Here is a 72,089-nt window from a genome sequence, read left to right as displayed (position 1 = left end):
CCTCTAAACCTCCACTGCCTTCTCATATACCGCTCAGTAACTGTATCTCGTGTTTAATCTTATTCACATAGTTCATTTACAGTTGAGCCATGTTTACCTTCTGCCTTTTAGAGAGGCTTAATTCTGTTGTTCGCGTTCTCATTATCGACTCTTACAGTACGTTTGCGTACAGGATGACCCGCTGTACGTGGTAACAGCGCTAGCCAGTGTATCTGCCCACAGCCTGGGACAATCAGTGGTATAATTGCACACAATGTTATGTTTCTGGTGAATGTGACAAACACGTTCATGTGAAGCCGAGCATGACCTCCCTCCCTCCTGCAGGCTTTGTGGACATGTGCGTGCAGCACATCCCCTCACCACAGGGGGGCGCCAAGAACAAGATAGAGCACAGCTACACTGGAGGACTGGACTCAGACCTGGGGGAGGCCATGGCAGAATGCGACCCTGATGTGAGTGTGACGGAGTGGGGAGAAACACAGGGGCTGTGGGTGAGAAGAGGCTCGAGCGAGACGGATGGTAGTTGTTTTCTAATAGGTGGAATCTGTTTTCAGTGTTAATCAATAGCCTCATTGCAACTGGAATCGCAATTAAGCAAGCAAGCGGGCGATTGGAATGGACTGGGAGTGAAGAAATAGATCGATCACAAACATTCCAAATGCCCTTCAGAGATCCTCTAGCCAATAATGAAGGGAGAGGCTTGAGATGTAACAAAAAGTTGCCCTCTTAGACAAGGTTAACTAAGCTTATCTATTTCCTTTTACCCTCTTTCCCTTTATCCCTTCTTTGTTGCTCGTTCTCTTTCCCCTCTTCTCTCCTCCCATCCAGGGTCCTCTGATGTGCCACACCACTAAGATGTACAGTACTGAGGACGGGGTGCAGTTCCATGCGTTCGGCCGGGTGCTGAGCGGTACCATCCAGGCGGGCCAGCCAGTCAAGGTGCTGGGCGAGAACTACACTCTGGAGGACGAGGAGGACTCGCAGGTCTGCACGGTGGGACGTCTCTGGATCAACGTCGCCAGGTAGTGAGAGTCATTGTTAATGTGCCACCTCGCGGACACATCACTTGGCCTGCGTTCCAAATGGCACTCTATTCCGTACATGGTGTACTCATTTGGACCAGAGCTTTATGGGCCCTGGTCAAAAGTAACAAGCTGACCAGACCGGACACGTCGCGAGCGTTGCAAAATAAATGTATAAATTAATGTTATTCAATTATTGCACCCACACTGCCTGCGCGCGCCGACGAGTGTCTGCGTTGCCACGGGCTAAAATAGAAGTCATTCCTATTTCTGACGCAGATCGCGATGCAAGTTGTGCCTCTCCCATCTCCTCATTGGTTTATAGAAGCAGGTACCCATGTGCCATCTCCTCATTGGTTATACTCACTTAGGTGATTGAAAGACGAACAGTTTTGCCGGTCGTTGTGGTAGTACTATGAAAGTTTAGATGCGATCACCATATAAGTTCTAAGATGAAAAAGCCTGGAAGGAGGAGAGATGACAAGAAAAGATTCGGTTGACCGTTTTATGTGTGGATTAATTGTCGGAGTAGAGGACCTTGTGCATTTCAGGTAAAATAACTCAATGTTTATATCCCAGGACAAATTAGCTAGCAACAGCAAGCTAGCTAAATAGGACAAATTAGCTAACGTGCTATTTCGGGAATAGGGGGCCAAGCATGAGTGTTCATTATAGCAAGTTGTCAGGTATGTGTTCATTAGTCTAACCCCTCTGTGTTTCTTCCCGAGTCTCTGGTCCTCAATGTTATTATAGTAATTTGGTGGGTGCTGATAATTGCCCTATTTCACATGTACAAGTGTGTATTATACACATGTGAATTGGAGATGTTTTTTTTTTGCCTATCCCAACTCCTCCTGAGATGTCATTTATATGCGATCTCTGTGTTCAGTATGAGATGTTGTCTGTCATTTACCCCAGCAGTTGTGGCTCAAACCCCTTCACGTTCTCAACCACAGGTACCAGATAGAGGTGAACCGTGTGCCTGCTGGCAACTGGGTTCTCATTGAGGGCTGTGACCAGCCCATCGTCAAGACAGCCACCATCACCGAGCCCAGAGGGAACGAGGAGGCCCAGATCTTCCGGCCGCTCAAGTTCAACACGGCGTCTGTCATCAAGATCGCTGTGGAACCAGTCAACCCGTCAGAGCTGCCCAAGATGTTGGACGGACTGCGGAAGGTCAATAAGAGCTACCCCTCCCTCACCACCAAGGTGGAGGAGTCAGGGGAACATGTTATCCTGGGTACCGGGGAACTCTACCTGGACTGTGTCATGCACGACCTGCGGAAGATGTACTCTGAGATCGACATCAAGGTCAGTTCTCTCACATGTCTCTTCACCCACCTGGAACAACAAACTACTCTTCCTGTATCGGAATTGTAACGTCTTAAACAAAATACCCTTCATGTCTAGTGTTATTCCTTGATTGGTTTTCCAATACTGAATGTCTCCCTCTCTCCTCTTTCTCCCAGGTGGCTGACCCCGTGGTGACCTTCTGTGAGACGGTAGTGGAGACGTCGTCTCTCAAGTGCTTTGCCGAGACGCCGAACAAGAAGTAAGCATCCACCATCATCTCCCATTGGGTCACCAGTGACCTAGCCTACAGTACACTAATCGACTAGTGTAGACTGTGTGCATCCCAAATGGCACCCTGTTTCCTTCTGTGGTGCACTACTTTTGACTGGTTGGAAGTAGTGCACTATATAGGGAATAGGGTGTTCTATGCGAACGCATTCTGTTTCATGTTGAGGTTAGTGTGACGTGTCTAGACCAGCTGGATGGGTGACTTGAGTGCTGTGGCTGTTTGCCCGTGTGATTGACGGCTGTGCGTTTCGGTTGACAGGAATAAGATCACCATGATTGCCGAGCCTCTGGAAAAGGGCCTGGCTGAGGACATAGAGAACGAGGTGGTGCAGATCACATGGAACAGGTACTGGACGGACACACACAACTGCACACCGCCTATTCATAAAAATAATTCACCTGCTGTAACCTCCTACCTGTCCACGTGTCAGTGTCTCAACCCAAACAGACACCTGTCTTGACAATACCTTGAGGCCTATCCTCCTATCCGCAGCTGTAGCCCAGTGTGTGTGTGTGTTTTGGAAGTGGGCAGTGTCCGGCCAGCTGTATGCTGCTCATCTGTGAACCCATCTGGGCCTGGCATTGCCCACGTGAGCCACGGTGCCAAGGCAGTGACACACTAACTTGACATCCGATTAAGCAAACTCTGTCCCCTCTGTTCTTCTTCCTGTCACCCCCCCCCCACCACACACTAATCCATCCTGTTGTTTAATCCCTGGTTCCAGGAAGAAGCTGGGAGAGTTTTTCCAGACCAAGTATGACTGGGATCTGCTAGCTGCCAGGTCTATCTGGGCCTTTGGGCCCGACACCACCGGGCCTAACATCCTGGTAGATGACACCCTGCCTTCTGAGGTGAGACCAGGGCTCTGGGGTTGGGCGTGGGTAAGGCTGGACTAGTGGTGGTGTTGCGTGGAGGGCTGGTGGTCTTGGGGTCATCCTGGGCTGAGGTGGGTTGGGCAGGCTTGGGCTCTGGGGTCAGCCTGCCTTTCTCTAGGCCAAACTGTAAACAGATGGAGTGTGTGTTGGAGTGATTCAGAATGACTGCTCTCTAGCAGACGTGTGAAAATGTATCGATGGATGTGTCAGTGTGTTTGGCCCTCTGACACCGGTGTGATCGTGGTGACATTGACCCATTGAGTGGCACGGACAGCGGTGCCCGGTCATCGGGCGCAACCACCTGTCTTTTTATTTTTGTGTGTTATGCCACCTGGAAGTCAAGGAAATATTATGATCAATGAGAACACTCAATCTCTCCATAGTGATCTTTGATTATGACACTGAATCGCACTGTAGGGTGTAATGAAGGCAATAATGTGTCCACTTGTATTCAGCCATGTGCAGCTTTGCATGAGGGATATGTCTCCAGATAGTTGACGGTGTGTTGTTGTGTGCAGGTGGACAAGGCTCTGCTGGGCTCGGTTAAGGACAGCATCGTCCAGGGCTTCCAATGGGGCACCAGGGAGGGGCCTCTGTGTGACGAACGTAAGTGTCTTACCACTCTTTATCACTCACTCACCATCACCTAACAGCTAAACTCAGCAAAAAAAAGAAACGCCCCTTTTTTCAGGACCCTGTTTTTCAAAGATAATTTGTAAAAATCCAAATAATATCACTGATCTTCATTTGTAAAGGGTTTAAACACTGTTTCCCATGCTTGTTCAATGAACCACAAACAATTAATGAACATGCACCTGTGGAACAGTCGTTAAGACACTAACAGCTTACAGACGGTAGGCAATTAAGGTCACAATTATGAAAACTTAGGACACTAGAGGCCTTTCTACTGACTCTGAAAAACACCAAAAGAAAGATGCCCAGGGTCCCTGCTCATCTGTGTGAACGTGCCTTAGGCATGCTGCAAGGAGGCATGAGGACTGCAGATGTGGCCAGGACAATAAATTGCGATGTCTGTACTGTGAGACACCTAAGAGAGAGCTACAGGGAGACAGAACGGACAGCTGATCGTCCTCGCAGTGGCACACCACGTGTAACAACACCTGCACAGGATCGGTACATCCGAACATCACACCTGCGGGACAGGTACAGGATGGAAACAACAACTGCCCGAGTTACACCAGGAACGCATAATCTCTCCATCAGTGCTCAGACTGTCCGTAATAGGCTGAGAGAGGCTGGACTGAGTGCTTGTAGGCCTGTTGTAAGGCAGGTCCTCACCATCACCGGCAACAACGTCGCCTATGGGCGCAAACCCACCGTCGCTGGACCAGTCAGTACTGGCAAAAAGTGCTCTTCACTGACGAGTCGCGGTTTTGTCTCACCAGGGGTGATGGTCAGAATTGTGTTTATCGTCGAAGGAATGAGCGTTACACAGAGGGCTGTGCTCTGGAGCGGGAACGATTTGGAGGTGGGGGGGGGGGGGGGTCCATCATGGTCTGGGGCGGTGTGTCACAACATCATCGGACTGAGCTTGTTGTCATTGCAGGCAATCTCAAAGCTGTGCGTTACAGGGAAGACATCCTCCTCCCTCGTGGTACCCTTCCTGCAGGCTCATCCTGACATGTCCAGCATGACAATGCCACCACGCACAGAACGAGCAGTATGGCTGATTTCCTGCAAGACAGGAATGTCAGTTTTCTGCCATGGCCAGCAAAGAGCCCGGATCTCAATCACGTTGAGCACCTCTGGGACCTGTTTGATCGGAGAGTGAGGGCTAGGGCCATTCCCCCTAGAAATGTCCGGGAACTTGCAGGTGCTTTGGTGGAAGAGTAGGGTAACATCTTACAGAAAGAACTGGCAAATCTGGCGCAGTCCATGAAGAGGAGATGCACTGCAGTACTTAATGCAGCTAGTGGCCACACCAGATACTGACTGTTACTTTTGATTTTGAGGCCCCCCCCGCCCCCCTTTGTTCAGGGACACATTATTCCATTTCTGTTAGTCACATGTCTGTAGAACTTGTTCAGTTTGTCTTATGTTCATACTAGAGGTCGACGGATTAATCGGAATGGCCGATTAATTAGGACCGATTTCAAGTTTTCATAATCGGTAATCGGCATTTTTGGACACCGATTATGGCCGGTTACATTGCACTCCACGAGGAGACTGCGTGGCAGGCTGACTACCTGTTATGCGAGTGCAGCAAGGAGCCAAGGTAAGGTGCTAGCTAGCATTAAACTTATCTCGTAAAAAACAATCAATTTTAACATAATCACTAGTTAACTACACATGGTTGATGATATTACTAGTTTATCTAGCTTGTCCTGTTAATTTATCATTGAATTACAGCCTACTTCGCCAAACGGGTGATTTAAAAAGCGTATTTGCGAAAAAAGCACTGTCGTTGCACCAATGTGTACCTAACCATAAACATCAATGCCTTTCTTAAAATCAATACACAAGTATATATTTTTAAACCTGCATATTTAGTTAATATTGCCTGCTAACATGAATTTCTTTTAACTAGGGAAATTGTGTCACTTCTATTGCGTTCTGTGCAAGTAGAGTCAGGGTATATGCAGCAGTTTGGGCCGCCTGGCTCGTTGTGAACTGCGTGAAGACCATTTCTTCCTAACAAAGACTGTAATTAATTTGCCAGAATTGTACATAATTATGACATAACATTGAAGGTTGTGCAATGTAACAGCAATATTTAGACTTATGGATGCCACCCATTAGATAAAATACGGAACGGTTCCGTATTTCACTGAAAGAATAAACGTTTTGTTTTCGAAATTATAGTTTCCTGATTTGACCATATTAATGACCTAAGGCTCGTATTTCTGTGTGTTATTGTGTTATAATTAAGTCTATGATTTGATAGAGCAGTCTGACTGAGCAGTGGTAGGCAGCAGCAGGCTCATAAGGATTCATTCAATTAGCACTTTCCGACATTTGCCAGCAGCCCTTCACTGTGCTTAAAGCATTGCGCTGTTTATGACTTCAAACCTATCAACTCCCGAAATTAGGCTGGCAATACTAAAGTACCTATTAGAACATCCAATAGTTAAAGGTATATGAAATACAAATGGTATAGAAAGAAATAGTCCTATAATAACTACAACCTAAAACTTCTTACCTGGGAATATTGAAGACTCATGTTAAAAGGAACCACCAGCTTTCATATGTTCTCATGTTCTGAGCAAGGAACTTAAACGTTAGCTTTTTTACATGGCACATATTGCACTTTTACTTTCTTCTCCAACGCTGTGTTTTTGCATTATTTAAACCAAATTGAACATGTTTCATTATTTATTTTAGACTAAATTGATTTTATTGATGTATTATATTAAGTTAAAATAAGTGTTCATTCAGTATTGTTGTAATTGTCATTATTACAAATATATTTATATATATATATATATAAAAATCCGCTGATTAATCTGTATCGGCTTTTTTTGGTCCTCCAATAATCGGTATCGGCGTTGAAAAATCATAATCTGTCGACCTCTAGTTCATACAAATATTTTCACATAGAAAATAAACGCAGTTGACAGTGAGAGGACGTTTCTTTTTTTGCTGAGTTTATATATCCCCTCCCTAGCTATCAGAAACGTGAAGTTTAAGATCCTGGATGCGGTCATAGCGCAGGAGCCTCTACACAGAGGAGGAGGACAGGTCATCCCCACAGCCAGGAGAGTGGTGTACTCTGCCTTCCTCATGGTGAGATCATCCCCCTCTCTCTCCCTCCCTCACCTTCTCCTTTCTTCCAAATGTCATTAACTCTCACTCCCTTTTGTTTCCTATCCTTTTTCTCCTGAGTCTTTCTGCGGAGTTTCATTACCTTGATTGAAGTGCTGATTTCTTCACTTTCTTTTTTTGGTGATCGCTTCCCTCTTTCAAGGGTTTTCTCCTTTTTTTGTTGGTTCCTTGCATCCCTCCATCATTGCCCGCCTCTCAACTTCTCTTCTCTCTGACTTTCTCCTCTGTTCTTTCCTCCCCTGTCCTCTATCTTCTCTGGCTCTCCCTCCTGCCATCCTCTGGTTCTCCTACTGGCTGTGCCAATTACTGTCCCTCTCCTGTCCCTTCCAGGCCACCCCCAGGTTGATGGAGCCCTATTACTTTGTCGAGGTCCAGGCCCCAGCTGACTGTGTGTCTGCTGTGTACACAGTACTGGCCAGACGGAGGTGAGCCCCGCAAACCACTAAATAACGATGTCTCCTCTGTACCATCCCAATTACCCCACCCATAACTTCTTGACTGGCGTTTTTAAACCTTCACCTGGAAAGTTGAACGTGGAAATATTGTGCTGATTGCTCAGATGTGGTGTTTTTTGTTGTTGTTTTCTTTGTTACAATTCTATCTGCTGTGTTTTTGTGTTGTGGCACAGAGGTCATGTGACCCAGGACGCCCCCATCCCCGGGTCTCCCCTCTACACAATCAAGGCCTTCATCCCGGCCATCGACTCGTTTGGCTTCGAGACTGACCTGAGAACACACACACAGGGCCAGGCCTTCTCCCTGTCCGTCTTCCACCACTGGCAGGTAGGATCACACGGACGGACACACACACAGACATGTGCCCTCTTTCTTTATGCCCACGCTCGGACACAATGATGCCAGAGTCACGAACCTCGCACTCATGCCAGCCACTCTGAGTAAATTGGTTTGGATGCTGACTAGAAGGGTGTTGAGTCAGCAGCTATTGTGTACACTACAGTTGTCTCTCCCTCTCCCCCCGTGTCGCGTGTCTCTCCCTCTCCTCCTCTTTGGCTGTGTCAGGCAAAATGAATTTGCTCCCCTCGCCCTCATTTTCCCCAGCCTGCTTCTCTCCTCTAGTCTTCCCTCTTCTGTAAACTGAAAGGCAGGCTGTTCCTCCTCAGTAGCGTGATCATCACCCCCTCCCAGGGTGTGGTGTGGTGTGACGCCGTTTAACGGCCCTGCTCCATCTGTTCATTGGGCTGCAGACGCTCCATTGATTTTCCTCCCGTTCAATCTTTTCCCCCGCAGGCCTGGGGTTTTGTTACAGCACAGTCCTCGTATTTGTCCCAGATGGCACCCTACTCCCTATTTAGGCTAGTGCACCAATTGACCATTGACCAGGGCCCATAGGGCTAAATAGGGAATATTCTGCCATTTGGGATTGAAAGCCCCACACGGAGGAGGGAGTAAGGGATTGCAGAGTTGGCGAAACAGCCCCTTGCCTGATTTGGGGCTGAGATTCAGCCCCCCCCCCCTGCTCTCCCTCCAACAGACATGTAACATTTACACATGAGAACAGGATTGAGGTGTCGGTGAAGATGATAGGTTTAAATAATCATTTTAAAACGCCATTCTACTCAGGACTAATGTGCTAACGTCGCAGCGATGAAGAGCGCGAGACGGAGTGACGTGACAAGGCGCTGCCGTGTTAGTTTTGGCTGGCTGACGGTGACAGTAAATCCCCCCGACTCAGTGACATAGAGAACGCTGGCTAACTAGTAGAGAATGAATTGCGTATTTGAGTGGCGAAATGTTTTAAGAACCGTGTTGGTGACTATTATAGGAGACCTCTGCTCAGGTTTCAGCTTCTGTGTGTCTAGTTGTCAGTGTGTATCATAATGTGTGGAATTTCTCAAACTGAAATTGTCCTTTTCTTTTGAACCCTCGCCTGACCCCTGTTTCTTCTCTCTCCTCTCCCCCCAGATTGTCCCTGGTGACCCCCTGGACAAGAGCATCGTGATCAGGCCGCTGGAGCCCCAGCCTGCCCCTCACCTGGCCAGAGAGTTCATGATCAAGACCCGCCGGCGCAAGGTACGTATACTGCCCACCCCCCTTCACCATGTCTGGGGGAAGGTGTGCCTTTAAGTATGTACTGTTGCCTATTGACCCGGCACATCACGACCATGTGACTGACTTGACTCCCTGGTTTCCATGCCAGGGTCTGAGTGAGGATGTGAGCATCAGCAAGTTCTTCGACGACCCTATGTTGTTGGAGCTGGCCAAGCAGGACGTGGTGCTCAACTACCCCATGTGAGGTGTCGGGAGACGGGGAGACAACGGCCGGGGTGCTCCCCTCCTCCACCAGCACCACAAGCAACATCGTATGGGACTCAAAACCCCACTGAGGTGGGTTGGACAGTGTCACAGAGGGATGCAGGGTCTGCCGGTTTTGTTTCCTGCCTCCATATTGGCGATTTATGTGGACTTTGTTAACCAGGTGAGGTCACTTACCCTCATCATTAAGTTAATCAATGAAGCACTGATATGGAACCCGACAGACCCTGGAATCTCCTGTTAAGACTTCGCCCACCCGTGCTCTCCTTCTAAGAGGGACTTTTTATTATGATATAACGGCATCTACGGTTGTAGGGGTTGGCGTGATGTGGGATAGCATCGTCTCTGACACCTCTCGTCATCAGCGCAATGAGTAATACTGCTGAGGTGTTTCCTCTCATCAATGTCTTGTGCTTATTTTTTTTACATGTATAAATTCCCAAATATTTTGTAGATGTAAGATGACTTGAAAGCAGGCTTGTGTGTTTGATGGGTTTTTAAAAACTTTGAAATTGGATGTCTTGCGTCTGGTCTTGGCCTGTTTTGAGTCAAATAAAAAATATGCCCGTGAAATTAGTTTTATTTGGATCCATAACCAACTGAGGTAACTTTATTTTCTTCACTTCCTTCCAGGTGTTTAGTTTGGTTCACATTCAGGGTCCTTTTCTGAAGTTACTGTATGTACCTCGGCGTGTTGCACTGTATGTATATGGGCGGTGGTGTTCAGCAGAAGTGGGCGTGTTCAGTGCGTAGCACCATATTGAAGCACAGGCGTCCGTGTGAATGATTGGCATGTCTGTTTGGGGTGCTGTGTGGGCCGTGACTGATGGACAGGCCTCTGGATTGGGATAGGCAGGCACGGAAGATGGATGTCGGGACCAGGGTCACATGCACCGCAAGTGTGCTGCCTTGTGCTGGAGCACAAAGCCTCTATCTTAGAATGTGAGGAATCACAGAAAGTCTCCTCAACTGTGTTGGAGGTGAAGGTCCAAGGCCCCTCCCCGTAAGGACCTTCTCCAGTGGGTTTTGAGAAGGAATCGAGCACAGGTTGAGAAAGATAGCATGACGGGAGAAAGAAGGTAAAACAAATGGTTGAAAGGTAGCATGACGGGAGAAAGAAGGTAAAACAAATGGTTGAGAAAGGTAGCATGACGGGAGAAAGAAGGTAAAACAAATGGTTGAGAAAGGTAGCATGACGGGAGAAAGAAGGTAAAACAAAAGGACAGACTGATGGTTTTATTGCTGACTGCGCCTCTTGGTGCCCTGATGATAAATGTTAAAGTACAGTTGTATGAAAAGTTTGGGCACCCCTGACAATTTCCATGATTTCCATTTAGAAATAATTGGGTGTTTGGATCAGCAATTTCATTTTGATCTATCAAATAACTGATGGACACAGTAATATTTCAGTGAAATTAGGTTTATTGGATTAACAGAAAATGTGCAATATGCATCAAAACAAAATTAGACCGGTGCATAAATTTGGGCACCCAATAGACATATCACATCAATATTTAGTAGAGCCTCCTTTTGCTAAAATAACAGCCTCTAGACGCTTCCCATAGCCTCTGAGTGTCTGGATTCTGGATTAAGGTATTTTGGACCATTCCTCCTTACAAAACATCTCCAGTTCAGTTAGGTTTGATGGTTGCCGAGCATGGACAGCCCTCTTCAAATCATCCCACAGATTCTCAATGATATTCAGGTCTGGGGACTGGGATGGCCATTCCAGAACATTGTGCTTGTTCCTCTGCATAAATGCCCGGGTAGATTTTGAGCAGTGTTTTGGGTCGTTGTCTTGTTGACATATCCAGCCCCGGCATAACTTCAACTTTGTGACTGATTCTTCAACGTTATTCCCAAGAATCTGCTGATATTGAATGGAATCCATGCTTTACCGGCACTGGCCACACAGCCCCACAGCATGATGGAACCCCCACCAAATTGTACTGTGGGTAGCAAGTGTTTTTCTTGGAACGCTGTGTTCTTTTGCCGCCATGCATAACGTCCCTTGTTATGACCAAATAACTCAGTCTTTGTTTCATCAGTCCACAGCACCTTATTCCAAAATGAAGCTGGCTTGTCCAAATGTGCGTTTGCATACCTCAAGCGACTCCGTTTGTGGCGTGTGTGCAGAAAAGGCTTCTTCCGTCCGCATCACTCTCCCATACAGCTTCTCCTTGTGCAAAGTGCGCTGAATTGTTGAACAATGCACAGTGACACCATCTGCAGCAAGATGATGTAGGTCTTTGGAGGTGGTCTGTGGGCTGTTTTTGACCGTTCTCACCATCCTTTGCCTCTCCGATATTTTACTTGGCCTGCCACTTCTGGCCTTAACGAACTGTGCCTGTGGTCTTCCATTTTCTCACTATTTTCCTCACAGTGGACACTGACAGCTTAAATCTCCGCGATAGCTTTTTGTAGCCTTCCTCTAAACCATAATGTTGAACAATCTTTGTTTTCAGGTCATTTGAGAGTTGTTTTGAGGCCCCCATGTTGCCACTCTTCAGAGGAGAGTCAAAGAGAACAACAACTTGCAATTGGCCACCTTAAATACCTTTTCTCATGATTGGATGCACTTGTCTATGAAGTTCAAGGCTTAATGAGCTCACCAAACCAATTGTGTGTTCCAATGAATCAGTGCTAAGTAGTTACAGGTATTCAAATCAACAGAATGACAAGGGTGCCCACATTTTTGCATAGCCTATTTTTCACATCTGATTTAATTTCATACAACTTAATATTGCTACACTAGAAATCTTTGTCTGGACAATACCCCAGTACTCAGCTTTTATTAGAAAATGAATGGCATGCCACTGTGACCATTTTCTGTGACGACAGAATAAATGATTATGCAGCCTCAGAGGGATTCCCAATGCTTTTCCCACTGTGACCCAACTAAAGTCTGAGTGCACAAGGAATTGGCTCTGAGGTACACAATTTGGCAAAGACTTGTGACATATTTGCATAATGGCTTAAATATTAACCACTCTATGAGTAAGGAAGCAGGGCTTGTTTCAGTACACTTGACTAATAATGGATTATTCCCTTGTTTTGATGACTTGGTGTGTGGTTAACTCTGTCACACCGAGAGAGCTCTGACATCTCAGCTGTATGCCCATCACGATGGACACAGGGACGCAGGGTGGGGACTGGACCTGGAGGGTTATAAAAAGGTATTGGGTAGCTTTGACATTTTGACTGAATGTCAATCGTGAGAACTCTGGGTTTGGTTTTCATTCGCCGAGACATCGGTACATTTGAGATATGGATATTAAGATCTCTTCAGTGTGTATAGTCATGTAAAACACTAAATGTATCCCGGTCCCACACACGGTTGAATGTTCCAGCAGGTTATTAAAAGGCCAATGCAGCCATTTTTAAAAATGTAAGATATCAAATCATTTCTGGGTAACGATTAAGTGATGGTGTTACATTTAAAATGGTAAAAAAACAAATAAGCAAATAGCTTCTTAACAAAGAGAAATTTCTCAAGCAAGAATTTTGTTTGGACTGTCTTGGAGGGGAACATTTTTAACTAGCTGTTATTGGCAGAAAGGTTTGGTTTAACTAAATTGCTAATGTCACCTGGTGACCTGGCAGGTCAGATTTCCATCCCACCAAAACAGGCTGAAATTTCAGCAGTTCTTTTGTGCACTAAAAGGGCATTATCATAATTTTCACAATTTCACAGTATTATTCCAAACTCATAGTGTGGAAATAGTTAAACACAGGTAAATCAGGTTTTTGACTGCACTGGGCCTTTAAATGCAACGTTTAGAAATGTTTTAAGACTTTACTTTTTGTATCTTGCACATGTAGACCGTCCAATGTCATCAGTGTTGTCAGTGTCAAACATATTTACAAGAGTCTGTTTGTTGCTATATAACCAAGTCCCCTCCCCTCCTTCGATGGCATCTGTTGTGACAGTGTATATGATCAAATCCCTCTTCCACACTGCTGGTATGTACTGTGCAGTGTGTGAATGTGTCTTTTAACCCTCTGCAGTGGTCCTCTCTCTCTCCCTACCCCATGGCAGGAACCCATGCTGGCGTGAGTTGTGATCGTACGTGGCCCTGGGCAGCGGGACGGATGGCAGTGGTTCCGGCCAGTCTGAATGCACGTCCCCTGACCGCTCGCTGCAATCTGTGGACTCTGCTAAGTATAGACGAGAGACACTAGAGACCGCTCTCTGCTACGACCTAGCTGAGAGCACCCTCCCCAGCAAGGCCTTCCCTTCCCTCTCTTCTCTCATCCACCCTTATCTCTCTTTTCATCCTCCTTTTCATCTGCTCGATCCCTCCGCTTTTCCTCTCCTCTCGTCTTTCATCTCCTCAGTCTGTCTTCTCCACCTCTGGTTCTGTCATCTGCCTCTCTCTTTCAGTCTCACCTCTCCCTCTCCTCTACATCACAAGCAGTCACATACATTCCTCTCACATCCGCCCCTCAGTAGAAAACATATGTCTACTGTGGTAAGAAATGTAATAATATATATTGTTTACATTAGTTTGTTAGTGCGACCAACCACAGTACCCGTAGACTGAGCAGTGACTGGTGGCTAAATGCTCAATCTATTTCTCCCTTTATCAGCAGATGACTAGAGAGTGGTAGACAGTAGGTGGCTTGATGGCAGAGCTGTATGTATACATAGAGGTTATTTCCTCATCCTTTAATGGGGTGAAAGGTTTGTGGCTGCCCTGACCTCCCCTCCATCCTTCCCTTCCTGAATAGTCGCACATGTTCCAGAGACACACGGGGGCGCCATTGCTGTCTGGCCGGCCGGTCCGTGGCAAGTGGCGGTCCGGCAAGGTCGGAATACTGAACAAACAAAGGGAAAGAAAAAAACGCATGACTGTGTGACTCCCCCACCCCTAGGGCACCTGAAGGACCCAAAACACTGAATCATCATCCTCCGATGATGAGAGATCACAGGATCTGTAGAGGTCATGCCAGACTGCAGAACACAGACAGCTAGGCAGGGAGAGTTGGGCTGGGCATGGCTGCACAGACACATGCCTGCCCGACAAAGCGAGACAGAGGTACATTGGAACCACATTGAAGAATTAGGCCTCAAACTTAACTAGCCTGGTTTCAATTAGCCATGTGTTCCCTGGCTTGAGGCTTCACACAAAGGCAGGTCAACACCAGACCCCACCTCTCTCAGTACTGAGCAGTTAGTTAGGGAATGGGATGGATGGATGGAGTTGCTTTGTTCCTTTCCAGTATGGAGCAGGAGTGAAAATGTTAACGTGTTTTCCAGTGAATCAAGAATGGAAGATTTGACTCCATGGGATCATGATATGGAAGGGACTCTTTGGAACTTAATCTTCCCCTTGGTGCACTGTTGTCTTGGGCCTGGCAGTGGATACTGTCAATTACACACTGCATTATGGGTCATCCAACAGAGTGAAGTCATCAAAGTCGTATTGGGATCCCAACTTTCCTCTCTCCTCGGGCTCTTGGTGTTGAGCAACTGAACAGAACTAACGAGTGTAAACCTGGCATCAGCCTCTTCTCTGGGCGCCCTCACAGCCAGAGCCCAGACCCAACCAATCCTGTCAAGCCTGTCCTGATTTGACAGGCGCTATCACTATGGAGAGAGGATGAGGGACTGGTCACAGCGGGAACCCGGTTCCGTTGTCACTCTCCGTTTCATTGCCCCAAGGTTATGTCAAAAAGGACCTGCATTGTTCTACTGTTGGAACTTTCCGTGTCTCTTCGCGCGCTTCTCAGTGATGGAAGTAGAAAACGTGTCAGCGCAACAGCTCCTTTCATAAGAAACGTAAATCTTACATCAGGCATTTTTAGGGTAAGTACAGTCAATTCGATTTTTAATTGGCCATTGAGGCAATGTTAACATTCTATGGGTTTATGAGTTAATAGGGAATTTTATAGGGAACAGTTTATTTGGAGAAGAAATAGCCTACAGGTTATGCCAATATTGTTCCTTGTTTTTTTGCACTTCTAATTCTGCAGACAGTTCAAGGTAAGGTAACTAAGTTTTACACAATTTAATTTGTTCAATTGAAATGTTCCCTCCCCCAGATATAGCTCATATGTTTAAATAGTTATCTGTTAATGCGAAGGAAATGGCTCCGCAATGTGCGGCGATGTTGTGTATGATGAGTTCCAAAATGTGTAAAATCCAAGATGTGTAAACTGACGGGCACGCGCACTGTGAAAGATGCGCAACATCCCACCGTTCTTTCGCATCATATCGACATCACTGCACTTCTGACAGAAAATCGAGCTGTCACTCTCCGGTGTCGTCGTGTCTTCAACCAAAACGTGTCACCTCGAAGTCTAGTCAGCGACTATGCCATGCCAAATGGTAAACAAACGCTCGTAATAAATACGTGAGGAGAAGTCACTGTCGGATTGAGGTGGATTAGACCAGTTGAAATCACTTGCACAAAACATCAACTCTGGTTTTCCGACGATGAACCGATCCATGAAGGAACAATAAGATGAGCGATTCATGGCTTTGTTCGAAATTTAGAATTGCCGCAAGCCAATTCAGCGACAGACATGAACAAAATAACGATTGCTCTCAATAATTTGTCTGGGAAGATGATGCTACTGTTCCACATGCAAAGAAGCCCTTAGACCCGACAATAATAGGCTACCAAAATGACAAGACTGTTCTGGAATGCGCTCGTTGGGATTTTGGCATGCTTTTTACGCAGCAGAGAACTTCGCTTTAATCGACGTACGTGTATCACGAGATAATACTAGTTATCCTAGAAACATGGACAAAGAATGCACAAGCTTTCCCTGATGTGATGACATACTCTTCAAGTTCTCTTGAGAATTGGAGCCAACAATATCAACACCGACGTATTCAATTTTGGACTGTGTGTAAAGCCAGAACCGACAACTAATTTCACGGGAACACCGTATCTACTATATATTAAAGCATCTTCACAGACTCGCAAAGCGGTAAGAATTTCTACCCTATTCAATAATGATACTGCACTTTATTTGCCTATTCATTGTCTGCACGAGGTTGTGTTCCGTATTGCGTGTTGGTTAACCGTGGGTAACTAATGCGCCTTTGCAACAATGGCAAATCGAACGCACATTTTTGCACGGTCTGTTTTTTTTCATAATTTGTGATCTACATTTTGCGTTACCTGTTTCACTGTTATGTTGCCTACAGGCATACTGTACCTTAATATCACCAGGAGGGCAACTCTCAGCCGACCAGACCGGCATGCACATGTGATTGGAGAGGCGGATTGCGCGACGTCAATCTATTGTGTGCGTGCAATCCGTTTGCCCATTTCAAATGAATAGTCTATCGCCGGTTAATTGTATATATGGTTATTTAAAATAAGTGTATTGGTTTACAATAAGCGCTTCATTAGCCAATCCTTTGTTACAGAATATTGACAGTTGTCATGTTGTGTGATCTTTTTTTAGTATGCATTAATTTGAATTTATATATCCTTTAGGAACTAGTGCTTGGCAACTCCATAGATCCATTAACGATAATGTGCAGTGCGCTCAATGAATGGGATTAGCAAGCGTTCCTTAGCCACTGTAGATGAGTTGGGGACAATAGGCTCTGGAGCGTTAGCTACTATTCATAGTGTTAAGTATTTACTACTGTGCACCTTTGCACAATAAGACAATTACACAAAGGAAATGTAGTTGTCAAGATATGCATATCCCTTTTTTTATTCGTTTTTTTTGGGGAAATGTTGTTGGGCTATTCAGAATATCTTAATGATGTATTTTCGTCTCATGCGAATATGGTCATATTAAACATGATTTATCCTTTACTTTGTTATGACGTTAGTATTATATAACAATTCAATTATTATACGTTTTTATCAAAGGAGCAAGAGTGAGTCGTAGACAGTGGAAGAAAGCTATACCCTGAGTTTCAGAAATGGCCCTCCTCCCCATAGCCAGCTGTTCTGTTTCTCTCCAATTCTGTGGGTGTTGCTTTATTAGCCACCTGATTCTCTAATCCATGCAAGTGTTCATTTTGAACAACTTCCCTCTCCCTGGATGTATTTAATGTATCTGTAACTGGTTCAGTCAGAGGCACTCCCATCACTTAATATGGTTAACCCCAGACACAGCCTGGATATTCCATTCTTATGTTACTGTAATTAGTTCCTGTTCCATTATCCTGTGTGCTTTTTAAATATACACTGAACAAAAATATAAACGCAACACGTCAGGTGTTGGTCCCATGTTTCATGAGCTGAAATAAAAGATCCCAGAAATGTTTCATACGCACAAAAAACGTATTTCTCTCAAATGTTGTCCAACTGTTAATGAGCATTTCTCCTTTGCCAAGAAGCTGATTAAACAGCATGATCATTACACAGGTGCACCTTGTGCTGGGAACAATTAAAAGGCCACTCTAAAATGTGCAGTTTTGTCACACAACACAATGCCACGGATGTATCACGTTTTGAGGGAGCGTGCGATTGGCATGCTGAATGTCAACCAAAGTTGTTGTCAGATAATGTAATGTTAATTTCTCTACCATAAGCCCCCTCCAACGTTGTTTTATAGAATTTGGTAGTACTTTCCAACCGGCCTCACAACCGCAGACCACGTGCATGGTGTTGTGTGGGGGCGAGAGGTTTGCTGACGAAAACGTTCTGAACAGAGTGCCCCAAGCTACAGACAATAAACACGATTGCATTTTATCAATGGTAATTTGAATGCACATACGAGATCCTGAGGCCCATGGTCATGCCATTCATCCGCCGCCATCACCTCGTGTTTCAGCATGATAATGCACAGCCCTATGTCGCAAGGATCTATCTGTACACAATACCTGGAAGCTGAAAATGCCCCAGTTCTTCCATGGATTGCATACTCACCAGACATGTCACCCATTAAGCATGTTTGGAGTGCTCTGGATCGACGTGTACGACAGAGCTTTCCAGTTCCCGCCAGTATCCAGCAACTTCACACAGCCATTGAAGAGGAATGGGACAACATTCCACCGACCACAATCAACAGCCTCATCAACTCTATGAGAAAGAGATGTATCGCATGAGGCAAATGGTAGTCACACCTGATACTGACTGTTTTTCTTATCCACTCCCATACTTTTTAAAAGGTATTGTATCTGTGACCAACAGATTCATATCTGCCTTCCCAGTCACGAGAAATCCATAGATTAGGGCCTAATTCCTTTATTTCAATTGTCTGATTTCCTTATATGAACTGTAACTCAGTAAAATCTTTGAAATTGTTGCGTTTTATATTTTGGTTCAGTATTTCTGTGTAGTATCTAACACTGACAGACTGCGATTGACTTCAATGTGTTACAATGACTTTGCACCAAGCTGCAGGAACACAATACAATGTCTGTGCACATACATTGTACATAGCCCAGCACCAACAGAAAAAGCTCTAGTTATGAATCCTACGTATTGGTTGGTATTAAACATGGATGATGTGTATTTATTCTTCGTCTGACCATTGAGTCATCCCCTCATTCACCCCCTGTTTTCCCAATATCTTCCTGTCCTCCTCTCTGCTTTTAGATTTACGTGGTGTGTTTTGGCCTTTCTCTTCATTTCCATGGGACTGTGGTACACATTTTTTTTTAGGCAGTCTATCTCTGTCCCCCTCAACCAGCCCCCTTAATCTTGAGCTCTCATTTTAGTCCCTGGAGAGTGTGTGGGAGACCCGGCCAGTGTAGGGAAGAGGGGGGGGGGGTCAGCAGGGAGACCAGCCTCTCTGGCCCCAGTGCTGAGAGAGGGATGAGTAGCAGATTCTGAGCAGCAGAAAAATAAACACCATCCCCCCCATCAGTTCTTTATCATCATGACTGATATGCTCATCTAATATTTCCATTCAAAACACACAAATTGCTCTCTGTTGAATCATCTGTTGGGGGAAACCACTGGGCCAGACTTCTACTGTAGAGAATAAAAATAATGGATAATAGGATGGAATAAATCATGGATATTAGAGTCTGCTAGGTGGTAGAAGAGAGGGGTTCATCTCCCCTTGAGTAATAGCGTAGAATGTAATTATAAAAAAAAAAAAAAGCATAGCTGTTGTAAAATAGTAAGCTAATCATGGACCTAAAAAATGGTCCACGACGGATGAATGATGGTGTACGCCGACGGATGAATGATGGTGTACTCCGACGGATGAATGATGGTGTACGCCGACGGATGAATGATGGTGTACGCCGACGGATGAATGATGATGTACGCCGACGGATGAATGATGGTGTACGCCGACGGATGAATGATGGTGTACGCCGACGGATGAATGATGGTGTACTCCGACGGATGAATGATGGTGTACGCCGACGGATGAATGATGGTGTACGCCGACGGATGAGTGATGGTGTACGCCGACGGATGAATGATGGTGTACGCCGACGGATGAATGATGGTGTACGCCGACGGATGAATGATGGTGTACGCCGACGGATGAATGATGGTGTACTCCGACGGATGAATGATGGTGTACTCCGACGGATGAATGATGGTGTACGCCGACGGATGAATGATGGTGTACGCCGACGGATGAATGGTGTACGCCGACGGATGAATGATGGTGTACGCCGACGGATGAATGATGGCGTACGCCGACGGATGAATGATGGCGTACGCCGACGGATGAATGATGGCGTACGCCGACGGATGAACGATGGCGTACCCCGACGGATGAACGATGGCGTACGCCGACGGATGAACGATGGCGTACGCCGACGGATGAACGATGGCGTACGCCGACGGATGAACGATGGCGTACTCCGACGGATGAACGATGGCGTACGCCGCCGTGTTCCTCACTCTCAGTCCAATGTTCTAGCTGCATGGCACAAGAGCTGAAAGGCCTAGGCATTATGTGCATATCCAGTTGAGCTGATGTAAACACACCTCAGAATTAACCCTGGTCACACAGCACACAGACAGAGAAGACTGAGGCCCTGTGTCTGAAATACAAATGTGTAACTGACCTGCCTAGTTAAGTAAAGGTAAGGAATTGTCTCTGGGTTTTAATGTGGTTTATCTTGTGGAACAGTTGTGGTATGAACATCTTGGCTATGGATTGAGCTGGTCTTGTGAAACTGTTTTGCTCTTGATGATGAATGTTGCTAGTCTCTTAGAACTGTTTCAATTTCAGGAAGATATTGATACGATTCATTGTACACTTGACCACCATGTTGTGACACAAAGCATTCCTCTATCCACGGACGGAAGGTCATACTGTGTGTGTGTGTTAAGGAAGTAGAGGATTTTAAAATGTGTGTGGGGGCTGTTAAAGGAAAGTGCCTTTTCTTGAGAAACAATTTGACCTTGCTGTTTTTTTAAATTAAAAATGCATTTTTTTTCCCCCTTCCAATTAATGTGTAAGATCACGGAGTGTGCACTTCAACTACACACTTTCTTTGTTCTTGCTTGTTCTTAACACTGACACAGAAACGTGGTGGGGCGGCTATAATCCAAAACACAAGATTAGCCTCACTTTATTTGGCAATCGTGCACAAAAAGGGCCAACTGAAATGTGACTTCTGCTTCATCCCAACCCTTCCGAACATTCCAACAAAACTACACAGTGAGCAGTGGTGAGGGATCGTGTTCTTGTCCTCATGACTCATGATGACTTGACGTCAGTCTGAGGAGAATGTCCCCTGCAGTCACCCATGCCCCCCTTTGAAAACACAAATGTCCGTAGTCTCATTTTGTTAAGCAACAGAAATGGCTCACTTTACTAACTAAAATAATCCGTATCGTCATGATTCATACACCATATTTATCGGGGTAATTTTTTTTTTGGGGGGGGGGCGTGGAAAGTCAACTGTGTCATTTGTTAATTTACTTGCACCCCTCAGATATTGAAGACTTGTAGACGGGCTTATATAGAGACATGGATGTTCGTCAGACCAGACGTCAGAAACGGTATATCAGTGTTATAAAGGTCTGTAATGCAAAGGAAAATGTCTGTGAGCGTGTGTGCATCTGTGCGTGTGTGTGTGTGTGTGTACAGACCGTGATGTCTGGTTTACCTCAGTGTGTGTGCTCCTGAGGGGAGGTGAGCAGCACAGCAAAATGCATACAGCCATGAGACTCCTTCCTACTGGGAATGTCACTGCTGAGCACGGGGATCCGCTCAGACACATGTGCCTTGTGTAACACACACACACAGCGGCTCTCTCTCTCACACACACACACACACACAGCGTCTCTCACACAATCTCAGATTCACACACGCACCACACCTCAAACACACACACAGATTCACACCCGGCTCATCCTCACAGAGACGTTTACACGCCGCGCCACTCATCGTGGGACATACATATTCACACGGATTTCTCAGTCTCATGAGTCAGGACGCCATGATGCATTTACATACAAGCGTGGAGGAGACGGCGCGGGCCGTAACGCGTGGCGACAGGTCTCGCGCCTACTGCCCGTAAGTCACTAAAGGGGTGGAGCCGCAAAGCTAAAGGCTGTCTGCACTACACACAGTTGGAAGGAATGTACTTTAAACACAGAGACGCTGGTCATTCACTCAATGAAACTGAGATCGTTGTGTGTTGTGGGTGTTTGTACGTGGACGTTTGCGTGTGAGGTGCAGCTGTTAGGGTGAAATATAACCAGGGCGGAGGATGCACAGTTACACTGTTCAAACATAATCGCATACTCAGTGTCGCTTGAATCGTGTTATATTGAGATACTGTATTTTGGCTCCTTCAACCAAAGCCTTCGCCTGCCTGAGTTCTAAGCTCTGTGGCTAATAAGTAGCTCTAGACTAACACACACATACACACACACACACAGTGTGATACTAAGGTGAAACACGCTGTGAAACACTGTGACAAATTATCAGCAGGTTGTCTCTGCTGTGGTGGAACACACAGAGAAAGCCCTTTTTCACACACACACACAATATCAGCACACATGCAAGGGTCATCTGCAGGGCACAGAGACTGATGTGGTCGTCTATAAGAATCCAGTCGGGGATCTGTGTCACAGTGCTGTGCAGATTTGTCCAGCAGCGCTCACTGCTCGTGCCCCATTGGTTTAGCTGGGCCAGACGTGGCTGCATGGGCTCCGTCTCTCTGTGTCCTCATCACCAGGAGAGAAGAGCTGAACACAACAGCCAAGCTCAGGGGCCACCGCAGCAGAGACAACCTGTTACTCCCTGGTAGCCAGACACAGCTATACAGAGAGTGGAGGAAAGGCACGGAGAGGGAAAAGGGAGACATTTTTTTGTTGCTAATTCACAGTATTCATTTATGTCGAATCTGACGTAATGATCTTACAACAAATAGATGTGAATGAGCAGAGGGAAACATACACTGTAAATGGAACCAAGGGTCTTGCAACTCTGAGTTGTCCAAGAGAATCCTTTCGGTCAATTGAGCATCTCTAAGGGTCTGCAGTACACACGACCAAAATGGAAGAGGTAGAGAGACAATATGGCGCAGGGTTATTTTTAGCCACTGCTACATGTGCAGTAAGGGTTATTTTTCTGAGACATCCCACTGCCTTTGGTCATGTAGCTGTCCATCCAAACTCCATATGGTGGAGAGGCAAACAGGTGGATAGATCTGCAAGATGATATCAGAGATGGTCATTTATGTTAAATGGTTGAACAATCATGCCCAGTCAAGCATTACAGTAGTCCTTCACTTGCAAGATCTGACCGGAAAGGGTAAATTGTCTCTAAAATGGGCTGAAATATTTGTCTGTGATCAGATCACAGACAAATCACCAAACTGACGTTCTCCACAACTCTTCTCCCTGAAATCGGCTACATCTATATGCTGAAATGCCAAGCTTTGCAAGTATGCATATTTTACTGGCCCGACTCGCTGTGGTGTGGTGGGTCAGTTAGAAAATGACTATGTTATACTTGAAAGATATGGGTAGGGTTGTAGAGAATCGAAGGACCATGAATGTAAAAAGAAACCTTAGGTGCTGGTTTAAGGCCGGAAGCAACCGCCACCGGCCTTAAGAACAAGGACGAGGCGGATGTCCAGGTTAAGGGGAGTTTAATGGAAGGAGATGTCCACATTCACACACACATCTGACCACCCTTGGTTCTCATCCAGTGAGAACAGACATGAATTGTGTCTGAAAAGGATTGTGGTTCTGAAAAGAAAGGATAAATACATTTAGGCTGTAACACTGATGTAATATGCATGACATGAAAGTACAAGCTAGTAGTAAACAGTAAACAGGCCCCATAAACTAGAGGTCCTGTACATAAACCAACATATAGCAAATACAGCAATGTAGAAATGTCTACAGATTATAATCAGAATATAACCCAGATTATTAACCGGGTGGTTCAAGCCCTGAATTCTGATTGGCTGAAATCTGTGGTATATCAGACCATATACCACAGGTATTACACAAATGTACTATTTACTGGCCTAATTATGTTGGTAACTCGTTTATAATAGTAATAAGGCACCTCGGGGGGTTGTGGTATATGGCCAATATACCACGGCTAAGGGCTGTATCCAGGAACTCTGCATTGCGTCGTGCATAAGAACAGCCATTGACCATGGTATATTGGCCATTTACCACACCCCCTCTGGCCTTATTGCTGAATTATAGCATGAGCAATATACACTAATAATATAGCCTGTTACCATGCATGAGAACTGCTAACAAACAGCTAATCGCTAATAAGCATGCTAAATCCTAATGCATTCTGAATACAAATGCTAATGCTAGCACTAACGCTAATGGGAGCGTGAGCTAACTAACAAGCTCAACACAATATAATTATTTACAACAGACGCTACTTGGCTCCAAACCTACAAGACATGAAGATCTCTTGGCACTTACGTTAAGCTGCACTCACAATAAAACATCCAAACTGCAAAGGTATGTGACCTCATGCAGGAGGACGAGTAGCGTGACCTTGACCAATAAGAACTCAAATAAGTTTAGGACTTTCTGAATGACTGAGAAACACCAGTAGAGTGTGCTAGAACAGCTGACTGAAGCTGGCTGTTTTGACTCTACTCTTCTGTCCACTTCTGTCCTTTCGCTCAACTTGTCTGGTTTAGTCACTCTTCTGCATAAACCCCTTTCTCTCCTCGTCAAACTCTAAGGAGTCGGCACCAACTACTCATGATCTGAGTTGAGGCAGAGAGAGAAGGGGAGGTCAATTTGAAGGGCCTTAGCTATGGGTTATGTTTAAGGCTGCCACAGTAACATTGCCCTAATCTAGGCATCTCTTTATCACTCATTGACCTATTCTCTTCAAATCAGCTGTCAGTCAGTTGTCATGCCCCTGTCAGATAATGACCTTTCATCTAAACAGATTATGGAAAAAACAAACAGACACAGCCGTCAGCTACGCACAGAGGCAGGTTGACAACAACATGAAACGATTGGGCAATAATTGAAAACCACCAGAACAAAGTAATGGCACGCTCGTTGTTTTCCAACAGCCTTGTTACATCCCCACCATGAGCTAGCTCTCTCAGGACGATCCTGTCCTCTTCCCCCCTCCGGCCCGCAGTCTCTTCTCCTCCCCCAATCTCTTTCCCTCTTTTCCCCAAGTCATTTTTCAACAAAGTAACATTCATACATGAATGGGTTTCCATGGCCACGGGGTCTGGCGATTATCTGGTGGTGTGATAGACAGGAAAAGGCCCAAAGGGCTGCACAGATGCTACATGCTACTCGGGGAATAGCTTCAGAGCTAACGCTTGGAGATTTCAACAACAAAAGAGAGAGAAATTATGGGCTTGACAGAAGCACTCAAGGCCAAATTGTTTTGCTTATTCACAGTATTAATTTGTGTCAAGTCTATGTCAAATCTGACGTAATGATCTTACCATGAATAGATATGAATGAGCAGCGGAAAACATACACTGTAAGTGTCTAGTCTGGAACCAAGGGTCTTGCAACTGAGTTGTCCAAGAGAATCCTTTCGGTCAATTGAGCATCTTTAAGGGTCTGCAGTACACACGACCAAAATGGCAGAGATAGAGAGACAAGCTGGCACTGGGTTATTTCTATTTACAGTGGCAAGAAAAAGGATGTGAACCCTTTTGAATAACCTGGATTTCTGCATAAATTGGTCATAAAATTTGATCTGATCTTCATCTAAGTCACAAAAATAGACAAACACAGTGTGCTTAAAGCTAATAACACACAAATGATTGTATTTTTCTTGTCTACATTGAATAGATCATTTAAACCTTCACAGTGTAGGTTGGAAAAATGATGTGAACCCCCTAGGCTAATGACTTCTCCAAAAGCTAATTGGAGTCTGGAGTCGGCGAACCTGGAGTCCGATCGATGAGACGAGGGATTGATCTGTTTATACTGTGATCAAATCACCAAACGGACGTTCTCCACAACTCTTCTCCCTGAAATAGGCTACATCTATATGCTGTTATGCCATTAGCTTTGTAAGCATGCATATTTCACTGGTCTGACTTGCTGTGTTGGGGTGGGTCAGTCGGGAAATGACTCGAAGACCGTCTTTTCTGTTCTCCTCTTCTGTCCTCTCACTTCACTTTTGGGGTTTAGTCACTCTTCTGCATGAATCCCTTTCTCTCCTCTTCAAACTCTAGGGAGTCAGCACCAACTACTTAGGGAAGGCTCCTCTGAAAGCCCTTCCTGATTGACGCTGTCTCCATGATCTGAGTTGAGGCAGAGAGAGAGAGAAAGGGAGGTCAGTCTTAGCCTTGAACGCAACCCATAGCTATCCCGGTAGAAACAATAGTTTAACATTGCCCTAATCTAGGCCTCTCTTTATCACTCGTTGACCTATTCTCTTCAAGCTGTCAATCAGTTGTCAGGCCCCTCCAAGATAATAACCTTCAATAACAGATCATGGAACAAATCAAATCAAAGATTATTGGTCGCGTACACAGACTTGCAGATGTTATCGCAGGTGCAGCGAAATGCTTGTGTTTCTAGCAACAGCAGCGCAGCAATACTGAGCAATACAAAACAATACACACATAATCCAAAAGTAAAACTAAATATTTTTATTTTTACCCCTTTTTCTCCACAATTTCGTGGTATCCAATTGTTTTAGTAGCTACTATTTTGTCTCATCGCTACAACTCCCGTACGGGCTTCGGGAGAGACCAAGGTTGAAAGTCATGCGTCCTCCGATACACAACCCAACCAAGCCGCACTGCTTCTTAATACAGCGCGCATCCAACCCGGAAGCCAGCCGCACCAATGTGTCGGAGGAAACACCGTGCACCTGGCAACCTTGGTTAGCGTGCACTGCGCCCGGCCCGCCACAGAAGTCGCTGGTGCGCGATGAGTCAAGGATATCCCTACAGGCCAAGCCCTCCCTAACCCGGACGACGCTGGGCCAATTGTGCGTTGCCCACGGACCTCCCGGTCGCGGCCGGTTGCGACAGAGCCTGGGCGCGAACGCAGAGTCTCTGTTGGCACAGCTGGCGCTGCAGTACAGCGCCCTTAACCACTGCGCCACCCGGGAGAAAATAAAGAAATTAAGACATGTCAGAATGAATCCAATTAACAACACAAATAGCACTGTAACAGTAATCCAAATGGAATCTGTATGTATCTACACCAGATTAATGTTCACAAGATAGTCTAAGAATGATTTGTACAATACATTAGTAGATATGTTAGAATCCAGTATATGCGGTGTGTATAAGTGTCACGGATCGCTCCGGTAGCTCTGCTCATTCCGTGCTCCGGAGTTCGACGTCACCGGCTTCTAGGTGTCATTGAACTGGTCCATTACCACCAACCCCGGACTGTCTTGTCTAATTACGCACACCTGGTTCCTATTTCCCCCTGATTAGTAATTGCAAAAAAAACAGAGGGCACCTCTGTTCACCATTGTGTGGTCCGTTAATGTTCCCATGTCCGATGATCTTGTGAGTACCTGTGCTTTGTTGTTTCGGCTTTTGTGCCTCGTGGATTGTGTACTCGCTATTACGGGTCTCTTCCCATGTAGTATTGTGCAATTGTTATTACGGGTCTCGTCCCGTACATTGTTATTACGGGTATCGTCCCGTGTATCTATTAAAGTTTAACCTCACTCTTTTGTTTGAGGTTACATCCCTGTGCTTTTGTATACGTGTTTGTTTTGGGCTTCGTCCCCGTGCTTTTTCATGGTATGTTGTATTTTTGGGTGGAGTATTAAAAACCCCTATTGCGTATTCCTGCGCCTCTCTCCAATCATTTATACCTTAAGCAGTGTAACTAAAATGCAATGTACAGTAGTGGAAATATTAGAATGAGCTCTGTCAAGAACACAGTAGAGATCAGGGTCCAGAGTAACGCAGAGGTCCTTCACAGTTTTATTTGAGACGACTGTACAACCATTAAGATTAATTGTCAGATTCAACAGATTCAAGATATATAGTGTATATATAAAATATATATATACACTATGTTCCTATATAAAATATATAGTGAAAACAATAGTGGTCCTAAAACGGAACCTTGAGGAGGACAAACCATTCACAGAGACAAACTGATATCTTTTCGACAGATAAGATCTAAACCAGGCCAGAACTTGTCTGTGTAGACCAATTTGGGTTTCCAATCTCTCCAAAAGAATGTGGTGATCGGTGGTATCAAAAGCAGCACTAAGGTCTAGGAGCACGAGGACAGATGCAGAGCCTCGGTCTGATGCCATTAAAAGGTCACCTTAGAAAGGCAGGGTAGGATAGATATAGGTCTGTAGCAGTTTGGGTCAAGAGTGTCTCCCCCTTTGAAGAGGGGGATGACCGCAGCTGCTTTCCAATCTTTGGGAATCTCAGACGACACGAAAGAGAGGTTGAACAGGCTAGGGGGGGTCGGGGATGCAACAATTTCGGCAGATAATTTTAGAAAGAAAGGGTCCAGATCGTCTAGCCCGGCTGATTTGTAGGGGTCCAAATTTTGCAGCTCTTTCAGAACATCAGCTGACTGGATTTGGGAGAAGCAGAAATGGGGAAGGCTTGGGCGAGTTGCTGTGGGGGTAAGTGCTGTTGACCTGGGTAGGCGTAGCCAGGTGGAAAGCATGGCCAACCGTAGAAAAATGCTTGTTGAAATTCTCAATTATAGTAGATTTATCTGTGTTGACAGTGTTTCCTATCCTCAGTGCAGTGGGCTTCTGGGAGGAGGTGTTCTTTTTCTCCATGGACTTTACAGTGTCCCAGAACTTTTTGAGTTTGTGTTGCAGGAAGCAAATTTCTGCTTGAAAGATTGGGCAAGAATTTAAAACAAACTAATGACACGCTCGTCATTTTTCAACAGCCTTGTTACATGACCACCATGAGCTAGCTTTCTCAGGATGGTCCTATCCTATCCTATCCTCCCCCCCCCCCCACCCCCACAGTCTCTTCTCCTGCCCCAGTCTCTTTCCCTCTTTTCCCAGAGTCATGTTTAAACAGTAATATGAGTGGGTTTCCATGGCCACAGGGTCTGGCGATTATCCGGTGGTGTGCTAGATATGAAAAGGGCCCAAAGGGCTGTGCAGATGCTAGCCAATAATGGGCGATAGCTTCAAAGTAAACTGAGATGATATCCTTTTTTTGTTGTTAAAAAGATGAGCTTAACAAAAGAGCTCAAGGGCTAACTTTAAATGGGTCTGGGTTTCTGAAATGTTTTGTAATTGTTTTGGTTTTGTTGTAGGCCCCTCACCTTGGTTTCCACTGTCGCATGGGAAGGGCATGGATTCGGGGAAGGAGGGGGGGGGGCTCTCACATTAACAGCCTTAACTCAAGAGTGTTTACAGTACGACAAAGGAAGTGCTGATGGGGAATGTGTTCATCTGAAGGTGATAATGACTTAGTGTATGTTATGGTGTGGGGCATGGGGGAGAGACTGAGTAGGGGTCCTTGGCTGGGGCAGTGGAGTTGTCTGGATCTCATCTCGTCTACTGAACTTGGCAGCAGAGGACTCCTGGAGCAGCCGGTCCTCTCCCCTACACTCTCCACCCCAAGCCATCCAGTTATTGAGCCAGTGGGGGACCAATGCTGGAAAACTGGTCAGGTTGTATGTGTGGAGTCACTGGCAGCCCTGGCAAGACTTAGGCTACACACATGAATAGTAGCTGAAGTCAGAGAGACACACAGTGAGCCAGGACTGTGCTTCTTCAGTCCAAGTCCGTAATCCTTCAGCGTGCCTCTTATCATTATTGTAAAGGAGCACGCTTCTCCTTCAAACATTGGTTTCTGTGGAGAACGACAACAACGAGATTACATGAAAACTAAGACCTTCATGGCCAATGAACAAACCCAGAGACATGACTTTATCTGTCTGCTTGCCTGAACAATTAGCATCAGTGTGTGTGGTCTTGGATGTGAGGCAGCACAATGTACAACAGTCGCCTAGAATGGTGTAGTCATGTTATACTCTTATGCTCTAGCCTACACTGTTTTTAGGTCAACAAGGGATTATTTTTTTTGTGAATTCACTTTGTTGCCGTTTTTGGGAGTGAATCTACTCCTCCTCCCTTACTCTTCCACTCTCTGTACTCCATTCCTCTCTCCTCCCTGGTGCACACAGTCTTTTGTGGAAGGTAATGTGATTGCATAGTTCAACATAATGCTCTCCATCTGTTGAATTTGGCTTCAATTAGTTTCAATTGAATAAATTGGTGTTGGAATCTTGCTCTGGGGCCTCAGGGGTCTCACTGAAATAAATCCATGGGAAACTATTTTTCTAGGGGAAAGTCCTACACTTTTCCAACTTTTGTTTATCCATTACTTAGCTATGGGATGTTTACTTTGTTTGTCACTATCAGTTGTGTTTTCGTCTTTGCTGAAACAGGGAACCCTTTCACATCAGAAACAGATACACTAGCTTATAGGGCAGCTCTACTGAATGTCTCTCAAATGCAATGATGTTGTTTGATAAACCTTGACCATGTTGATCATTTCTCTCTTAAAGAGATCTGGGCTCTTGATCAAAATTCCTAGCTACTTAAAGTGGGTCATGATACTGGCCCATGGTATTACGGGGTAATGAATGGTGTCCTTTGAGAAGAACTACTGTTAGAGTGTAACGGCCAGGGAGATCCTTGTCCCAGTACCACTGGCCCAGTCATGGCCAGACAGTCACAGGGCTGATGACTCCTGGATTTATCGATACGGCCGTCTGCTCAGGGTCAGAGCCTCCGGCTGCCCCGTCAAAACACCAGGAACACATAGCTCACAGTCCCAGAGAGGAGACATGGCATCACTTTTTATTTATTATAATTTATTTTTTAACTAGGCAAGTCGGTTAAGAACAAATTCTTCATTACAGTGACGGCCTACCCCTGCCAAACGACACTGGGATAATTGTGCGTCGCCCTATGGGACTCCCAATCCCAGTCGGTTGTGATGCAGCCTGGAACCGAACCTGTAGTGACACCCCTAGCACTGAGATGCAGTGCCTTAGACCACTGCGCCACTCAGGAGCCCTGTAGAAGCTGAAGATTTTACCGGCCAGACTGAGAGTAGGTCTAGCACTTGGAGAGCGGTGAAGCAGAGAGAGATCAGTGGACTGAATGGAGTGAGAGAGGCAGCATGTCGGGGAAGAGAGAGAGGACAAGGACAGGGAGAGGAATGGGAGGTCAGGTGAGCCCACAGCCTTGCGGGTTTATAGGTGTATATGTCTTTGGTAAAGATCCCCTCCCCCCTGTACAGTGGGTGACTGCTCTGCTCTGTGTGTCGAAGTGCATGATGGATGCTCTACACATGATGATTTTGACTCACTGGCAGGCATGTGTGGGGGATGAATCAGAATTAGTTGGGTAACATAGATAAGATGTTTTATTTTCATAATATGCATGTGAGATACTTGTCATTTAGAATGTATCTTTTTGGACTATCGTGTTGGCAGTTTGCAGTTATCCTTTCTCTGCTAGGGCTCAGTTACTTGGGCCCCAGAGAGTGGAGATCTTCATATGTGAATGTATCTTTTATACCATGTGAAGGGATGATTGAGGGGGAACCAATTATCTCTTGGCTCCACTATGTCTGTGTGCTAGTCACTCCCTACTTTTCTCATTGGGGGGAGGAGGATGGCAGTGTCTGGAACCATTGAATGTCCCCTCTGAGGTTGCCCTTATCTTGACCTAGTATATGACCTAAGAGGCTCACTGTCTTCAGTGAGTTTGTCCAGGTTTGCATGTATTTGAGATGGGAGTATCTAGAATTGACAATTGATATATGCCATTGGATGAGGTAATGTTTTGGTACTATGTTGTACCAAGAACGAGATAAGAATTCCGTTTAGGAGACCAAACTTAACAATAATTTATAGCTAATGCTGTCTGGCTATGGGATACTCCTCTCTCAAGTAAAAATCTTTCTTTGTGAAGTTCCTATTATCTGTGGTTTGTCATGTCGTCTAGGGGGTGGATCTTTGCTATAAAAGATCTCAGTTGCCATTATGTTGACCACTCTCAACTTTTCATTAGAGATACTGAAATGTTGAAAGTCAAAATGCTATTGCAAAAGCTTAATTATTATTAAAGGTGAAGATTAAACATAACTGACTGGTGTGTGATTTGCTCTCTCATTATTTGGTAATACAGGAAATTTCCACGACACATGTGCACAGATAAGGGTCTTCCTGTGCCCTAGCAACTGCCCCTTTGCCTTAGCAATCGCCAAGTGCCCTTTTGGGTGGTGGAGATAACAATTTTTTTGTATACAGTTTTTGTCGTTGTTCTGAACCCACGGCCCCCAAGTCGTCGTGATGTCGTCAAGTTCACCACACCACCCCTACCCCGTCCGTTGGCCTGCCCTGTACGGCGCTCACGTGCACCCAGTTGTGCCTTTTCCCCAGTCTGCCCTGTACAGAGATTGCGTGCACCCAGTATCCAAACATGCACGGGTGGAAATGCGGTCACTGGTCGAGTGTGTCGCTATCTACCTAGTTTAAATATCAACAGTGCTGGTGCTATGATAATTTGAAATACAGTACATTTATAGAAGTTCTAAAATTAATGCTGTCTATTCAGAAATAAATTCAATAATTCAGAACAGCCTACTACACCTGAGTAGGCCTATAACTTAGCCACAGAGGATCAATAGCTTCTTTAAAAAAAAATGTGTAGCCAATAACAAGGCATAGCTATGGTCGGGAACATACTGCAAATCTTTCAGTGAACAGCATACAGTCAAAACAGACCTTTCACGGTGCAACTGCCGTACCAGGTGGTGATACAGCCCAACAGGATGCTCTCAATGGTGCATCTGTAAAAGTTCTTGAGGGTCTTAGGGGTCAAACCGAAATTCTTCAGCCTCCTAAGGTTGAACAAGAATTGTTCACACTGTCATTGTGAAGGGACCATTTCAGGTACTCAGTGATGTGCACGCCATGGAAGTTCAAGCTTTTGACCCTCTCCACTGCGGCCTTGCCGATGTGGAGGGGGCAATGCTCTCTCTGCTCCTGTAGTACACGATCAGTACACAAGCAATGCTCTCTCTCTGCTCCTGTAGTACACGATTGAGGGAGAGGGTATTTTCCATTTGACTAAGGCAAGTACCTCCTCCCTGTAGGCTGTCTCGTCGTTGTTGGTAATCAGGCCTACCACTGTTGTTTCATCAGCAAACTTGATGATTGAGTCGGAGACATGTGTGGCCACACAGTCATGGGTGAACAAGGAGTACCGGAGGGGCCAGAGTACGCACCCCTGTGGGGCCCCCGTGTTGAGGATCAGCGTGATTGAGGTGTTGTTGCCTACCTTCACCACCTGGGGTCAGCCTGTCAGGAAGTCCAGGACCCAGTTAGACAGGGCAGGGTTCAGACCCAGGGCCCTGAGCTTAGTGATGAGCTTGGAGGGCACTATGGTGTTGAAGGCTGAGCTGTAGTCGGTGAAGTCCATAGAGGTACAGACCCCTGGATCTTAAAGTCAACTCACCCTCCCGTATGTAAGATGTCTGGTTTGACTCTGCCAGAGGGGGTAGCCAACATTGATTCATTCATTATTCAATTCTTGTTCAATTCTGTAATAACTTGTGTGTTTTTGAAAGGATTGAGTCATTTTCACACCCCAAATGAAATGTTCACAGCTCATGACAATAGCTTAAGTGCCAATTTAGCACTAGTGAAAAGACAAGTTCATCTAATGACTTGGTATAAGGTGAAATGTCAGGTGCTGCTCCATCCTATTGTTAATAATATTACACTCATTTCACTCACTAATCAATTTCTCATTTGTGTTGTTAAGTTTTTTCCATGCCGATATCATCAATCATGGCAATGGGCAACACCGTTTGGTATTAATTTCTCATTCAGTCATTTGGCTTTCATTTCAAAGGACATGAAACAGCCCATACAGATTAGCCTCAGCCCGCCTGCTGGTATCTGGTACAGAGATGGTGAATATGTTCAGATCCCAGGTCAGTTGGGAGCGTTCAGCTCTGTGACAGAGCAGCAGGGGGTGAGCACATTTGTCAGGTCTCGGGTCTGCTTTGGCCTCAGGCGATGTACCAACTTCTAACACAATAGAACCGGGCTTCTGGGAGCCTGAAATCACATCCTAATGCTCTTTATGGCCTCTCTCCCGACGACTCTCATGGCCAATTTCTCCTATTCTCTTCCTTCCCATCCAATTGTCTCTCAGGTTAATCTGGGTTTGCTCTGCTCTGACAGCAAGCGCTTTGTCCAGTCATAAATCACCATTCTAATTCTTTAGTGTATACCCAACACTCTGCTGTAATGGACTCCTCCACAGCACTGGAAATCAATCTCCTCAATAAGGGAATCTCCCCACTGTGTGTGTATCGACCCTGGTTCAGAGTCTCTGATTCCCGCCCTGTTTAATCTCCAGGGGCCTTTCCTCCACAGATTGTTAGCAGCACAGCTCACATCAGAGGCATGTCTGCCTAAAAAATAAATCCCCCCCCTGAATTCAGGAGTCAGCTATAATGAATATGTGTTGGTCTGTATTTGCAAACATTTGATTCACCTAATTACTGAACACCGAGGGTAAGAGTTGAATGACATACTGCACATGCTACAAAGAGGAATAGACATACACCCACACACTGATGCTGCGTGTTAGATGTGGAAGGAGGGAGTCTATATCCTCAGGGTCTTTGGTGGATGATGAGGAGTTCTGGTGAGGAGAGAGGGGGATGGGAGAGGAGAAGAGAGGAGGCCTCTGTAGCGGGGGATTAGGAAGGGGGGGGCTACAGCCACACCACAGACATGGCGTGATGGATGGGGGCTGGGTGGCGAGGGGAGTTGGGGGAGGGGAAGAACGTTGTTAGAGAGCTGATGATTTCACCTCTCTGAGTCCACACACAGACAGCTCCATTTTGTGCCCTGGATGCCAGGCTGTGAATGAGTTGGTGAGGGCAGCATTGTGTCTACTGGGCCTATGGTGCCATGGGCTCACAGACAGATACAACGCCCCATTCATACACACTCTACTGGCGTAAGACTGTCGGCGCTGTGTGCGTGTGTGTGTTTCGTGTTGCCATGTGTGAGAATCTGCTCAGCTTGCAGGTTTTTCTTTGCAAATGTATGTATGTGTACGGCATCATTTCACTATCTGTGGTTAGTATGGTTTTGTTTAAAAGATAGTCGGCATGGAGAACGAGAGCTGGAGGGATGGGGGGGGGGGGGGGGTAAGATAAGACCACTGAGGAGGAAGGAGAGAGGGGTCGGATGCTTCTCTCTATCTTTTTCTCTCTCTCTCCAAACCCTATCATTAAGACTCTCTGTCTTTCACCCCTCAGGCCCTTGTGGAGATTTCTGCACGCATTGACGAGTGCGTTAAGCTCGCAGTGCCTCGTCCCAAAACGATGCAGCGACTCTCGTAGTGTGACCCTTATTTTACAAAAGCGCCACATCACCCCCCCCCCCTCATCACAGTGTATACATAGAGTACATTCCCATTCACATACTGCTGTGTGAGTCAAATGCAACGCCCAGTACAGTTCAATGGTGTCCTCAGAGACGCCATCCTATTTCTGCTTTTTAAATCTGTCAGTGTTTCTTTCAGATGACAGAATGTCCCTCACAGTACTAGAGACCCAGGGTGAAAGCTGCTGCAGCTGCTACAACCCCCCCAAACCATGCACACACACAACACCGCTGCACTCGCTGCCCCTCCTCATTCGTCTGATGCTTTGCTTTAATAACAGGACTGATGCCATTTAAATCTCTCGCTTCACTTAACTCAGTGGAAATGCAGCTGCATACCTGGGTTACCGTGTGCTCCTTTTTTCACCGAAATATGATAAGGTACGGAATTCAAGTCACCGTGTGAGCGCAGCTATGAAAAGTTGTAAATCTAAAAAAATATTATTAATGCTAATAACACAACTGCTAGTAATAATGATACACCTACTATACTACTGTAGCAATAATCATTTCAATGCAACACATTCATGTGAAAAGTATAATCATCTAATGGTACAGGAGCTACACCATTTTGAAAATATTCACATTTGATTGAGAAGAAAAATAGAATGAAAGTATTCATTGATTCAAACCATTTCATTTTGCAATGCATTACATGATCATAATATGAGCGCTGAGTAACGTCAATTGCAATAGACATATGGGGCGAAACTCTTACGTTTAGGATATATTTTATGAGCTGTGTCCTGACTTGGTTTGAAGGAAACCCTGCCACCCCCACTGCCCCCTCTCCCCCCAGCCTTCCTCCCAGGGGGTGCCAGCCACAGTACCCAGCACCCAGGCTGTGCCCCCAATTCCCCCTCCCTAACCAGCAGCCAGGCTGTGCACTTCAAACAACCCCCTACCCAGCGCCCAGGCTGTGCCGCCAACTCCCTGGACATTATGCATCCCAACACAGCCAGATGGTAGTCCATTTCTATAACTAAAACACATCCTCATTTAGGAAACAGATTTTACGTTAATGAGTCTACAGGATGTTATTTAATAAAAACAGCCTCTCCTCCTACATCTATGTTTTCTCTACCAAACAAAATTTGTTCAATGGAAGGTATTTTAACTAATACTTATTAATCAAATCACCACAAATACTATACCAAGTATATTTCAATTTAGACTAAACAAAACCAGGAAACTGCTGAGTGATGTATTGAATCTTATTTGAATAGGAATGGAGGTTTGGACCTGTGCGTGTGTGTGTGTGGTGCACACTGTCTCCTACCTCTCTACCCTAGAGAATAACCACTACAACAGTGGTAGCTGGTGACTTGAGACCCACGGTATAAGTGTGGACTGCACACATGACAAAGTGGGTTTCAAAAATCGGCAAAGAAATGATTTTAAACTTAAACATTTCAATAAAGACATTTCTAGTAAAATATTATGGGGAATGGGAATGAGAGGGCTACTTAAACACTGTTGGGAAGGGACCACAGCAGTGATTAAATTAGTTGAGGTGTTCAGAGGCTTCGGTGCAGGACAGGGGTTGAGGTGTTCAGAGGCTTCGGTGCAGGACAGGGGTTGAGGTGTTCAGAGGCTTCGGTGCAGGGCAGGGGTTGAGGTGTTCAGAGGCTTCGGTGCTGGGCAGGGGTTGAGGTGTTCAGAGGCTTCGGTGCAGGGCAGGGGTTGAGGTGTTCAGAGGCTTCGGTGCAGGACAGGGGTTGAGGTGTTCAGAGGCTTCGGTGCAGGACAGGGGTTGAGGTGTTCAGAGGCTTCGGTGCAGGACAGGGGTTGAGGTGTTCAGAGGCTTCGGTGCAGGGCAGGGGTTGAGGTGTTCAGAGGCTTCGGTGCAGGGCAGGGGTTGAGGTGTTCAGAGGCTTCGGTGCAGGACAGGGGTTGAGGTGTTCAGAGGCTTCGGTGCAGGGCAGGGGTTGAGGTGTTCAGAGGCTTCGGTGCAGGGCAGGGGTTGAGGTGTTCAGAGGCTTCGGTGCAGGACAGGGGTTGAGGTGTTCAGAGGCTTCGGTGCAGGGCAGGGGTTGAGGTGTTCAGAGGCTTCAGTGCAGGACAGGCTCATCATGGATGGATGGTGTTGGAGAAGAGCTCAACTCTTCCACCGAGAGCAGGACATGATTTGACTGGGAAGACATTACACTACACAATTAGACAAAAGAGTTAAGAAGGAGTTAGTCCAAGCACGGATTAAAACCACATTGATGTGAAATAATGGGATTTGGTGATGGACTCTACTCACAAAAGTGAGAGAAAATTGAGAGGAAACACTCAATGTGCCAGATGAGACATTGTTTCAGTTCATATCAGGAGAGAGTTGACACTGGTAGTGGAGGGGTCATCCCCTCTTAATCAGGGAACAAGGAGGGGACTTGGCTGTAAATACAAATAGAAGATACATTCCATTACAGCCGGGCCATCCTGGGTTTGGGCAACAAGTTTGTCCATGGAGTTGGACTCAGAATTGCTATTCAAACACAGACTGCACATCTCGCCCACTTGACACATCCAAGTAGCCCAAGAAACGTTCCTGAATAAAGCCCCGATCATCCACATACCTGGTGATAACTAACAACTGCCCGCGTCACCTGATGTCTGTGGTTTCATCCATTTGCCATGCGTCTACCTCTCTTTTAATCTCATTTTTTAATGGATGATGCGATGGAAGATATCATTCTGAATTGATTTCTACATTCCCAGAGATGCTCAGCAAGTAAAGCGTCGTAACGTGCAATTACCTCTTCAAGTTCCTTGTACTAGTTGCCCTCGTTAGCAGAACTTTCCTTCTCATCATGCTCTTTTGCTTCACAACTTGTCCCTTAATTAAAAGCCCAAAAATGCAGTGTCCCTTTTTCTTCTTATCTTCTTGTTGTGTTGCGCAGTTTGAATACGCAGACTGTCGTCCATTACGTGATCAATGCGTCTTTTTCTCAGAAGCTTGAATCTGATGTGGGCAATGAAAGGGGGTTCTTCAACAAAAATTCTACTATGTTGTTCCACTACAACGTTAGCGTTAGCTAGCCATTCTGACCCCCTCCATCTTCTGTAGTTCGAAGAAACAAATTTGAATTGAATAATGTAGAAAGAAAAAAAAAGCTAAACTGTCACTTCACTATCTCATTCTATCCAACAATGTCACCAACACACAAAGCTTCTAAATCACACATGCCCAGTTCTATTAATTCTCTGATCCTTTGATTGGATGGACAACATGTCAGTTCATACTGCAAAAGCTTTGATTGGTTGTAGGATGTCCTCCGGAAGTCGTCATACTTACCATGTATGTCTATGGAAGGGGGTGAGCAGCACGAGCCTCCTAGGTTTTGCATTGTAGTCAATGTACCCAGAGAAGGACAGAAACTAGCTGTTCTCCAGCCACACCATGGTGCTCCCCTACAGAGTGCTGTTGAGACTACTGTAAACCTTCATTTCTTTCTTCACCTTTTATTTAACCAGGTAGGCTAGTTGAGAACACGTTCTCATTTACAACTGTGACCTGGCACATTGCAAAACAATGTGTTTTAATCCGGTATTTGGTGACTTGTGGATATACAGTACCTTGCGAAAGTATTCGGCCCCCTTGAACTTTGCGACCTTTTGCCACATTTCAGGCTTCAAACATAAAGATATAAAACTGTATTTTTTTGTGAAGAATCAACAACAAGTGGGACACAATCATGAAGTGGAATGACATTTATTGGATATTTCAAACTTTTTTAACAAATCAAAAACTGAAAAATTGGGCGTGCAAAATTATTCAGCCCCCTTAAGTTAATACTTTGTAGCGCCACCTTTTGCTGCGATTACAGCTGTAAGTCGCTTGGGGTATGTCTCTATCAGTTTTGCACATCGAGAGACTGAAATTTTTTCCCATTCCTCCTTGCAAAACAGCTCGAGCTCAGTGAGGTTGGATGGAGAGCATTTGTGAACAGCAGTTTTCAGTTCTTTCCACAGATTCTCGATTGGATTCAGGTCTGGACTTTGACTTGGCCATTCTAACACCTGGATATGTTTATTTTTGAACCATTCCATTGTAGATTTTGCTTTATGTTTTGGATCATTGTCTTGTTGGAAGACAAATCTCTGTCCCAGTCTCAGGTCTTTTGCAGACTCCATCAGGTTGTCTTACAGAATGGTCCTGTATTTGGCTCCATCCATCTTCCCATCAATTTTAACCATCTTCCCTGTCCCTGCTGAAGAAAAGCAGGCCCAAACCATGATGTTGCCACCACCATGTTTGACAGTGGGGATGGTGTGTTCAAGGTGATGAGCTGTGTTGCTTTTACGCCAAACATAACGTCTTGCATTGTTGCAAAAAAGTTCAATTTTGGTTTCATCTGACCAGAGCACCTTCTTCCACATGTTTGGTGTGTCTCCCAGGTGGCTTGTGGCAAACTTTAAACAACACTTTTTATGGATATCTTTAAGAAATGTCTTTCTTCTTGCCACTCTTCCATAAAGGCCAGATTTGTGCAATATACAACCGATTGTTGTCCTATGGACAGAGTCTCCCACCTCAGCTGTAGATCTCTGCAGTTCATCCAGAGTGATCATGGGCCTCTTGGCTGCATCTCTGATCAGTCTTCTCCTTGTATGAGCTGAAAGTTTAGAGGGACGGCCAGGTCTTGGTAGATTTGCAGTGGTCTGATACTCCTTCCATTTCAATATTATCGCTTGCACAGTGCTCCTTGGGATGTTTAAAGCTTGGGAAATCTTTTTGTATCCAAATCTGGCTTTAAACTTCTTCACAACAGTATCTCGGACCTGCCTGGTGTGTTCCTTGTTCTTCATGATGCTCTCTGCGCTTTTAACGGACCTCTGAGACTATCACAGTGCAGGTGCATTTATACAGTGACTTGATTACACGCAGGTGGATTGTATTTATCATCATTAGTCATTTAGGTCAACATTGGTTCATTCAGAGATCCTCACTGAACTTCTGGAGAGAGTTTGCTGCACTGAAAGTAAAGGGGCTGAATAATTTTGCACGCCCAATTTTTCAGTTTTTGATTTGTTAAAAAAGTTTGAAATATCCAATAAATGTCGTTCCACTTCATGATTGTGTCCCACTTGTTGATTCTTCACAAAAAAATACAGTTTTATATCTTTATGTTTGAAGCCTGAAATGTGGCAAAAGGTCGCAAAGTTCAAGGGGGGCGAATACTTTCGCAAGGCACTGTAGTTAGTGTATAGTTTTATCTAAAAATGATAACTTTTGTAATGTTTAAAATTATATATTTTTTTTTTCACTGAGTAGGATTGTCCTCCCATTCCTCATCTGAGCAGCCTCCACTGTGCAGCACATACAAACACTCATCCCTTCTACTCCCATACCTGTCACTTTAGGCAAAGCACTATGTTCACACACACACACACACACACACACACACACACACACACACACACACACACACACACACACACACACACACACACACACACACACACACACACACACACTATTCATGCCTCATGACACAACAAGAAACACTCACTCCCATCCTGGCTCACAAACACAGTAAAGTATTTTTCAGCCTGAAGTGGACTCCCTCTATCCACAGCATTTTCCCTGTGGTTAGTTACAACTGGGATGACCTTCATCTCTATATTATAACCCATACATACTGTATGTAGCCAACTCACAAATACTAAGCATACACTACAGTACCTGGCTTTTCCATTATACCGTTCATGATCCTACCCCCACACAGACACACACACACACACACTTACATACAGACACACCACACACAAGCACTCTTTTACACACTTCCAGTGGAACGTCCATGATACCCTTGCCTTTACGATCCTGTCTGTCACAGACCATATTAATAGGATATCCGACAGGGGACAGACATACGTATACAATAACCCTCTAAAGTGTACGTAAGCACATGTGCATTCTCTTATACACTCACATGAACGCTAATATCCCCTCCCTCCACTCCTCCTTCCTTCATCTCTCCCTCTCCTCCTCCTGTCCTGCCTGCTAATGAGATGTCTTTCTAGGAGCTCGCAAGCGAGTCGGAGCTCGGGTTGCGGAGGTGTGTGTGTGTGTGTGTGTGTGTGTGTGTGTGTGTGTGTGTGTGTGTGTGTGTGTGTGTGTGTGTGTGTGTGTGTGTGTGTGTGTGTGTGTGTGTGTGTGTGTGTGTGTGTGTGTGTGTGTGTGTGTGTGTGTGTGTGTGTGTGTGTGTTTACAGTGCAGGCTGATCGTGCTCCTAGCCTCACTTCACCCCCAGGTCGACCCATTTCCTTCACACTAATTACAGACAAGAATCTCAGGAAAGCTTTTGGTGTTTAAAGGCTTCCATGAAATTACAGTTTTATGGTATGGTTAAAGTCTGCATTTAATAAAGTAATTAGATTCATAAGATATCAACTCATAACTGCATACTTGAGTATAGTTATTTAAAGGTAATGGTTTTCTGTACCTTTATATTGTTGTGCCTTTATTTAATAGATAATACATTTATAAATTATAATAATTTATTAACAAACCTGGCAAACTAACCAAGGCCAGTCACAAGTGACAGATCACCACATAGAAAACAAGGTTACTGTAACGTTTTTCTTCTGGTGAAAGAGAGGCGGACCAAAATGCAGCGTGGTTAGTTTTGTACATCTTTAATAAAGATGAAAATACAACAATCTACAAAACAAGAAATGTGAAAAAAAACGAAACAGTCCTATCTGGTGCCACAAACACAAAGACAGGAACAATCACCCACAAACACACAGTGAAACCCAGGCTACCTAAGTATGATTCTCAATCAGAGACAACTAATGACACCTGCCTCTGATTGAGAACCATACTAGGCTGAAACATAGAAATACCCAAATCATAGAAAAACAAACATAGACTGCCCACCCCAACTCACACCCTGACCATACTAAATAATGACAAAACAAAGGAAATAAAGGTCAGAGCGTGACAGTTACTACACTTTTTAAACAGGCTGTGGATTTGTGAGATGTGATTTGAATTTTAATACCCAGATTTTTCTTTTCCGTGGGAGATGCTGTAAAATGTGGTGATGTGGAATCTGTCCACTCTCAATAGAGAACAGAGCTGAGTTAGCCCTTAACTCTCATTTACGCTACACCGGAACCACCGGTGAGTGGATTCCTGCAATACCAACAAAATACTTCCTATTATTCTCAGCAGGGAATGATTATAACTCTATGAAGGTTTGAAGAGGGGAAGTAAGGGAGGGGAAGTAAGGGATGGAGAGAATAAATTGGAAAAAATAAATAAAAAATAAATTGGAAGGATGAAAGTGCTAATTTTGCTCCTCTGTATTCACTGCTGTCTTAATGCTCTTATTGTACCCTACCATTCCAATCATGAAGCTTTTCTTCCCCATACTGTCTATTCTAATAGATTCTACAAGGTCACTCCTTCTGCCGTGGACGGTCAGCAATTATACCGCTTATATTACCTTCTTCCAATACCCCCCTCTCTTACCACCTCTTCCCCCTCTCATATCACTATCTACCCCCCCCCCCCTCCCTCCCCCCCCCTCTTCTTCTTCCTCCGGAGTGGCAGGTGGTGGTTAGAGCGTTGGACTAGTAACCGAAAGGTTGCAAGATCAAATCCCAGTCGTTCTGCCCACTGTTCCTAGGCCGTCATTGAAAATAAGAATTTGTTCGTATCTGACTTGCCTAGTTAAATAGAGGTGAAATAAAAAAATCCACAACCCATGTCTGAGGAGATGAACGGTAAGTGGGAAACATTGTGTTTGCCTCAGAGGGACGGGGATGCTCCTCTCTTTCATCAGTGCCTCACACTTGGTTAGACATACACACTGCTTCCTTGTTTAAAGACATGGCTCCGTGGTCATCCGTGTTTTGTGTTGTTTAGTGCGCTTGGGATTAGGCCAGGGCACTGGGACGCCAGCTCAGGTTCATGTAAGAAGTTGCTAAAGGAGACTGGAATAATAACATTCAGGAGATGAAGAGATGCAGAGGAAACACAGAAACCGGCTCAGAGAGAAAGGAGAGGCTGACGCGTCTGTGCTAGGAGCGAGGGTATGTCGCCTCCCTATTTCTCAGTGTTGCACTTTTTGTTTGTGTACGCGTGTGCGTGAAAGAAAGAAACAGACTGTGTGTGTGTGTGTGTGTGAGACATTTTTGTTTGTTGACTTATTCATTTAGTACCGGAGCTCTTGGGAAGATGCAGTCGGACAGCTTGTTTACGTGTGTAGTGTTTTTTTTTTCTCAAGTTGAGGAGAAATCCCAGATGCCTACAGTACAGTGCCACTCGGCCCCAAGAGAGGAGAAGGAGAGCCTGAGAGATTGCTCAACTAGCAAACATATGGAACAGCTTCGTGGTTGCCTTCACTCCCTTTAGGATGCTGTAAAAGACAGAATTCCTCACGGTCTGTAAGCCTACTTTCCCACGAACACAGAGAAGCTTACACTTCTCCCTCCTTCCTCCTCCCCCTAATGTCTCAAGCCATCTCTCCAAAGACATCCGCATTCTCCGTCCTGATTCCTCACTTGGACAACGGTCCAATATATCTGACCGGATGGGAGACTGTGCTTTTCTTAGAAAAGGTCAGAGGTTGTCCAACACTGTATCCATGTTTACCCTCTAAGGAGAAAGATCTGTGTTATTCTTGATGTCTCATAGTAAAAACATTATTTTTCTTCCTCCTTGGTCTTTTTATAGAACAGTTGAGGTCCAAATGAGGGTCTCCCCATCCATCTTCTCTCCACTGTGGAATGAACGGTTGTGTTTGGGGCCCTTGTGTTTGGTTTTGATTTGTGTGTGTCTGTACAAGTGTCTGATGTCGCATCCCTCCAATAGCACTTGTAGAATATACGCCAAGGTGCATTGAACCTGTTCTGGTTCGTGGCGGCCCAACTCACCTGATTAAGACACTTTATGTTGGGGTTTCCTTTACTTTGGCAGTTCACCCGTATATCAATGTGTAACTGAAGTATATAGGCCTCTAGCAGCACGTTTGCATTAGATGTGGAGTTAAGGAATGTCTGAGAACATGAAGTCAGCTCTTTGTAATGTGTGATCATAAACACTGATAACCGGCTCAGTTTAAACCCAGCTGTGTACCGTCATTTTTGGCAGACATTCTAACATATCTGTCTTATCCACTCCCAGGGTTATTGGTTGGTGCTTAGACAAAATAACAGGCAAGGAGACATAAGAATTCCTTTATTAACTATGCAGGGATTTTAATCATTTGAATATTCCTGAACATTTAACAAAGGGGCTAAGCCAAACCCCCTAGCTCAGATATGATAGGGTCACCAAGCAGGAGAGAAATCCTGTGTGTATTGCCTTAAGGGTTTACCATTGCATCCCCTGCTGGCTGGAAGAAAACAGCTTCCTCACCCAGCCAGCTGTCTCCAACAGTCCTGGTTGGGTCTGTGCTCACTAACATTAAATCACAGATGTGAATAGCTCTCTCTCTCCTTTTCTCTCCCTTTCTCCCCCCCGCTCTCTCTCGGTCTGTCTGTCTGTCTGTCTCTGTCTGTCTGTCTTATTTCTGTCTCTCTCATTGCTGTCTCTCTCTCTCATTTGTCTGTCTGTCTGTCTGTATGTCTGTCTCTCTCTCTCTCTCTCTCTCTCTCTCTCTCTCATTTCTCTGTCTGTCTCTCTCATTTCTCTCTGTCTGTCCTCATAAGACGTTACTCTAGTGTTCATTGTTGTTACACCATACTGGACATTCTACTGTGCATAGTGTTGTGTGTTATGACTCTGTATTAGAAGATGGCTCCCTCACATTAACCTAAATATACCAATTTAAAGGGGTTATCTCTTACAGATGCCGTCCCGGCTGTCAGTTTAGCAGATTACTATGGTGTGTGTGCAGAGCCGGTCCTGACCTCCCTGGGGCCCTAAGCAAAATTCTGCTAAGGGGCCCTCCTACCTGATCCGTGAGACATGTAAACCATTTGCCATTGCAACACAGTCACACCTGACACCCCAGTGCTCCCACTACAATCCTCCCTCCTTTAAAACAGTTTGCTCCATCTGTCGGTCTAAGAATAAGTAGACCTGTACAGAACAAAATTAGGTACAGTTGAAGTTGGAAGTTTACAAACACTTTAGCCAAATACATTTAAACTCAGTTTTTCACAATTCCTGACATTTAATCCTAGTAAAAATTCCCTGTCTTAGCTCAGTTAGGATCACCACTTTATTTTAAGAATATGAAATGTCTAGAATAATAGTAGAGAGACTGATTTATTTCAGCTTATATTTCTTTCATCACATTCCCAGTGGGTCAGAAGTTTACATACTCTCAATTTGTATTTGGTAGCATTGCTCTTAAATTGTTTAACTTGGGTCAAACGTTTGGGGTAGCCTTCCACAAGCTTCCTACAATAAGTTGGGTGATTTTTTTCCTCCCATTCCTCCTGACAGAGCTGGTGTAACTAAGTCAGGTTTGTAGGCCTCCTTGCTCGCACACGCTTTTTCAGTTCTGCCCACACATTTTCTATGGGATTGAGGTCAGGGCTTTGTGATGGCCACTCCAATACCTTGTCTTTGTTATCCTTCAGCCATTTTGCCACAACTTTGGAAGTATGCTTGGGGTCATTGTCCATTTGGAAGACCCATTTGCGACCAAGCTTTAACTTCCTGACTGATGTCTTGATGTTGCTTCAATATATCCACATAATTTTCCAACCTCAAGATGCCATCTATTTTGTGAAGTGCACCAGTCCCTCCTGCAGCAAAGCACCCCCACAACATGATGCTGCCATCCCCATGCTTCACGGTTGGGATGGTGTTCTTCAGCTTGCAAGTAAATATTAACATTAACATAAATAAGAAATTGTAGAAATATAAAATTTGGAAAATAATAAAATATAACACTGAGCTTTGGCTCTGCTGCCAGGTAATTAGTCCAGTCCTCACAATATTATACAATTAGCTTTGTCTATACAATGTAAACATAAGCCTATAGGCAATGCTTGCAGTTAGTATGTCTCAAACTAGTAAAATAAAACCTATACACCTGTGTAATTAACTTTGGTTCCCTCTACAGCCTGGGCATTTTCAGCATCAGCATGGGCACCAGTCTATCTGGACTGTGTGGAAGAAATGGAGAAACTATGTCACATAGTTAAGCAGTCATTTACACAAATGCACTTCTGCCATACAATCGTAAATGTCACTGTGTGTGAATGTTTGAATTAAAATCTTACCATCTAAATATTCCTCTTCTGCACTTTCTTGAGTCAAAATGATCAATGACGTCATCATAGGACATGTGTTTCCCCACGTCATGATCTATGCTCATGATGGCCAGACCACTCAAACGCTCATGATCTATGCTCATGATGGCCAGACCACTCAAACGCTCATGATCTATGCTCATGATGGCCAGACCACTCAAACGCTCATGATCTATGCTCATGATGGCCAGACCACTCAAACGCTCATGATCTATGCTCATGATGGCCAGACCACTCAAAAGCTCATGATCTATGCTCATGATGGCCAGACCACTCAAACGCTCATGATCTATGCTCATGATGGCCAGACCACTCAAACGCTCATGATCTATGCTCATGATGGCCAGACCACTCAAACGCTCATGATCTATGCTCATGATGGCCAGACCACTCAAACGCTCATGATCTATGCTCATGATGGCCAGACCACTCAAACGCTCATGATCTATGCTCATGATGGCCAGACCACTCAAACGCTCATGATCTATGCTCATGATGGCCAGACCACTCAAACGCTCATGATCTATGCTCATGATGGCCAGACCACTCAAACGCTCATGATCTATGCTCATGATGGCCAGACCACTCAAACGCTCATGATCTATGCTCATGATGGCCAGACCACTCAAACGCTCATGATCTATGCTCATGATGGCCAGACCACTCAAACGCTCATGATCTATGCTCATGATGGCCAGACCACTCAAACGCTCATGATCTATGCTCATGATGGCCAGACCACTCAAACGCTCATGATTTATGCTCATGATGGCCAGACCATTCAAACCTTCCTGTGACATGGAAGACCTCAGGTAGCTTTTGATGAGCTTTCATTTTGAAAATCTCCTCTCTGCCGATGCTACTGTTACTGGTAGGGTGACTGTAATTCTTAGGGCCAACCAAAGGTTAGGAAAGAGTTCCTCCAGGTTGTTCTCACAGAGAAAGGAAGCAGGTCAAAGGCAGTCATCTTATCTGAAGGCAGATCAGGTCAATTCTGAATCTCGTGTACCAGATCACACACACACTGACGTCACAGTCATCTCTGAAGGTTAGAGTGTTTTCAACTTCCATACAGTGAGCCTTTAAAGATTCCCTGGACATCTGAGAGGCATTGCTGAAGATCAGCAGCACTCCATATTTGGTTTTCACCCGGTTGAGTGTTTCAAATCTCTCATCCATGGATGTCTCAGCAGAGTCGACCACAATGTTGAAGTAGTTGACTTCAAGGTGCCTCAGTCACTGGTTCATCACGAGCCTCATAGCTGAAATGCCTCTTGCTGTTTCTCAGACTCTTCTCTTTCAGAACAGCCTCCCCATTAATTTCTTCACAGATGCTTTTTGGCTGTTGTCTGGGCCTCAGAGTATCCCGTTTCCCGGTATGTAGTGAGGGAGGACTTTGCATTTGAGATTAAATTCACTGCGATATCCAACTGCATTGAGGTGGATTGGAGGAGCTTGTTCACCTTGTTTGTCATTGTCAGTATCTCACACCATACGACACAGCAAATCAAGAAGCGGTAGGACCCAACTTCCTCTGCAAGCACTTGTGCCTCCACTTTGGCCACAGGATCATTGATCGTCTGTCTGGCTTCCAGTAACGCCTCCCGAACCTCAGAAGCCTGGTACCTGATTGCATGAACACTTTGGAGCCTACTCTCCCATCTTGTGTCACTCCATGACATCACGGTTTTGTTCACGTGTTTCTTCAAAACACTCCATCTTTGTGTGCCAGCTGAAAAGAAGGTGAAGAGCTTTTGCACATGCCCAAAAAACCCAACTGCATCTTTTGAAGATTTGGCAGCATCTACAATGACAAGGTTTAGAGTATGTGCTCCACATGGGACGAACACGGCTCTGGGATTGTTTCAGTAGTCTGGCTTGTACACCTTGGTGCTTGCCCTTCATGTTGGCCCCATTATCATACAGTAAGCTTTCCCTCTGAAATCTTCAAATGGAATCTTCAGATCATTCAGCTTATCTAAGATGAAAGTAGACAGATTCAAGCCTGTTGTAACCTCAACATTCACAACGCAGAGGAAGTGTCCCTTGATCTCTGGCTTTCCCTTTAAAGCCACACTTCTCAGAATAATGGACATTTGCTCCTGGTGACTAATGTCAGGTGTACAGTCCAAGATAAATGGAGAAGTACTTTGAGTCTCTTACTTGAGTCACTATTGCTTCCAGAATCTTGTCACTCACAATCTGTATCAGCTCATTCTGTGTGCGCTTCCCAAGGTAATGAGCATGTGTCTCCATCTTTAATTTTGCTGAGATGATTTTCCATAACGGGGTCAAATTTTGCCAGTAATTCAACCTCTTTTAGGAAGTTTCCATTATCTGGTTGGAAGAGTTTGTCTCATGAACCCCTGAATGCTAGGTTTCTTTCAGCCAGAGACTGAGGGATACTTATTAAACGTGTAAGGACATCCCGCCATCTCTTTCTTTCAGCCTCTGAGTCCCCGACTTAGGCGCAGATCAAGTTCTCTTCACTTAATCACATTATCTGTGTGTTCAGGACTTCCGTCATGGGGTTTTAGAATGGCATTGATATTGGACCAGTCATTCACACCTTCCTTTATTATTTTGTAGTCTTCTGTTGAAAAGAGCTTACAGCTAAAGCAATACACTGTGTGGGTTTTTGATTGAGTGTGAAAGTAAAGTAGTCTTTTCCTCATTTGACAGCTGTCTCTGTAATAAGCCTGAATGGAAACCTCTTCTAGAATTGTCTTTAGGGTAAGAAACATCCAGTCCTGGTTTTGAAAGGACCTCTGCGCACTAACTCAGTCGTCATAAAGTCTGTTAAGACTCTGGGCCAATCTGGGTCATTTGGTGGAGCAGCAACTGTTCTATTAGGGTCTGAGCTGCTTGTATCTGATTCTGGCTGTACACCTCTGGTTGAGCTAGTACTGGCTGAGGCTGCCTGTACTTCACCTGGGTCTGTGTTAGTACTTGCTGAAGCTCCCAGTACTGGGTCTGTGTTAGTACTTGCTGAAGCTGCCAGTACTGGGTCTGTGTTAGTACTTGCTGAAGCCAGCTGTACTGGGTCTGTGTTAGTACTTGCTGAAGCTGCCAGTACTGGGTCTGTGTTAGTATTTGCTGAAGCTGCCAGTACTGGGTCTGTGTTAGTATTTGCTGAAGCCAGCAGTACTGGGTCTGTGTTAGTACTTGCTGAAGCTGCCAGTACTGGGTCTGTGATAGTACTTGCTGAAGCTGCCAGTACTGGGTCTGTGTTAGTACTTGCTGAAGCAGCCAGTACTGGGTCTGTGCTAGTACTTGCTGAAGCTGCCAGTACTGGGTCTGTGTTAGTACTTGCTGAAGCTGCCAGTACTGGGTCTGTGTTAGTACTTGCTGAAGCCAGCTGTACTGGGTCTGTGTTAGTACTTGCTTAAGCTGCCAGTACTGGGTCTGTGTTAGTACTTGCTGAAGCTGCCAGTACTGGGTCTGTGTTACTATTTGCTGAAGCCAGCAGTACTGGGTCTGTGTTAGTACTTGCTGAAGCTGCCAGTACTGGGTCTGTGTTAGTACTTGCTGAAGCAGCCAGTACTGGGTCTGTGTTAGTACTTGCTGAAGCAGCCAGTACTGGGTCTGTGCTAGTACTTGCTGAAGCTGCCAGTACTGGGTCTGTGTTAGTACTTGCTGAAGCTGCCAGTACTGGGTCTGTGTTAGTACTTGCTGAAGCCAGCTGTACTGGGTCTGTGTTAGTACTTGCTGAAGCTGCCAGTACTGGGTCTGTGTTAGTACTTGCTGAAGCTGCCAGTACTGGGTCTGTGTTACTATTTGCTGAAGCCAGCAGTACTGGGTCTGTGTTAGTACTTGCTGAAGCTGCCAGTACTGGGTCTGTGTTAGTACTTGCTAAAGCAGCCGGTACTGGGTCTGTGCTAGTACTTGCTGAAGCTGCCAGTACTGGGTCTGTGTTAGTACTTGCTGAAGCTGCCAGTACTGGGTCTGTGTTAGTACTTGCTTAAGCTGCCAGTACTGGGTCTGTGTTAGTACTTGCTGAAGCTGCCAGTACTGGGTCTGTGTTACTATTTGCTGAAGCCAGCAGTACTGGGTCTGTGTTAGTACTTGCTGAAGCTGCCAGTACTGGGTCTGTGTTAGTACTTGCTGAAGCAGCCAGTACTGGGTCTGTGTTAGTACTTGCTGAAGCTGCCAGTACTGGGTCTGTGCTAGTACTTGCTGAAGCTGCCAGTACTGGGTCTGTGTTAGTACTTGCTGAAGCAGCCAGTACTGGGTCTGTGCTAGTACTTGCTGAAGCTGCCAGTACTGGGTCTGTGTTAGTACTTGCTAAAGCAGCCGGTACTGGGTCTGTGCTAGTACTTGCTGAAGCTGCCAGTACTGGGTCTGTGTTAGTACTTGCTGAAGCTGCCAGTACTGGGTCTGTGTTAGTACTTGCTTAAGCTGCCAGTACTGGGTCTGTGTTAGTACTTGCTGAAGCTGCCAGTACTGGGTCTGTGTTACTATTTGCTGAAGCCAGCAGTACTGGGTCTGTGTTAGTACTTGCTGAAGCTGCCAGTACTGGGTCTGTGTTAGTACTTGCTGAAGCAGCCAGTACTGGGTCTGTGTTAGTACTTGCTGAAGCTGCTAGTACTGGGTCTGTGTTAGTACTTGCTGAAGCAGCCAGTACTGGGTCTGTGCTAGTACTTGCTGAAGCTGCCAGTACTGGGTCTGTGTTAGTACTTGCTGAAGCTGCCAGTACTGGGTCTGTGTTAGTACTTGCTGAAGCCAGCTGTACTGGGTCTGTGTTAGTACTTGCTGAAGCTGCCAGTACTGGGTCTGTGTTAGTACTTGCTGAAGCTGCCAGTACTGGGTCTGTGTTACTATTTGCTGAAGCCAGCAGTACTGGGTCTGTGTTAGTACTTGCTGAAGCTGCCAGTACTGGGTCTGTGTTAGTACTTGCTAAAGCAGCCGGTACTGGGTCTGTGCTAGTACTTGCTGAAGCTGCCAGTACTGGGTCTGTGTTAGTACTTGCTGAAGCTGCCAGTACTGGGTCTGTGTTAGTACTTGCTGAAGCTGGATGTGGATCAACTGATTCTGTGCTTGTACTGGCTGATGATCCAGCATCTCCTCTACTGACAAACTTAAGCATAGCACCTGTACATTATAGATAACAATACTATTATTAATTTTATCAGATGCATCAGGCCCATTCAAACTGTCTCCCTCAGATTTCCTTTTAAACATTTTCAAATATAAAACACTATATTTACTATGGCTTGGCTGAAGACTTGATGGTTATGTGCATCCATATTGCCCAGTACGCCCAGCTAATCAACATTTTTAATTCAATATATAAATCAATAGTCAATGTCAATCCATTGCTTTCCATCTTTTATTAGTCCCGAGTTGTAACTAAACCTTGACCGAGAGACAAGATAATCATTGTCTTGTTTTAAAATAATGTGCGCCTATGAGGAGTACCATCACGCCCGTATATGGTCAGGACTGGTGTCCACAGAGGTTGCTGTTGGAAAGCGCGAGTTTCATTTCGTGCACGCACATATGAACGCATGTTCAGGCGCCACGCAGTTATCTTTTCCGGACTGCAGTTTATAAACACCGTTGCCCGTTGGCGTTTTATCAAACTTAATAAATAGTTATATTTCACTCTCTCTTTTGTCAGGCACAAAGTCACAGAACACAGCCCTGGAAGTGGCTGGAAAGCAAGCAAGCAAGACACAGACAGACCAAGAGATGGGGGGGGGGGGGGGGGGGGGCCTTGCGTAATTTTTTATTTTATTTTTTTATTTTACCTTTATTTAACCAGGCAAGTCAGTTAAGAACAAATTCTTATTTTCAATGACAGCCTGGGAACAGTGGGTTAACTGCCTGTTCAGGGGCAGAACGACAGATTTGTACCTTGTCAGCTCGGGGGTTTGAACTCGCAACCTTCCGGTTACTAGTCCAACGCTCTAACCACTAGGCTACCCTGCCGCCCCAATTTGCAGGGTCATACGCAACATGCGTAGTGAGCGTATAGGGCCGTGCATATGCGCGCGCGTGTGTGTGGAATGTGTGTGTTTTACATGTTTCTGATTTGGGGCGTACAATCAGACATGGAGTCGACCGCCATCTCCCCATATGGTAGTGCCAATTAGGACATGGAAGTTTGGAGTGGATACAGGAATGAACCTGAGGGAGATTTGGCGTGGGTTTAGGAATGAGATGTTGTGGGAGAAGGGAAGGGGGAGAAAATAATGAGATGTTGTGACGGAAGGGAGAGAAGAAGAATGAAGGGAGAGTAGAAGAATGAGATGTGACGAGTGGGAGAAAGGAAGGGAGAGGAGAAGGAAAGGCAAAGACAAAGGATGTTCCCTTTGATTTCCTGTTATTGTCACATTTTGCCTAAAAGAGAGGCTGGCTCTCCCATGGCGAGCTTCAACAGTGTGATTTTAATTAGGAGGAGGAGCAAGAGAATGAGGGATCAAATCAAATGTATTTATAAAGCCCTTCCTACATCAGCTGATGTCACAAAGTGCTGTACAGAAACTCAGCCTAAAACCCCAAACAGCAAGCAATGCAGGTGGAGAAGCACGAGGGCTAGGAAAAACTCCATAGAAAGGCCAGAACCTAGGAAGAAACCTAGAGAGGAACCAGGCTATGAGGGGTGGCCAGTCCTCTTCTGGCTGTGCCGGGTGGAGATTATAACATAACATGGCTAAGATGTTAAAATGTTCATAGATGACCAGCAGGGTCAAATAATAATAATCACAGTGGTTGTCGAGGGTGCAACAGGTCAGCACCTCAGAAGTAAATGTCTTGGCTTTTCATAGCCGATCATTCAGAGTATCTCTACCGCTCCTGCTGTCTGTAGAGAGTTGAAAACAGCAGGTCTGGGACAGGTAGCACGTCCGGTGAACAGGTCAGGGTTCCATAACAGCAGGCAGAACAGTTGAAACTGGAGCAGCAGCACTGCCAGGTGGACTGGGGACAGCAAGGAGTCATCAGGCCAGGTAGTCCTGAGGCGTGGTCCTCAGAGAGAGAGAAAAAAAGAGAGAATTAGAGAGAGCATACTTAAATTCACACAGGACACTGGATAAGACAGGAGAAATACTCCACGACCGGTCTATCGATGTCACCGCATGAAGAGGGGCGGCAGGGTAGCCTAGTGGTTAGAGCATTGGACTAGTAACCGAAAGGTTCAAATCCCCGAGCTGACAAGGTACAAAATCTGTCGTTCTGTCGTTCTGCCCCTGAACAGGCAGTTAACCCACTGTTCCTAGGCCGTCATTGAAAATAAGAATTTGTTCTTAACTGACTTGCCTAGTAAAATAAAGGTTAAAAAAAAAATAAAAATAAAAAAGAGGAATAAACAGACTCACCCCATCGCGACGTCCCCCAAAGGCTAACTCTCTAGCCCTCGCTATCTCCCTGCTTGCTAACTCGGCCTGCTAACTGCTAGCTTGTCCAGCTCCGGTCCGCTAACTGCTACCTTGTTTAGCCCGGGCCTACAAACTGTTAGCTTGTTAGTACAGGCCTGCTAACCGTCTGAATCGCCGCGTCCCAAACACTCACTGGATCCATATTTACTTTCTATCTCTTTTTGATTTTTAACTTGTTTATACCTTCCGGAAACCTGCCTCACCCAATGTGATACGGAATCGCTATTATTTTTAATTTTTAGTACACACTCAAGAACCCCCAGAAGCTAACCAGCTAACTAGCTACAAGCTATTTAGTCATTGTTAGTTTTTTTAACCTGGATAACACTCGCCAGTCCAGCTTCCCTGCCCCATCCACCGCTGCCCCCTGGACACTGATCTCTTGGCTACATAGCTGATGCACGCTGGACTGTCCATTAATCACGGTACTCCATTCTGCTTGTTTGTTTTATCTGTTGGCCCCGTTGCCTAGTCAACGCCATTTTACCTGCTGTTGTTGTGCTTGCTGATTAGCTGTTGTCTCACCTACTGTTTTAGCTAGCTTTCCCAACTCAACACCTGTGATTACTGTATGCCTCGCTGTATGTCTCTCTCAAGTGTCAATATGCCTTGTATACTGTTGTTCAGGTTAGTTATCATTGTTTTAGTTCACAATGGAGCCCCTAGTTCCACTCTTCATACCCCTGATAACCCCTTTGTCCCACCTCCCACACATGCGGTGACCTCACCCATTACAACCAGCATGTCCAGAGATACAACCTCTCTCATCATCACCCAGTGCCTGGGCTTACCTCCGCTGTACCCGCACCCCACCATACCCCTGTCTGCGCATTATGCCCTGAATATATTCTACCATGCCCAGAAACCTGCTCCTCTTATTCTCTGTCCCCAACGCTCTAGGCGACCAGTTTTGATAGCCTTTAGCCGCACTCTCATACTACTCCTTCTCTGTTCCGCGGGTGATGTGGAGGTAAACCCAGGCCCTGCATGTCCCCAGGCACCCTCATTTGTTGACTTCTGTGATCGAAAAAGCCTTGGTTTCATGCATGTCAACATCAGAAGCCTCCTCCCTAAGTTTGTTTTACTCACTGCTTTAGCACACTCTGCTAACCCTGATGTCCTTGCTGTGTCTGAATCCTGGCTCAGGAAGGCCACCAAAAATTCAGAGATTTCCATACCCAACTATAACATCTTCCGTCAAGATAGAACTGCCAAAGGGGGAGGAGTTGCAGTCTACTGCAGAGATAGCCTGCAAAGTAATGTCATACTTTCCAGGTCCATACCCAAACAGTTCGAACTACTAATTTTGAAAATTACTCTCTCCAGAAATAAGTCTCTCACTGTTGCCACCTGCTACCGACCTCCCTCAGCTCCCAGCTGTGCCCTGGACACCATTTGTGAATTGATCGCCCCCCATCTAGCTTCAGAGTTTGTTCTGTTAGGTGACCTAAACTGGGATATGCTTAACACCCCGGCAGTCCTACAATCTAAGCTAGATGCCCTCAATCTCACACAAATCATCAAGGAACCCACCAGGTACAACCCTAACTCTGTAAACAAGGGCACCCTCATAGACGTCATCCTGACCAACTGGCCCTCCAAATACACCTCCGCTGTCTTCAACCAGGATCTCAGCGATCACTGCCTCATTGCCTGTATCCGCTACGGAGCCGCAGTCAAACGACCACCCCTCATCACTGTCAAACGCTCCCTAAAACACTTCTGTGAGCAGGCCTTTCTAATCGACCTGGCCCGGGTATCCTGGAAGGACATTGACCTCATCCCGTCAGTTGAGGATGCCTGGTCATTCTTTAAAAGTAACTTCCTCACCATTTTAGATAAGCATGCTCCGTTCAAAAAATTCAGAACTAAGAACAGATACAGCCCTTGGTTCACCCCAGACCTGACTGCCCTCGACCAGCACAAAAACATCCTGTGGCGGACTGCAATAGCATCGAATAGTCCCCGTGATATGCAACTGTTCAGGGAAGTCCGGAACCAATACACGCAGTCAGTCAGGAAAGCTAAGGCCAGCTTCTTCAGGCAGAAGTTTGCATCCTGTAGCTCCAACTCCAAAAAGTTCTGGGACACTGTGAAGTCAATGGAGAACAAGAGCACCTCCTCCCAGCTGCCCACTGCACTGAGGCTAGGTAACACGGTCACCACCGATAAATCCATGATTATCGAAAACTTCAATAAGCATTTCTCAACGGCTGGCCATGCCTTCCGCCTGGCTACTTCAACCTCGGCCAACAGCCCCGCCCCCCCCCCGCTGCTCCTCGCCCAAGCCTCTCCAGGTTCTCCTTTACCCAAATCCAGATAGCAGATGTTCTGAAAGAGCTGCAAAACCTGGACCCGTACAAATCAGCTGGGCTTGACAATCTGGACCCTCTATTTCTGAAACTATCCGCCACCATTGTCGCAACCCCTATTACCAGCCTGTTCAACCTCTCTTTCATATCGTCTGAGATCCCCAAGGATTGGAAAGCTGCCGCAGTCATCCCCCTCTTCAAAGGGGGAGACACCCTGGACCCAAACTGTTACAGACCTATATCCATCCTGCCCTGCCTATCTAAGGTCTTCGAAAGCCAAGTCAACAAACAGGTCACTGACCATCTCGAATCCCACTGTACCTTCTCCGCTGTGCAATCTGGTTTCCGAGCCGGTCACGGGTGCACCTCAGCCACACTCAAGGTACTAAACGATATCATAACCGCCATCGATAAAAGACAGTACTGTGCAGCCGTCTTCATCGACCTTGCCAAGGCTTTCGACTCTGTCAATCACCATATTCTTATCGGCAGACTCAGTAGCCTCGGTTTTTCGGATGACTGCCTTGCCTGGTTCACCAATTACTTTGCAGACAGAGACTCTTTTCTCTGTATACATCAATGATGTTGCTCTTGCTGCGGGCGATTCCCTGATCCACCTCTACGCAGACGACACCATTCTATATACTTTCGGCTCGTCATTGGACACTGTGCTATCTAACCTCCAAACAAGCTTCAATGCCATACAACACTCCTTCCGTGGCCTCCGACTGCTCTTAAACGCTAGCAAAACCAAATGCATGCTTTTCAACCGATCGCTGCCTGCACCCGCATGCCCGCCTAGCATCACCACCCTGGATGGTTCCGACCTAGAATATGTGGACATCTATAAGTACCTAGGTGTCTGGCTAGACTGCAAACTCTCCTTCCAGACTCATATCAAACATCTCCAATCGAAAATCAAATCAAGAGTCGGCTTTCTATTCCGCAACAAAGCCTCCTTCACTCACGCCGCCAAGCTTACCCTAGTAAAACTGACTATCCTACCGATCCTCGACTTCGGCGACGTCATCTACAAAATGGCTTCCAACACTCTACTCAGCAAACTGGATGCAGTCTATCACAGTGCCATCCGTTTTGTCACTAAAGCACCTTATACCACCCACCACTGCGACTTGTATGCTCTAGTCGGCTGGCCCTCGCTACATATTCGTCGCCAGACCCACTGGCTCCAGGTCATCTACAAGTCCATGCTAGGTAAAGCTCCGCCTTATCTCAGCTCACTGGTCACGATGGTAACACCCATCCGTAGCACGCGCTCCAGCAGGTGTATCTCACTGATCATCCCTAAAGCCAACACCTCATTTGGCCGCCTTTCGTTCCAGTACTCTGCTGCCTGTGACTGGAACGAATTGCAAAAATCGCTGAAGTTGGAGACTTTTATCTCCCTTACCAACTTCAAACATCAGCTATCTGAGCAGCTAACCGATCGCTGCAGCTGTACATAGTCTATTGGTAAATAGCCCACCCATTTTCACCTACCTCATCCCCATACTGTTTTTATTTATTTACTTTTCTGCTCTTTTGCACACCAATATCTCTACCTGTACATGACCATCTGATAATTTATCACTCCAGTGTTAATCTGCAAAATTGTAATTATTCGCCTACCTCCTCATGCCTTTTGCACACATTGTATATAGACTCCCCCTTTGTTTTCTACTGTGTTATTGACTTGTTAATTGTTTACTCCATGTGTAACTCTGTGTTGTCTGCTCATACTGCTATGCTTTATCTTGGCCAGGTCGCAGTTGCAAATGAGAACTTGTTCTCAACTAGCCTACCTGGTTAAATAAAGGTGAAATAAAAAAAATAAAAAAATAAAAATAACAGACTGACCCTAGCCCCCGACACATAAACTATTGCAGCATAAATACTGGAGGTTGAGACAGGAGGGGTCGGGAGACACTGTGGCCCCGTCCGATGATACCCCCGGACAGGGCCAAACAGGAAGGATATAACCCCACCCACTTTGCCAAAGCACAGCCCCCACACCACTAGAGGGATATCTTCAACCACCAACCTACTATCCTGAGACAAGGCAGATTATAGCCCACAAAGATCTCCCCCACGGCACAACCCAAGGGGGGGGGCGCCAACCCGGACAGGAAGATCACGTCAGTGACTCAACCCACTCAAGTGACGCACCCCTCCTAGGGACGGCATGGAAGAGCACCAGTAAGCCAGTGACTCAGCCCCTGTAATAGGGTTAGAGGCAGAGAATCCCAGTGGAGAGAGGGGAACCAGCCAGGCAGAGACAGCAAGGGCGGTTCTTTGCTCCGGTGCCTTTCTGTTCACCTTCACACTCTTGGGCCAGACTACACTCAATCATAGGGCCTACTGAAGAGATGAGTCCTCAATAAAGACTTAACGTTCGAGACCATTCCATAAAAGTTGAGCTCTATAGGAGAAAGACCTGCCTCCAGCTGTTTGCTTAGAAATTCTAGGGACAATTAGGAGGCCTGCGTCTTGTGACCTTAGCGCACGTGTAGGTATGTACGGCAGGACCAAATCGGAAAGATTAGGTAGGAGCAAGCCCATGTAATGCTTTGTAGGTTAGCAGTAAAACCTTGAAATCAGCCATTGCCTTAACAGGAAGCCAGTGTGGAGAGGCTAGAACTGGAGTAATATGATCACATTTTCTGGTTCTAGTCAAGATTCTAGCAGCCGTATTTAGCACTAAGTGAAGTTTATTTAGTGCTTTATCCGGGTAGCCGGAAAGTAGAGCATTGCAGTAGTCTAACCTAGAAGTGACAAAGCATGGATACATTTTTCTGCATCATTTTTGGACAGAAAGTTTCTGATTTTTGCAATGCTACTTCGATGGAAAAAAGATGTCCTTGAAACAGTCTTGATAGGTTTGTCAAAAGAGAGATCAGGGTCCAGAGTAACACCGAGGTCCTTCACAGTTTTATCTGAGACGACTGTACAACCATCAAGATGAACTGTCAGATTCAACAGAAGATCTCTTTGTTTCTTGGGATGTAGAACAAGCATCTCTGTTTTGTTTAAAAGTAGAACATTTGCCTCCATCCACTTCCTTATGTTGGAAACACAGGCTTCCAGGGAGGGCAATTTTGGGGCTTCACCATGTTTCATCGAAATGTCCAGCTGAGTGTAAGGAAGGAGGAATGGAGGTGTTCACCAGGCTGGGACCGTGGTGCCGGGAGAGAGAGAGAGGGAAGTTGAGGGAACTTGTGACCCCTGAGCGTGTATCGACATTTGTGCGCTGCAGGAGGGATCTCTATTGTCATTGAATGTTTTTCTTTGTGTTTTTTAGGTGTGTTTGTCTGTTTTGTGTACATAGGCTTCATGCTCCAGCACTTTCACTTCTGTGAAGTCTTCCCTCCCCAACTGGGGAGACAATCACTATTTCCCCCTCACAACTCACTGTGGAGTATTTTCATACAATTTATGTTCATTATCCAACTGCCCGCCCACATTTTCCTTCTAACGCACACAGTAGCAGTGCGTGTGCGTGTGCGTGTGTGTATTGATGTGTGAATATGCAAACCCCCAGCGGCAGTTAATGTAGACAAGCAAATGTAAAGTCTCTCGTTCCCTTTTGGGGGTGAGTGTCAATTCAACCTTGAGAGAGAAATAACACGAGAGTGAGAGAGACACAATACACTGCCTCAGGGAGGGAGGGGGAGGGGGAAGAGAGTAAACATGCATAAGATAAATGGCGGCTCATCATGTTAGTTGACGGTTTATGGAGACTCCATGTAGTTATTTGTCTAATGCAGCCTGTCCACTGCTCAACAACACGTAGGATATATCTGGATACCGTATACCCAGTGACACAAACACATTCCTTCTCACTGGGCTCTCCTTCCATCCCATCCACACATGGAGACACGACCCTCCGTGCTCAGCTGTCCTGCTTTAGGACAGGGTTGGGGGTCAAATCCATTTAAATCTCATTCAATCCAGGAAGTGCGCTGACATTCTTATTCCAATCCTCTTCCATGCTTTTCACGGCTCGATTCAATCCGTATCGCAGAAGATCAGCGTTAAAGGCAATGTTTTCCTGCGTACGTGGATACTGCATTCACGGTGAATTGCTGCATATGTTGGCTCAATCGGAAATTACCTTTCAATTTCAACTACGCTACAACACAGATCTTCCGCACTACAGACTGAATCTAGCCCTTGGTTTACTTTCTGAACTGGTCCCCATGCTGCCTTGTCCTGCCCCTACATCCAGCCCCATGCTCCCCAGCTAGCAATGAGGAATCGGCCCAGAAGCTGTCCTCTTCCGGGGGCCTGGAACTGATTGAATCGGCCCGGAATCGGGTTTCGAGACTCGGCCAGGAATCAAAATGAATGACTGCCCAGAATCGGCCCGTTTCCGTCTACCAGAATTCAGCCGACTTTGCCGGCATCTTGCCAGAAACCCACAGAAGCAGCCCGATTCAATATTACTATTATATATACATACAAATTATACCCGTCCACACAAAATGAATATGTCTCTGAGGAAACGCCATACACCTGGTGACCGTGCATGCGCCTAGCCCACCACAGGAGTCACTACAGAGCTATGGGACAAGGAGATCCCGGCCGGCCAAACCCTCCCATAACTCAGACGACGCTGGGGCAATTCTGCGTCGCCTCATGGCGTGTAAGCCCGTGTAATCATCTGCCAGAGAATATCCCCAATCGGCCCGAGCCCCAAGTCATACGTTTGGGCTTGTTTTTTTATTTTACCTTTATTTAACTAGGCAAGTCAGTTAAGAACAAATAATTATATTCAATGATGGCCAAGGAACAGTGGGTTTACTGTCTTGTTCAGGGGCAGAATGACAGATTTTTACCTTGTCAGCTGGGGGATTTGATCTTGCAACCTTTTGGTTGCTAGTCCAATGCTCTAGCCACTAGGCTACTGAGTCCTCTGACACGTAGCTGGAATCGGCCCAGATCCACTGGGCAGGCTGGGTCCTCTGTCCTGCTCCTTCTCCAGGCCCATGCTCCCCTGTCCTGACCCGACCTCCAGCCCCATGCTCCCCTGTCCTGACCCTACCTCCAGCCCCATGCTTCCCTGTCCTGACCCTACCTCCAGCCCCAAGCTCCCCTGTCCTGACCCTACCTCCAGCCCCATGCTCCCCTGTCCTGACCCGACCTCCAGCCCCATGCTCCCCTGTCCTGACCCGACCTCCAGCCCCATGCTTCCCTGTCCTGACCCGACCTCCAGCCCCATGCTTCGCTGTCCTGACCCTATCTCCAGCCCCATGCTTCCCTGTCCTGACCCTACCTCCAGCCCCATGCTCCCCTGTCCTGACCCTACCTCCAGCCCCATGCTTCCCTGTCCTGACCCTACATCCAGCCCCATGCTCCCCTGCCCTGCCTCTACATCCAGCCCCAAGCTCCCCTGCCCTGCCTCTACATCCAGCCCCATGCTCCCCAGGAGGACCAGTGTTTCTCTGGCTGCTGAGGTTACATTGAGTCACAGCTGGCCCCTCAGTCCTCACCAGGACACACACTCCACTGCTCTGCTCTGTCTGTTGGGAGACTACATACACAGATGGTCCAGAATCTGTTGGGTAAGAGGATGGACATTCTATTATATCTCTGAATATACACTCCAAGCTCTTTGGTCAGAATGCAAGTATTTAACAGAGTGAAATTTCTGCCTTGCAATTTCTCTCAGGCTCACCTGTAAACATCACAACTGTAAATGTAAATAAGGACTACTCCAGGTTGCTGCGAGTTTGTCATTTTCAACTGTAGCTGGGCTCTTGTGTATTTGAGTGAGTATGTTGAGGGGCAGACAGCTGTTTCTATGTGTGTATGGCTGTGAATCGTGACGGGTATGGTTGAGTGCACGCTTGTACAAGCATTTGTTAGTGTTGAGGTTGGCAGGCCGGCTCATTCTAGTAACACAGAGAGTGATAGACATAGAATGATTGAGAAAGGGAAGGCCAGGATGTGGGGGGTTGGTAGGATGGTAGGGGAGAGGCAGCTGGAGCCATATGCCCATGTTGGAGGCTCTCGCATGGGCATGTGGTGGTATGACGGCCCCAGGCTGCTAGTTCTTTCCATGGAGCTCCAGGCCTTTGAGTGCAGAAAGAGGCTAATCCTGACTGCAAGGCAGAGGACACTCTGGCCATCTAACATGGTGCCTTCTCTCTGTTCACAATCACTTTCTGTTACTTTTTCACTGTCACACATAAACGTATTCCACCTCTAGCTCACACATAGTTGCACACGTGTGAACGCACACACACACACACACACACACACACACACACACACACACACACACACACACACACACACACACACACACACACACTTTGCTCGCTTTCACTTTCCGCCTCCACATGCACACACACACACACCTACTGTACACACACATGGCACACAGATATAACACACACACACTCACACCTTCCCATTTCAGAGAGAGAGCATGTTAACATCCAGGGGTCTGTTACCCAGATCTTCCTTTCACACGGTGATGACTCAATGACAGGTGTCACTCGAGATGCCCCTCTGTCACGGCTAGCGCTGACAGATAAGAGAAACACAATGCACATTCAAGAAACAGACAACTGGATTGGGTTTACACGGCAGAAACTTCCAAAAAAAGAACTCGTATATGGCTAACAGGTGTTGGAGCACTCAGAAAAACAGACATATTTATCTTCTAACGCTCAGGCTTTATTCAAACACATATACTGACATCTGCCGGATCCTCAGTGTCGTCTTCCTCAGATGAAAAGATCCCCGTCTGTGTCACACTGTACTTACTCTAAGTTACAAGTCACTTAGTGCGGTTTATTAGCCTTGGACCGGGTGATTGTGTGGTATGTGTCTAAGTGTGTCTAGGGATAACAGATAGCAGAGGGATAACAGATAGCAGAGGGATAACAGATAGCAGAGGGATAACAGATAGCAGAGGGATAACAGATAGCAGAGGGATAACAGATAGCAGAGGGATAACAGTGAGGGTTCTATAAAGACAGTGTGTATAATGATGTCATGCAGGAGAGGAAAGGCCAGAGCCAGACAAGAGTCCAGACGGTTTGAAGGACAAACTGCCTAATGGCTCTGTGTTAATGTCAGCTCAGCTCCTCTCCTCACTCTCAATATGTCCTCATGATACGTATTCATACATGTCAGGTATGAAGTGTTAGCACTGGTGCAGTACTCACTTTTCTGTTTTGGAAATTATATATATATATATATACACTACCGTTCAAAAGTTTGAGGTCACTTAGAAATGTCCTTGTTTTTGAAAGAAAAGCAAAAATGTTTTTGTCAATTTTAAATAACATCAAATTTTTCAGAAATAGAGTGTAGACATTGTTAATGTTGTAAATGACTATTGTACTGGAAATGGCTGATTTCTTATGGAATATCTACATAGGCATACAGAGGCCCATTATCAGCAACCATCACTCCTGTGTTCCAATGGCACGTGGTGTTAGCTAATCCAAGTTTATCATTTTAAAAGACTAATTGATTATTAGAAAAACATTTTGCAATTATGTTAGTAGTGAAAACTATTGTTCTGATTAAAGAAGCAATAAAACTGTCCTTCTTTAGACGAGTTGAGTATCTGGAGCGTCGGCATTTATGTGCAGCAATCCTAGTAAACACACTTGTGGGAACGTAAGCACACACACACACACACACACACACACACACACACACACACACACACACACACACACACACACACACTAACACTAACAAAAACACACACACACTAACAAAAACACACACACACTAACAAAAACACACTAACAAAAGCACTCTAAAACAGCAGTATGCACAGCATTCCTGACATGTACAGTACCTCCTCTATCCCAGGCAGACCTTTTATGGTCACAGTGATCAATACTGCACATGTTTTATAGTGAGTCCAGGAAGGCAGCTTCAAACATTCCCATCTCTAACTCTCACTCAATCCTCTCCTCTCCTCTCCTCTCCTCTCCTCTCCTCTCCTCTCCTCTCCTCTCCTCTCCTCTCCTCTCCAGGGGTCTGAGGAGCTCCAGCACAAGGGTTGTGTGCCTATGGGCCCTAGTGAAAAGTAGTATGTAGGGAATAGGAGGCCATTTGTGACAAATCCTACAGTATGTCTACTAACAGCCAACAGCCAAGCTTCCACTCCCTCCATCGTTCAGCAGACCATTCTTGGCCTCCCTCTATCTGGGCTCCCAACCTTCCTGTGAAGGGGAAGGAAGGCGCTGTGGAGCTCCTTTTAAACCTCAGCCCAAGCTCTTATTTCATGGTTGGGTTTACCTTTCAGTTCGACTCACAATGAGCCATGCACCATTGGAGCTACTTAGCAGGAAGGTGTCACTCTGTGCAGAAGGCAACCTGGCTCTGGACACCTGTTCCCTCACCCCCCCTCACACTCCCCTGGAGGCAGGCAGGACAGTTAGGGTTCTGCTCCAGTGCCTTGGCTAATGTGGGTCTACGGTGTGACTCCATGCTCCACTTGTTTTGGCCAGGCCGCCTGCTGGTTTAACTGGTGCAGTTGGACTGGCTGCCTGGAGCCCACGGCTAACTGACATAGACAGGAGTCATCTCTCCCACACACACATCCATTTTAATATAGCACTACACACAACACAACACCACACCACACCACACTACACTACACAATGCCATTTACACACCAGAACAACACCGTTAAGTCAACACAATCTGCACCTCACAGACAGGAGCAAGAGGATTTATTCCCCAAAAAGAGAGAGCGAGTGTGTGTGTGTTAGTGAGTGTAAAATGTGTTCTGCTCAATTCCTATTGGGATTATTTTGTCTCTCCTCTCTGCTACATTTGAGCATCTTTTTCTTTGGTTTGATATCCTATTGTTGTACAGTACAGCCCCTCAAAATACCCCCATTTATATCACTGTGCTGAAACTGTGTTGTTGGGTTGGAACGTGTATTCATTTGGGGTATACCAGAGAGTAGAATGGATCTAATGCATGTGGAGATTGCAGTCTGTCTCAATTTCAGAGAGAACACTTGTTTGGATTTAGGCTTTTCTATCTGTCTCCTCTCCTCTCCTCTCCATGATTGATCTGTGACTCCTTCTGTTGAACTTGAAGAAGCAAAGCTTCTAACTGTACTATCTCTACATTCCCTGTCAAAATCCTCTCTCATCCGCTTTCATGATAAGAAATTGCACGCTCATATTTCTTTGCTTCCTTCAACATTTTTGAGACATGTTGGTAGACAGTATGTTATGTATAATCTCCTTTCATAATTGACTAATTTTCTCTTTCTCTCTCTCCCTCTCCCTCTCTCATCCCTCTGTCTTCATCACTCCCTATTCTTCTCTCTCCTCTCTCTCTCCCTCTGTCTTCATCTCTCTCTCTCACACTCTCACTCACACTCGTTCTCTCTTTCTCTCTTTCTCTGTGTGTGTGTAGAGTCTGTGAGCAGGTGAGTGCGGGACCCTGTCTGCCCCACTGTCCAGTGACATAATGAGCTGGAGCTTCCTCACGCGGCTGCTGGAGGAGATCCACAACCACTCCACCTTCGTGGGGAAGCTGTGGCTCACCGTGCTTGTTGTCTTCCGCATCGTCCTCACCGCCGTCGGGGGAGAGTCCATCTACTACGACGAGCAGAGCAAGTTCGTCTGCAACTCGGGCCAGCCGGGCTGCGAGAACGTCTGCTACGACGCCTTCGCGCCGCTATCGCACGTCCGCTTCTGGGTCTTCCAGATCATCCTGGTGGCCATGCCATCTCTCATGTACATGGGCTACGCCGTCAACAAGATCGCCCAGCTGGACAAGGGCGGGGGAGGAGTGGCCACTGAGACAGGGGGAGGGGGTGGAGGGGGATACACCCATCGGAGGCCCAGGAAGATCTGCTTCGGGGCGCGGCAGCACCGGGGTATAGAGGAGGACCAGGACCAGGACCAAGAGGATGACCCTATGATCTACGAGGTGCCTGAGCCCGAGCCCCCTCGCCGGGTCGACCCGCTGGCCCCGCGGCCCAAGCCCAAGGTACGCCATGACGGGCGGCGGCGTATCCAGGGAGACGGGCTGATGCGTATCTACGTGCTGCAGCTGGTGACTCGCACGGCGCTGGAGGCGAGCTTCCTGGCGGGCCAATACCTGCTGTACGGATTCCGTGTCATTCCCGTGTTCGTGTGCTCCTTCAAGCCCTGCCCCCACAGCGTGGACTGCTTCGTGTCGCGGCCCACGGAGAAGACCATCTTCCTGCGCATCATGTACGGCGTCACGGTGCTCTGCCTCACCCTCAACGTGTGGGAGATGCTGCACCTGGGCATCGGGACCATCTGTGACATCCTCCGCCGTCGCCGCTGCCCGCCCCAGGAGGACGAGTACCAGCTGGGGCTGCTGGGACCCAGCGTGGGGGTCTCCGTGGGGGTGCCAGTCCCGGAGCCGGGCACGGGGGGAGGGGTGGTGGGGGACGGGGGTGCTGACTACGTGGGGTACCCGTTCTCGTGGAACGCCCCGTCGGCTCCACCGGGCTACAACATCGTGGTGAAGCCGGAGCAGATCCCCTACACGGACTTGAGCAACGCCAAGATGGCGTGCAAACAGAACCGGGCCAACATTGCCCAGGAGGAGCAGCAGCAGTTTGGGAGCAACGAGGACAATTTCCCTACGGGAGGGGAGGCCCGCGTGGCCCTCAACAAGGACATGATCCTGCATGCCCATGACCAGCTAGAGGCAGCCATCCAGGCCTACAGCCAGCAGCACAGGGCAGAGGAACACCTGGGGGACAACCATGATGACAAGCCCCAAAGCAACATCACCCAGGCCCAGCCACAGCCACAGCCTCACAAGGAGCGCAAGCACCGCTTCAAACACGGCAAGGGGGGCAGCAGTGGAGAAGGGACTGGGAGCAGCAGCAACAGCAGTAGTGGCAAGTCAGGGGTGGGCAAGCCTTCTGTGTGGATTTGACCATGTACACACACACACACACACACACACACACACACACATACTCACTCCAGCACTGACAGAGCCCCATATCCCTGTAGAGTATGTGTCAGTGAGGGAAGGGGTCGCCCCGAAAACTCCAGGACCGGCCCTGAACGGAGGGCTGAGGTAGTGGGATGTCATGTTGTCTTTCTGTGGATATTTCAACACCATGTTGTGCCTTTAAAAAATCCCACAAGCTAGAGGAGACTAGCCTACAGTAGTAGTATGTCAGTGTGGACAGGTGTGTCAGGAGCATTAGTGATTTTGCAGCAGGCAGTTGTTTGTCTGGGCTGTCGCTGTCTAACCTAAAACACCCCGACACAACTCTCTGAAACAGTCTCTAGTGTTTCTGAACTCTTCCAATTCTGAGGCAGACACTTGTTCTCTGTTGTCTTCCTACTGTCCCTGTCTTCCAGTAGCCTGACGACTCACACTAAATGATTCTGTAGTTTGGTGCATACTTTAGTCTGAGCCTGCCATCATTGAAGTCGTTTGTGGTGACGAAGGGCACATGGGGCATTGTACAAAACCAAGTCACCAGCGATTGGATCGTCTCTAACCAATCGGAGTCCATGGGCGCCGCTTTACCCACTTGTGTTCTGGCTCTGGCCCAACCCATCGGTTTCTGGACCAATCAGATGGCCTCGAATGTGTTTGCATTCGGTGAAGGGTACTCCGATCCAGACTCATTGAGGCGAAGGAACTAACATCCGTGGGCGTGGCGTAGCGTTTGACCGGATCAAGGATTCTGGGCAGCCAGGCAAGTCTTCCAGAGGATATTGGGCTGAGAAAATGACTCTATCGTTATCAATCTTTTTTTTTTCTGATCCATTTATTTATATCCCGTCCATTCTCTTGGTGATCCTGATTTCCATTCCAGATTTCGATCAAGCTAATCTGTCGGTCTGAATTTCTGCAAAGTCACAGGCTTCGTAATACATTGGCATCAGAATGAATGGACATCATAATGCAATGAACGACATCGTAATACAAAGACAGTTGAAAACAATTACTTTATAATGCACTGACATCATAATGCAATGGCATCATAATGCAATGACTTCATAATGCAATGACATCATAATGCAATGGCTTCATAATGCAATGACTTCATAATGCAATGACTTCATAATGCAGGGTTAATAATGAAAAGGTCAATCATAATGTGTATGTTCACCTTCCCTGAAGGCTATTGTGTATCTATTTTTGTCTCCAAGGTCACTGATGTTTAGTGTGTGGGACTTGATATTTGACCCAGGCCAAGTCTTTGAGTGCATGCATCTTCCAGGTGGAGGGACAGTTCATGGCTTGATCAGATGAAAGTGGTCAGCGATATGGTTGATGTAGACGGAGTCTGGTGAAGAGGGCTACTCTTGCGCCCACTGGAGTTCCCCCTCCTTCACAATGAATTAATACTATTTATTGACAACTCCCTCTGTAAACCTGCAATCTTTTCACTTTATTTTCTCTGTGTTTCTCCGTCTCTAGTTCTCTCCAGTTTGGACCTGTGTAAGGTCTCTCAGTACTGGGTTGGCATTTTATCTGTCTGGTTAATGAGTGCCCCCTGGTGGTACAGCTTTTAAACTGAGGATTTATCATCCCCTAAGTACGATATTGCTTACTTTAATTTGGTATCTTACTAGTACTTACTAATTTTGAGTTACCAATGATCACCCAGCATTCCAAACACCTGAAGTTAGTCTCTCCAGTTACACAGTAGGCCACAGTTTCCTTTTCAACCTCTTCCTTACAAGTATCTTCCGTACAAATGTTCTGAGACCAACAAGGCTGCAATAAAAACAACTCTCTAAGCTAGGTAGTGTTGATGATCTTCCTCTCTGTTCTCCTCTGTCCAAGTATTTCTCTGAACTGCCATATAGGCTGTGTGTCCTAAATTGCACCCTATTCCCTATGGACCCCGGGCAAAAGTACTGCAATATATAGGGAATAGGGTGCCATTTGAGATGAAGCTTTAGAGACCAAACACTGTTCGTGTGATGAAGGCAGCGTCACCGCCATTGCCAAGACAACGTTGGGCTACTATGCAGCCAGGTTGTCATGTAGCTTTTGCCAAGGAATACTGTGGCCATGCTACCTGAATCACAGAGGAGAAGAACATGTGTATGACCAATCCTTTGTATTTTTTTTAAAAGTCTCTATTTTTTTTGATTATGTCTAAGTGTGTTTTGGTGTGTTTTGGGAGGTCTAATGTAGCAGAGGTGAAATTGTTTTTTTGGGTGTTTTTTTGACCAGTCGTGTTTTTCAAACTTTTTTTTCGTCAATAAAGATTTCTAAAATTAACAAAAGATTGTATTTACAGATATCTTCTAGAATTGGTTATTTTATTGCCTTCAAATTATAAAGATAATTTATTTTTATAGGTACAGTAGTTGTGTATCATGTTGTTGATGTGTAAAATAAAAAATACAATTGCCAAATGTATCCTTGTATGGAAATAGACTCGTATTTGCAATGTAGAAAACTTCTGGGCCCATATTCAGAAATCATCTCAGGGTAGTGAGTGCTGATCTAAGATCAGTTTGGCCTTTTAGATTGTAATTACACTCCGTGTACAACACATTATGAACACCTGCTCTTTCCATGACATAGACTGACCAGCTGAATCCAGGTGAAAGCTCGGATCCGTTATTAATCCCACTTGAATCAGTGTCGATGAAAGGGATGAGACTGGGTCAAGAAGGAGTGGGGGGGGTGAAGGTATTCTTCATGTTGTGTACACTGAGATATTAGGAAGGTATTCTTAATGTTTTGTACACTGAAGACCAGCATTACTACTCTGAGACGCTTTGTAAATACCGGCCCTGGCCTGTGTCTTACTAAAAAAGCTCTGAGTAGTGAGTTGTGCTGACCAACTGTGTGTATAAGAGCATGACGGGTTTTTGGAATGGGGGAGAAACGGACAAATCTTTCTTGGCTCTGCTCGACAGTAACTTTTCCCAATTTTAGGACTAATAATCCTGCTCTTTCTGTCCTAGTTGTAGTGTTGGTTTATTATGGGTAGACCTTTCTCCTGATAGGCCTCTCTTAAATCTCACTAGCCTATGTAAACTAACAGTACTTCATAACCTATAGTAACCAATTCAAATGAAACAAAAATGCACTCCCTGTAAGTAATAATCCTATATTCTATTGCACATGTTCAGTGTCCATGGTGATAAGGCAGGCACAAATGACAGGATGTACTCCGTCCAGTCCGCTTCTCCTCTGGCAGCGATTGGCTGATTGGCATGGATGCCAGGCAACTACTCACTCTGCTCTGATCCCAGCAATCCGCAGGTGAGTTATATCAACCGCCCAATGAAATCAAATCACATTTTATTGGTCGCATACACATATTTTGCCGATGTTGACGCAGTTGCAGCAAAATGCTTATGTTTCTAGCTCCAACAGTGTAGTAATACCTGACAATACAAAAAAATACACACAAAAATCGAATTAAGAAATATCACAACGATCAATGTCAGACTATCAATATACTGTATATGTGTATAGACATTATGGACAGTATATGAATAGAATCGGTGTGTACAGCAGTAGTTACAGTTGAAGTCGGAAGTTCACATACAGCTTAGCCAAATACATTTAAACTCAGTTTTTCACAATTCCTGACATTTAATCCTAGTAAAAATTCCCCATCTTAGGTCAGTTAGGATCACCACTTTATTTTAAGAATGTGAAATGTCAGAATAATAGTAGAGAGAATTATTTATTTCAGCTTCTATTTCTTTCATCACATTCCCTGTGGATCAGAAGTTTACATACACTCAATTAGTATTTGGTAGCATTGCCTTTAAATTCTTTAACTTGGGCCAAACGTTTCGGGTAGCCTTCCACAAGCTTCTCACAATAGGTTGGGTGAATTTCGGCCCATTCCTCCTGACAGAGCTGGTGTAACTGAGTCAGGTTTGTAGGCCTCTTTGCTTGCACACGTTTTTTCAGTTCTTCCCACTAATTTTCTATAGGATTGAGGTTAGGGCTTTGTGATGGCCACTCTAATACCTTGACTTTGTTGTCCTTAAGCCATTTTGCCACAACTTTGGAAGTATGCTTGGTGTCATTGTCCATTTGGAAGACCCATTTGCAACCAAGCTTTAACTTCCTGTCTGATGTCTTGAGATGTTGCTTCAATATAACCACATAATTTCCCCTGCCTCATGATGCCATCTATTTTGCGAAGTGCACCAGTCCTTCCTGCAGCAAAGCACCCCCACAACATGATGTTGCCACCCCCGTGCTTCACAGTAGGGATGGTGTTCTTCGGCTTGCAAGTCTCCCCCTTTTTCCTCCAAACATCATGATGGTCATTATGGCCAAACAGTTCTATTTTTGTTTCATCAGACCAGAGGACATTTTTCCAAAAAGTATGAGCTTTTTTATGGCGGTTTTGAAGCAGTGGCTTCTTCCTTGCTGAGAGGACTTTCAGGTTATGTCGATATAGGACTCTTTTACCTGTGGATATAGATACATTTGTACCTGTTTCCTCCAGCATCTTCACAAGGTCCTTTTCTGTTGTTCTGGGATGGATTTGTACTTTTCGCACCAAAGTACGTTCATCTCTAGGAGACAGAACGCGTCTCCTTCCTGAGCGGTAGGACAGCTGCGTGGTCCCATGGTGTTTATACTTGCATACTATTGTTTGTACAGATGAATGTGGTAAATTCAGGCGTTTAGAAATTGCTCCCAAGGATGAACCAGACTTGTGGAGGTCTACAATTTTTTTCTGAGGTCTTGGCTGATTTCTTTTGATTTTCCCATGATGTCAAGCAAAGAGGCTCTGAGTTTGAAGGTAGGCCTTGAAATGAATCCACAGGTACACCTCCAATTGACTCAAATTATGTCAATTAGCTTATCAGAAGCCTCTCAAGCCATGACATCATTTTCTGGAATTTGTGATACAGTGATAAGTGAAAAAATCTGTCTGTAAACAAT

The 72,089-nt window shown here is 45.8% G+C and overlaps 2 protein-coding genes across 3 annotated transcripts in view; both read left to right on the top strand.

Moving 5' to 3' along the window:
- eftud2 (elongation factor Tu GTP binding domain containing 2) overlaps positions 1-10,108 on the top strand; it is a 14,256-nt gene extending 4,148 nt beyond the window's left edge. Inside the window, exons 15-26 of the mRNA XM_021557663.2 lie at positions 325-452; positions 829-1,022; positions 1,979-2,333; positions 2,492-2,574; positions 2,863-2,949; positions 3,329-3,455; positions 3,998-4,085; positions 7,105-7,223; positions 7,593-7,687; positions 7,891-8,044; positions 9,185-9,292; positions 9,420-10,108. Of these exons, the coding sequence (XP_021413338.1) occupies positions 325-452; positions 829-1,022; positions 1,979-2,333; positions 2,492-2,574; positions 2,863-2,949; positions 3,329-3,455; positions 3,998-4,085; positions 7,105-7,223; positions 7,593-7,687; positions 7,891-8,044; positions 9,185-9,292; positions 9,420-9,515 (1,634 nt within the window). The 3' untranslated portion in view covers positions 9,516-10,108. The remainder of the gene's footprint in view (positions 1-324; positions 453-828; positions 1,023-1,978; positions 2,334-2,491; positions 2,575-2,862; positions 2,950-3,328; positions 3,456-3,997; positions 4,086-7,104; positions 7,224-7,592; positions 7,688-7,890; positions 8,045-9,184; positions 9,293-9,419) is intronic.
- A 4,291-nt stretch (positions 10,109-14,399) lies between these two features.
- LOC110486220 (gap junction gamma-1 protein) lies at positions 14,400-69,581 on the top strand. Of its 2 annotated transcripts, none has more exons than XM_021557661.2 (2): positions 14,400-15,344; positions 65,613-69,581. In XM_021557661.2, exon 2 carries the CDS (start codon positions 65,667-65,669, stop codon positions 67,116-67,118), a length of 1,452 nt encoding a protein of 483 aa, XP_021413336.2. In that variant the 5' UTR covers positions 14,400-15,344; positions 65,613-65,666; the 3' UTR covers positions 67,119-69,581. The 2 variants fall into 2 exon arrangements, with proteins under 2 accessions (XP_021413336.2, XP_021413335.2); XM_021557660.2 differs by lacking the exon at positions 14,400-15,344 and adding an exon at positions 15,387-16,474.
- Positions 69,582-72,089: the final 2,508 nt, after the last annotated feature.

The sequence above is a fragment of the Oncorhynchus mykiss genome, chromosome 13 (assembly GCF_013265735.2).
Source record: "Oncorhynchus mykiss isolate Arlee chromosome 13, USDA_OmykA_1.1, whole genome shotgun sequence".
In the NCBI taxonomy this organism is placed as follows: Eukaryota; Metazoa; Chordata; class Actinopteri; order Salmoniformes; family Salmonidae; genus Oncorhynchus; species Oncorhynchus mykiss.
This window is presented reverse-complemented; position numbering and strand designations above follow the sequence as displayed.

Bases quoted from the DNA above. Each gene is read 5' to 3' on its own strand.
- LOC110486220 (XM_021557661.2), top strand. From the start codon at position 65,667: ATGAGCTGGAGCTTCCTCACGCGGCTGCTGGAGGAGATCCACAACCAC.